General features: G+C 47.2%; 1 long non-coding RNA gene across 2 annotated transcripts; it reads right to left on the reverse strand.

Moving 5' to 3' along the window:
- Positions 1-8,737: 8,737 nt before the first annotated feature.
- LOC127020328 (uncharacterized) lies at positions 8,738-55,816 on the reverse strand. Of its 2 annotated transcripts, none has more exons than XR_007767057.1 (7): positions 55,758-55,816; positions 23,833-23,924; positions 23,445-23,584; positions 12,666-12,737; positions 11,385-11,515; positions 10,005-10,200; positions 8,738-8,911 (listed from the first exon to the last, which is right to left on the reverse strand). It is a non-coding gene; the product is annotated as an uncharacterized LOC127020328 (long non-coding RNA). The 2 variants fall into 2 exon arrangements; XR_007767058.1 differs by having other exon boundaries at positions 11,370-11,515.
- Positions 55,817-72,089: the final 16,273 nt, after the last annotated feature.

A 72,089-nucleotide genomic window follows, 5' to 3' on the forward strand; every position in this document is an offset into this window, starting at 1 on the left:
TGTCACGACCCTGCTAGGATTAACCCTGACTGACTAGCTGAAGGCGTGCCCGCGTGTCTCACCTTCCCAGCAAGCCAGTGAAGAGCCTGGAGAAGCTGATCAGCTTGTGATGGCGAGGCACAGGTTTTTTTCTCCCCAGGGTGACACCAAGCAGAGCTGCGCACGGGCTGAGCAGGCGGGGAGAGGAAAGATGGCCCATCCATGCCAACACATCCTTATGTTTCATTGTTTAAGCTCTTAAGCTCCTATTTGAATTTGAGCTGTAAAACATTGAACTGATTAAAAAAAAAAAAAAAAAAAAAGCTCTCCTTAATCCAGAGAGGAGGGCCGGGTGAATGTTTCAGCCAGCCGTGTCTTTGCTGCACAGAGGCAGCTTTCTCTATCAAACTCTGCCATTTCCCAGGGCAATGGGAAGGGGACCCGTCCCTTTCCCACGGCAGGAAAGCCAGAGCTGGGTTCTGTCAGGTCCCGTGAGTCTCCTGCCCGGTGCCGGTGGCTAAAGGGGCAGAAAAGGCAGGAAGAAATGTTTCTGTGCTACCTTCTTCTTGCTCGAGAGGGGCCTGCAGTGCGATCCTTCGATGATATTGTAGCCTTCAGATTATTACCTGTCACTCCAGAGCCAGCAAAACACACTGCCCTCCAGCATCTGCCTGTTGGGGGGCTGGAGATGAAAGAGTGCCAATACAAATACAGCAAAGCCTGCCTTGGAAAAAGTGACATGGTGATTATTGCTGTTGCTTATAATCACACATAATGATGGCACAGGAGAGCACCGTGGCCATAAGGAATCGATTTATCACCAGCGCCTCCTGGTCCGCCAGAAAGCAACAAAGACAAATGTCCCTAAATACCAAGGCAAGTCAATGATGAGCGCGTTCACATCTCGGTCACAAACTGGACACCTGCATTAATGACGGTGTCTCTTGGCTCACTATTGGATCTCACATTGTGGAGGAAGATAACATAGTTATGGGCTGCTGTGACTGTCCTTATTTAGAAGGTCTCAGTTTTTCATTTTCATGCCTACACCGTTGCATACCATGGTGCACAACCAAGCCCTGGGGTGATGAGCGTGTGAGCAGCTCATGCCCACACTCATCAGCCTGGCCCAAACCGGCCCTGTGGTTCTGTGCTCTCCTGGCATAGAAAGGTGTGAAAAATATGGCAATCATAGGTGGAAAATCGGGTCTGTGAAAGGGTGCGACTGCTTGGAGGACAGCTGGAGGAACGATGGCTGGCACTGCAGCCGCTTAAAGCTGGAGCAAGCTTGGGAAGCAAAAGGGATCCAGTTTTGCATAGCAGAAAGGGCTGGCCCTCCACTGAGCATCATTTACTGCTTAGCACGATGGAAAGAGCTCACGTATAAAGGTGGGAGCATCTTCCCTGCAAAGCCAGGAAGAGCCAGGGCACCTGAGCTGCTGGTGCACAAGGCGGCTTGGGTCTGGTACAAGACCAGGGTCTGTGCCTGGGAAGGAATAGAGCTGGAACAATAAAACCTGCCCGAGTTTTTAACCAGGTTAGCCCAGATCTGAGCTCCATGATAATACAGCCGCACTGCTCCTGTGCTGGCACAGCCGCACGGGGCTGAGCTGAACCCCAGCGATTCACCCGAAGGTATCTGCTAGCTCTCTGCCACTCCACCTTGCTCAGCATAGGCAGCCCAGAAGGATGAATTTGTGACTAACTGTGCCTGGCACCTTAGCAGACCCCAGGCAACCTTGCGGAGCAGAGGGAATCTGCAAAACAACAAGAAGTATGAGCAGATAAGGGATGGTCAGAGGTTTTTTTGTTTTACAATGATGATTTATTTGTTTTGCACCTGGTTACAAACGCTAATAAAACATGATTTTCAGCAGCATTTTCCACTCTCCTATTTTTTTCCAGGCAGAAGAAAAAAAATTGTGACAAAAATTCTCTCCTTCAGGAGAGACCTCCCTATCCCTGTCATTGCAAAAAGCCACTTATGAGACCTTTTTGTTGAGATCTAGCAGTGACTTGAACAAGACTGCTGTTTGGGAGGGGAAGATAACATCACCACGACCACACTTCCTACTCCGCAGTGACAGGGAGAGAAAAAAGGTAACAGGGGACGGAAAATATTGGTAACCTGATGATGCCACAGAGATTTCTTGCAGGGCGATGTATACAAGCAATCGCTAACCGTGCTCACAGGAGCAAGAGAGCGCTGGCACAGATTTACCACGGAGCAGCCCTTGAGAGGGGCTTGCATGGGCTGCCGGGACACAGCAGAGGGATGAATCCCACTAACCATGCCATCTCCCAGTAAAAGCCATAGCTGCTCCAGCACTCGCCGGCCCCCCCGCCCCATGTGCTATGGACACACGCCACCACCGAGGCCGTGTGTCACACGCGGTTTGCCGGAGTCATGGTGTGACAGAGGGCTAACACTGCAGAGGCGTGGGAGGGAACGGGGGCTGGATGCTCAGGCCAGGATCATATATATATTTACAACCTATTTACCCTCCTCATATACATTTTATTTACATTCAGATAATCCTTAAGGCAGGAAATTCCTGCTGGGTATGTCTTTACCCTTATTTTCTTACGGACTCTCTACCCGTCATCCCTGTCTGTAGCTATTTCTTGTCCTGCTTTCGGCTTTTACCTGTCCCATTTCACAGAGACGGAGAGGAGGCACTGGGAAATGCAAACCTGGGAAGGAGCGATCCCACAGGCCACGTGTGCTTGAAAAACGGTGCGTGGGTGTGAGAGGGTTAAGCCCCGCGTATGCAGCAGTATGGCTGGCTTAAGCCCTGAAAGTCTCTCCGGAGGGATCAGATGCCCAAGCAGCAGGTCTCCTTCGTTAGCAGGGCTGGGAAGAATTTGCAAAGCCAGCTCAGCTCCGGCAGGGATGGACGCTGTCTGCCCCAGGGCACTGTCAAGGCTGAGCTGTCAGAGCGCCCATTGGAAATGCGCAGGGCTAACGAGGAGGCAGCAGAACCGTGCAGCTCCCCATCTTCCGTCTTCCTCGCACCCCTTTGCAGACAATAAACTGGAGTCACTGCTGTGCACGGGCAAAGCCCCAGGCGTGGGGGGGTGCAGGGGGACGACGAGGTGCCTCCTCCCTACCCTGCTCTTCACAGCATCCCTCCGCGCTGCTGGAGGAGCGGGATGCTGCCCCTGCGGGGTCCCAGGGACGACGGGTGAGGCATTTCTGAAGGCCCCCTTAAACCTACTCTTCTGCATCCTCACCCCTTCCCTCCCCTCCAGCTGGTGGCAAGCAGTGTTGTTGCCCACCATTACAAGCACCGGGATGCTCTCTAACAAAGCACAGCTCTCTCTAGACATGCACGCTTTCCTAGGACAAACTGGTACCAATCACCCCCTTCCCCAGGCCTCATCTTCTTCTTCCTCCAACTTACTTAAATCAGCGATGGGCTTGGAAAACTGAGCGCGACCAGTGGCCTCCAGCCTGCTACACTGAACGGCGTGCAAAGCAGGCTCAGGGCTGTCTTTCTCTCTTTGCCTGTATCAGGGGGATGGCGGCTGCCGAGATGGCTTTGCACGTGGTCTCCGAAGCAGGAAACTCCAGCCAAAGAGGTTTGCCCCTAAAACGCCCGTGCAGTTCCAGGACACCCCTTTTTCCCCTTCTCTTTTCATGGGTGCTGTTAGCACGGTCGCTCTGAGGCTGCAAAGATGCCATGTACCACGAGAGGACACCATCCTACCTCCGACTTCCTCGGCGCACAACGGCTGGGTAAAAATATCCATAATAATATTACAGGGACCGACTGGAACACACACGTCGGAGAGGAGAGCAAGAAAGAAACAATATGTTTATCATCCTGCGATATCCAGCAAGAACGCTGCCCTGCCATTTATTTATGCAGCAAGTACCCCTTTAAATATACAAATCGCAGGAACATTAGGCTGTAATAGGCAGACCAGGGATTAGTCTGAATATACTTCATTTGGTGATTTGTGAGTGCCTGCGTGTGAGAGGGTACGTACGTGTGCGCACGCGCACGTGTGTGTGTGTGTTGGTTGACTTTAAAATGGAATAAACCACATTTAGCAGCTAGGTAGCTATGGAAACATAACCAAAATTGTTCTACCACCTTTCTGCCGCACTGCTTTCTGCAGCCCTGCAAATACTGTCAAGGGAGGACTGAATATTGTTTCTTATAAATAATAGAATGTAAAGAGCTACAGAAAGAATCATTAAATTAGGATCTTGAAGTGAGGATAGTTCAGCAAAGAAATGCCCAGTAGCCGTAATATTAGTTTCTGATGACTTAGCAATGATAAGGGACTTAATTTTATTCTTTTGTCTGTATGTTTGCAATTTACAGAAAGATGCAGGCTGAGGAAATATATGTATTTTGGTGCATGTACTTGTGGGGAGGTAGTATGTGCATATATGTATATAAATATATATGCACAAACACACTCCAAACAAACAGGAATATATCAACAGCATCGGTGTTTAAAAGGCAAAGGACTTCACCTGCTACCCAGCTTTCTCTGCACACCACAGCCACAACCAGAAGCAATTCCAGCTCAGCAGCTCCGCTCTGCCCCGGCTGGGCTCCCCAGTTTCTCTCCCGACCTACGGATTTGCCAGTAATCCTGCCCATGGCCCTCCTGAAGCGCTGCCAATCTTGTTGAGGTATTTAGAGGCTGAGAAGACTGGTCATATATCACAGCTGATTTTAAAGAGCCTTTAAAACTGGGAATTAAATTCTTGCCCACCAGACTCAACCAGAAAATGCTCAGTTGGTTTCACTGGGGCCAGGATTTAATCCTCAGATGCACAGAGATTTTCCAGGGCTGAGCAGTCAGGGTGAGTCCATTTAAGTCTTTTAGGGCTGAAGTTTATCACCCAGCGCAGCCCAGATGACAGCATGATGTACCAATGGCACCTTTCTGCTCCTTGGCTTGCAACCCTCCCGAGCAGGAGGGGCTGACTGGCCAGGACAAGGGACAACGTGGGGCTTGCTGTCCTACAGGCAAACGGCAGCAGGGGTCCGATCAGGTGTGCCACTTCTTACTCGTGTTCCCCCATTGATCTGTTTTTTGGGTGCTGGCACAGTTAGCATTCCCAGCTGCCAAATACAGAGAGCCAAGGTTGGGGTCTCTATACAGCATCAGCCCTGGCCAGAGCAGAGGTCCATCCAGCTCCACATCCACCTTCTCCAAGCCACCCATGACTTTCTTCCCCTCATTTGCTCCTTCAGTCCTCTTCAGATCAAGGTCTCATGGTCACTTGAGGTCCTCCTGCTATGACAGGTACTGTGTAGCTTCCTTTTACATCTTTCCTTGTGCCTGACCCTGAGACACGGATACCAGAACTACACACAGCATCCAAGCACCACGGGGTGCACCATGGATGTATCCGGTCGCATAATGACAGGCTCTGTTTTATCCTCCATTTTCTTCCTCTGTGTTGCCCTTGCCTTTGTGATCACTGCCGACATTTCCAGAAATGGCCTGCAATGCCTCTACAATCTCCTTCCAGAGCAGTAATAGCTCATTTAGAGCGTGCCGCTGTATAGGTATAGCTACTGTTGATTTTTCTCCATGTGCAGTTGCCAACAACGAATCTCCTCAGCCATGTCATCGTGTAGCCATCCGTACGCTGCAACCCTTCCGCACTTCTTCCCAGTCAGCTTTTGTTGGCACCGTCCTGAATAATGTTGCAACCTTGCAAATTTTGTTTTCTGTCTGCTCCCTTTTCCAGATCGTTTGTGGACAGGACAGCACAAGCCCTACCACAGATCCCTGGAGGACTTTCCCTGCCCACAGTGCAAAGGGGTTGCTTTTTCTCAGGCATCGTTGGAGAAGGCTGTTGGTTCACAACAGCACCTCCACTCCTATCCCATGGCAACTATGTTTTTGAAAGCCTTTTTGGAGCACTCGGTAAAAGCAGCTCAGTGCCCAAAATGTACTGAGCTTACGCAAATACTGCTTTATGCCAGGACCATGTGCAATCAACCCTCTCCTTTTCATCTTGGTGCACGTGCACACTTGCTTTCTGTCCCTCTTCTCCCTGCAAGCCTGGCAAAGGCATATCTTACCCTGCTCTCACATTCGGGGTCTGGTCCATTCAATAAAGCTTCCACACGAACCAGCTCCTCACCCACCAGGCTGGTCTCCAGCAGCACTTGGATTTCACACCCCACTGCAGCAGGAGAGGAGGGCAGCAGCTTCTCCTGCATCTGAATCACCGACCCTCCTGTGCGATCCACAAGGCACCCACTGGATAGGAACCTTTATCAGGAGCGAGACTCGAGCCAGAAGGTAACTTGCTTTGGGCTTACGCAGGACTCAAAGAGCTGAGTAAGGTGCGGGAAGCCCACCACCCCTCGGCAGGGCTGCTGTGCTTGCAGCCAGGGTGCTTCAAGGGAGCCCAAGGAGGTAGATGCTGAAGGACACATTTACCATGTTTTAGGGTGCGAAGCAAGATTTGCCTCTGCAGACATTAGCCTGTCTACATGTCAGATGTAAAAAAAATTCATCTGGAGTCCCACTACAATCTGCGGAGAGAGGTCAACCCCTCTGGAGGCTGACTGAACTCTCCTTAGACAGGGTGAGTGATCCTAGGAAGTCCTGTCTTTCTCCGCTGACCCCAGGAGAAGCCAGGCCAACCTGCTCAGCACAGCAACCAGGCTGAAGATGTCAGGAGAGAACCCCACTGCCCACAGAAACTGAAAAAAAAAAAAAACCCAACCCTAAGGAGCCGCTTTCACAGTTCAGAAGTAGACATCAATCTGCACCGGTGGATGCCTGAACATATTTTTGCACCCAGGCATCACATGGGCTCTGGGCCTGAACCAGCTTAGGCTGCTATGAGGACAGAAGACCTGGCAGAGAGATCATCCATCCTCCAGACCCATGGAGCGCACTGGAGAGCTTGGCTCCCACCAGGGCCTCTTAGCAGAGATGCCTTCTGCCAGGCAGGAAGGAGAACGGGTGATGAAGCAAATACCTTTGGCAAGCTTCACAGAGTTAGTGCTGCTGATCAGCAACAACAGAGGGCTTCAGAGACAGCTGGGCTGCTCCGGCCCCTCTGCCGTGATCCAGCCAGCCTTGTGAGACAGCCCAGTCAGGGATGAGGCCCTGCCCTTCTTCAGATATTGGATTTGCCAGGCACGGAAGCGGCGATGCCAACTTCTTCATCCTGCCTGATGGAGGGAGCGCTGCCCAGTCACATCACAACCCTGTACTGTCATGCCGGATTCAGAGATTGGGAGCAGGTCCCTCTCCAGCCCAACGTGTTGTTGCTTTAACCATCAGAAGGATGGAAAAACAAAACCCTTTATTGTCTATTGTTAAACTTTACTGTCTAATGTTTTAATAAACAGTCAAGTTCTTCCTCCGATCATTAAATCAGCAGTAAAGCAGGATGGAGACTGGTTTATGAGATTCTATCTGCATCACTAACATACAAATGTGAGGTCTTGGCAGCTGCGAACAGCTACTCCCAGTTGCATGGCTTCCTGCCCACTTCAAGAGCTGGATCTGCTGCTGGTTTGGAAGAGATAACAGCTCATCCCGCCTCATGGGAGATGGGCAGAGAGTGAGACCTCTCAAGGGCCCTCCTGACCCAATCCTTCACTGAACTCCGCATCAGTGGAAAGAAATCAGTGCAGATATGATGTTCTGCCCCCAAGAAGGATCAGGACATCCTCTTGGAGATAGCGAATGGGGCACATCTTCTCACAATGGTTTAGGAGAGGCAAGCTGAGCGGTGCTGTTTGCTCCAAAGTCTTTGGCAATTGAATGGAAGCATTTAAATGGCACCAGTTGACCACGTTCGGTGGTCAGAGGCACACTCTACAATTAGCCCGTAGCTCCTGTTGTACCCACAGCATCACAGAGGCTAGGGCTTCATCAGGAGTCTCAAAGAAGCTGGAGGATTTACTGGATGGGAACTAAACCACCTACAGATATGGGCTTAAACATAGAAATAATTAACACCACAGGTTTTGGGGTGAGAGAGACAGGGCATGTTATCACATAGCTGGGTGCAACCCCACGGTCACCCTGCAGCAGCAGATTCTGGCTCCGTGCTCTGCAGCACCAAAGCTGGGACACTGCTCAGCGGCCTTGAGTGCCACAAAACTAGACATCTAAAGAAACTTAAACCCTTTGTTATTTCTGGGATGATTCATGTTTGCTTGAAAGCATTAACACCCTTTAATCTTTGTTTTTCCAGGGATCCCCAGCCTCCAGCCCAGCAGCTGTGGGCCGTGTGGACCCGAGCGCAAGCAGACATGGTGGTCCATCACATACACTCCGTGTAGGACTAACTTCTAAACACCTTCCAAAAAGCTCATCTGCCACTTTTACTCTGAAAGTAATAATGATCATCCTACCACCCATCCCCAAAGTAATTTTTAATAGCTCACAGTTGTTGCATCAACTTTGATTACTAGCAGTGAGGTTTTATCTCCTCGGGAGTGTCTCTGTCGGCAATAGATACCAGGTTTCCTGCTTACCACCATTTGTGGGCTGTTCCAACCGTTTGTCCAGTCATAAAATTATTAGCACATTATCCTTGGGCAATGGCTTGTAATTTTCTCGTTTTATTACTCAATAAACAGTTTGGAAGCCAACCCCCCAGAGTGAGAATAGAAACTAACTTACTACTTACACATACGTAACCGATGCCGCAAAGAGAGACGGTGCAGGAACACAGAAAAGCCATCAACAAAAGAAAGGCGAGGAGACTATTTTGTAAGATTTTTTTGTAATGAAAGGACAGTGTGGTACAGGACATTTGCAGGGGAATGGGGGAAGAGAGACAAAGCCTTGAGAAGTCCTGCAGGAGAGGGTTGCTGGATTAAATTTCCTTGATAACAGTTCCAGCAGCACACGCCCTGGTTTGCCATACCTTGGTCCCAAATGCCAGTACTCCCAAGTGAAGACGCCTAAATGCCTGGAGAGCCTTGGGAAAGAAAAATACAGCAGTTAGCTGACACAGTATAACTATAGTCATTCCAGCTATATTATAGCTATATATTTCCAGCTATAGCTGGGAGAAGGGGCTTTGATGGAGGAAGGAGATTGTTCTAAATGAAAAAGAAATGTAGTTTACGGAGAGTGAAAACTAGTCCTAAATCTAAGCCTAATTGAATTATAAATAGCCTGGATGCTTTCTTTCCATTCACAAGCTTGTTAAACTTCCAAATGTATGTATATATAATCTTACATTTTCTAAACACTTCTATTCAACTTTCTGTTTCAACGTGACATTTTCTATTTCAAAGTTGACCTATTTTGAAGAGTAAGAAAATTAGCTGAATTCCCCCAAATCAAAATGCTTCACTCTGGGGTTGAATAAAATATTGGGAGGGCTGGGGTTTTTTTTTCCTTTCTCTAAAGAAGTATACTCCTCACTGGGAGCTACCAGAACGGATTTTATTTATTCTTTTGAAGTCCAGTTCAGCCATGGAACAGAAAAAAAAAATCCTCTACACAATTTGCACAGCAATAATTTCCAGCCTACTTTCACATTTCAAATTAAGCTATCTAATCTATCCCATGGATTTGGGATATAGGAATTTGAAGTGTAACTAGGGATTGATGAATTGAGTAATGGCTTTTGTCTGTAACAAAGATTTCTTGGGGCAATACCTCCTGCAGAAGAACTGACCATAGCCTACTCTGTCCTATTGGACACAGATTTCTCTTGATACCCATCACTGCAGTTAGTTAGCAGCTTTGGAAATAAAGGTGAGCGAATATTTTGTATTGCATGCCAGTTTGGCAGGCCAGTCTCTGGATGAATTCACTCACAGTCAAGTGGCAGCTTTTAGGAGTCAGTCTTCAAATATTCTGAACACTTCCCTTGCCAGTAATTGATTAAAGAGATTTTTAATCGATGCAAGATACCTTACAATACAGCTGCCATTGGTGTGAGAGGAAACAGAAATCTCTGAACAGTCCTGAAAGCCAAAGATCTATATTAGAGCACCTGTGCAAGACTGCACGTTTCAGTTTGTTGTTCTGGGAGAGGCTTGTTGAAAAGGATGACTTACTCTTTGCAAACAGCGGCAACGCTTTTGGTACATGAGAGATGGTCCCTGACAGAGTTGGGAAAGGCTGTCTCACTGGAAGGTCTGGGCAAGATGACATGGCAGGAGGTTTTCTTTCTGATGCAGTTTTTTTGGTTGCTGTTTTGGGTTTTTTTGAGCTATCCCGATGCCATTCTCCTACTTCTGCAACAACACTGGGCTGGAGAGAAAAAAAAAAAAAAAAAAAAAGAAAAAAATCCATTTGGATTACTCTTTGCACATCTCAGAGCCTTTGCTCCAGGCTGCCTGGAGGCTGTCGGACAACTCTGCACCATCACCAGGTTTCCTTGACAATGCCTACAAGATTTTCTTTCTAAAGCCAGACTCTGAGGCACAGATCTCCTCTGCACTCCAGCCCCTGCAAACCAGTCCTCATTTGAAGAGTCAGTTGCCAGAATATGTGATGGAGAGAGATCTGTGTAGCTTTCCGATAGCATAGCACAGAGCTCAACTTTCCAAAACTTTTCACAAAAGGCTGTGTTGGGACTGCTCGATGCAATCAGTGCATGAGCTGTTGATGTGGAACTCATGATTGCTTGCAGCAATCACGGGGTCTGAAAACGCAGCAGGATTCAAACGAAGATCAGCCACTCACACAAGGTAACAAGGACATCTTAAAATGAGCAGCTATTGAATTGGGATTGGGAGCTAATTTATCCCAAGGGAAGGTTATTTGTTAACTGCCTCTTCAAGAGTTTCTGATAGAGCTGAAGGAAGGGTGACAATTCCTCTTCACAACAACCCCCAAGGATTATTCATCCTCCTCTGGAATGAAAACTAAAGCTTATTGAAGGAGGGGAACAGGGACTACAGAGAGCAGCACAGACGCTTCAGGTTCAAATCCCTGTTGCCTGAGTGAGAACAGAGGTTCTCCAGCCCCAGAGAGCAGGGCTGACACCTCTCTATTTGGAATGTCCCAGGGCATTCCCCCAGCTTGCTGCCACTCCAGATGGGCACCAGCCCCCCAAGGATGCTACATGATATGTGCAGCTACCGTACAAACGCTCAGTACCTGTCACTGGTGCCAACCACCACAGTCAGATGCCTGCATTCCTACCCCAAAATGTCTTCAGCCAAATAGTGGGCATTTGAGAGACAGAAAATCCTCTTATTCAGGCAAAGATGCTTCTTCTGACTCCACTACCATTCATACCCCCTTGTTTTGATAGGCAGTCGTATCACTGATGACTTGCTAGACCCTTGGTTGCCAACTCCCAAAGCCAGAAACATCACAAGTACATCAGTCCTTATTTCTTTCCCTTAAATTTCTTGCAATACTTCCCAGTCCTTCTCTTAACATCTCTGTGAGACCATCAGCCTGAGACATACCTGGGCCCTGCTCACCTTCAGGCACTTCAACGAACACAGCGCGTTTCCACACGGACACCATTTCACTATCTTGTGGAGAAGAGTCTCCTTTAAGCCATTCGCAGGCCTGAGGACATGGTACGAGTTGGTCAAATGGAGTAAGTCCCCTGAAAGATCAAGGACATGAGGTTGAGATGGAGAGGTTCAACTCGAGCAGCCAGTTCTGGGTGGCTGCAGAAAGTCAGAAGTCTGTGATTGAGAAGCAGAGTTATTTCCTCCTAGGAAGTCCGGTGGGTCACGCTCCTCACCCAAACTACCAGCCCATTCAGACCCAGGCAGAGCTGAGCATCCATTTTCATCAGTCCCCAAATGCCCTGCAAGATGGAGGCAGTTTAACCCCTTAAAACCTCAGGTGAGTGAACCACAGTCAGGAGGATGTCCTGCACAGACAATGCATCCTGGCATCGCTGCAGGAGCCATCCGGGGCTCCACTCCAGAGACAATAATAGACTCCGAACATGAGCAAAGACAAAAATGAGGCTCAGACAGAACAATAAAATAAATCAGTGACAGAATCTCAAAAAGAGACAAATGAAGTTGAAATTCATCCTTGTTTATTTTAGTGTTTGGAATGTTTTCGAGGTGATTTATGCCCCCGCTTCAATGCGTTTCTCTCTCTCCCCCCCTCCTTCCTCTCTTTTTTTTTTTTTTCTCCTTTAAAACAGAAAAAAAAATATTTGGGAGTTAATTGGATTTCCAGGCTTCGCAGCCAGACACTGTAATTGATCTCTGAAGAGATGGATTTGTCGGTTAGCTGGGCATGAATTTGACAACAGGAGAGGGAAGGAAAGAAAAATTTCCCCCTCCACACAGAGCAAAAGGGGGTCACACTGGCAGAGCCAGCAACCCAGGGCAAAGTCCCCCCTTTTCCCTGACCTTGTCCCAGATTTCCAAGTTAAATATTGCTTGTTACTTTGGGCCCCTTCAGGTAAGACTGCCAGGAGATCTGAGCTGACTGGGACAATCCCCTTGTTCAGAGCTACGTCTCAGAGGAAATTTTTTGGCTTCTATTTTGTCCCAGCTTTTTGAAGCTACACATGGAAAAATGCCTGTTTGCCTTTCATCCATGACATGGGATACTCCTTGCCTTCCCATTCCCTCCTTTTATTTGTGCCGCCTTGAAAGTCCGTTATCTCCAAAGCATGAACGCCTCAGCCAGCCCCCTGTGACTGCAGCTCCTGCCACCCCACACATCCCCTCAGTCAGCACTGCCCCTCACCCTAACCCAACCTTCGCCCCGACACCCAAGTCACTCACCCCTGCTCTCCCTGAAAGGCAGGTGCCATCTTAAATCTCCTTGAGCTCCTTGTCGCAGCAGACCGGTTCACACTGTGAGGTGAAGAAGAGGCATTACATTAGGGGGTACAAGGGTGCATCCGACTGCCCATACCCATTTTGCCCAACCAGTTTCCAAGAGTCCCCAGTGAGCCAAGTTCACACTATCGGGCAGGGGGCTGGTCGGCAGCACAACAAACCTTTACCACGCAACAGAAGTTTCTCCTCTGTTCTATGGCACAAAGAAATTTATATTCTGGTCTCAGCCTAGCTACTGCCAAGAAGCCTGATCCTGATGTTCTGGACAGAGCTATACTGGAGGATGCTGTGCCTGAAGGTACCTCACTAAAACCTGTCACAGTCCCCTGCTCTCTGCTGCCCAGCTCCACAGCAGATGGCAAGCAGCCGTTCCCGACAGACTGCAGCACGCTCCGGCAGCGCCCACGGGAATCCAGGCTCCCACAGATCCCTGCAGGTAAGCCCACATGGGAATTTGGTGCAAAATGCACATAGGAACAAATTTCCAAGAGTCATCCCTGCAGTTTAGCATTATCCGCCTCCACAGTGGACGAGAAAGGCATTTCTGGGAGCGCGGCCACACAGTGCAGCCCAGTGCAGCAGGGCAAGCACTGGCTTCCTGGGCAGAGCATCCCTCTCCCATCACAGAGGTGCACCCATCCCTCCACCCCTGCACACTCAAGCCCCAAGCTACCGCACGACCTTGGTTATCTTGGAAAGTGCCACATCCCAGGGAAAAAGCTCTCTGCAAAATTCGTCTCTTCAGCACAAGACTCTTCTTGGCTCATTTCACTTTTTGCTGCACATTTAGCCCAAATACCAGTTTGGCAGTCCGCTGGTAGAGCTCACAAGGAGCCAGGAAAAATCAACAGCCTTTCTGAGACAGAGCCCCCCTTTCCCCTTGCGGATAACCCAAAGGAAGGTATCACATTCCCATACACCTGCCAACCTGCCCGGCAGATGAGGAATTGCAGTCCTTTTATCCATTAGAGGCCTGTCTGAAAAGCCAAGCACAACCCGAGCCTGCGCTAGTTATGCCGTGCCGATGTTTTGCTGTTCAGAAGCAATGCTATAATAATTGACCCAGCATTTCTGTGCTGCTGACACCACCCTGGCACAGCCCTGCAGAAGGAAACACGGGGTTTGCACAATGCATAATTAAACTATGGAGCTAACTTCCACGGGAAGTTATTGTGGCCAAGAATTTGTGACATTTCAGAGAGGAAGCAGGCATGTACGTGGATAACAAGAATAGCCGGAGTTACAACAGCTAAATACCAACATCTCTGCTGAAAGTGATATTAATATTGCAGGCAGCCTCCAGCTATTGGAGATGATGTGCAGATCTAACACAGGGCAGGTTTGCCTTCTGTTGCACCTCCCTTTGCAACACCCGCTTCTGGCCACCCCTCGGAGAGAATATGGAGTTACGTGGATCCCATCCAGTTCCTGCAGTTTCCCTTTTCTAGTTTTTTTTCTAAAGCCCGTGTCAAAAATATTATGCAGTCTTATTTTGCCGTTGTTTGCACTGGATATAAAAGTCTGTGTAATGGGAGATTTCTGGAATTGCAAAGCAAGTTTATAGGCAGAAACACTGCTCTGTGCAGGTGTAAGATATCACTCACTCCCGAGCATTACAGCTACTACAGACTGTGACAAGGAAGCAGCTCACAAATGGTCATGCGAAGGAAAACATCTGTTACAAACTAGCAGGTACACAGATCATCTGCAAATTGCACAGCTTGTGCCTGATTTTCCCTTGCTTTGTTTAGCAACTTGCAGTGCTGCGACGCGGGAGGCAGCTGCGTGCAGAAGGGACCTCCGCAGCGCAGAGCTGGAGATGACGGAGGCAAGGCAGAATCAGGCACAGCATCCCCCTGACCCTGCAGAAGATGTAGGTCGTGCCACAGGCATTATTTAACTCAGGACCATTCCAGAAAGTCGTTATACTTTACTGCAGGCATAGTGCCCCTTGCCCTGCAGAGCCAGGTCTCTCATGCCCCAAAGGTACCTGATTTTCCCCTTGCACGGGCTCCTCGGGCTGGCAGCACGCAGAGTCGCCGTTTGCCTCCGCCTTGCACACAAAAGATTTCCTGATCTCTGCTAGACCTTTACATCTGCTTTGTGTTACAGGGTTTAGATCAGGAAACAGAAGGATTCTGTTTCCATCAGACAGGATCTCTGGTTGATCTCCGGCCAGCCTCAGGACTCAACCGCAGTTCCCAACACTGCGTGCCATGGCTGGAAAGGAGGATCCTCCTGTGCCTCTCCTGATCACCCGCTCCCTGTGTTCCCACCTTGGTAAAAGGACTCAAACGTCTCAGACAGAGACCACAGCGCTGGCTGTGTCCAAAATCTCTCTGCCTGCTCAGGATCCAGACCTCTGGAGCCCTTCTCAACCTTGCACAAGCTCTGCTCCCATCCATCAAGGAGCCAAGGGTACAATTTTGCCTCATTTTTTCTCTTTGAAAATGATTTAACAACATTTATATGCTCTTTACTCCTTGAGCAAAGCAAAGGGGGCAGGAGGAGGGGACCCATCCCTGGCCCTGCACTGCCATCACCTGCTTTGAGCTCCTGCTCCCCTCAGCTCTCCGTCAGATACATCAACGCCTCTGGCACATGATTTATCACGCCAAGAGGAGTTCACCACTTCTGGCACTGAGCAACAAGACTTATTAAGTCCTGGACACACACCTTAGCAATCAATGGGAATTTCAACTGTGACTTCGTTGAGAAAAGGATCAAACCTTTTAAAATCCCATTCCTCAAACACAGTGGTCTTGCATGTTGCAGAAGCCCCACGTAAACACTGGGGCTTCATAAGCATCTGCATGTGCTTCAGGTGGGCAAAGGGTCACTGTAAAGACTCTGGTAAGACTGCAAGTGAAGCACTGTGCAATCCTTGTCACCCAAAATTGGGGTCAAGGATGGTGAGCTCAGACTGGAACTGGCTCAGAGGAAGGCTATCCGGACCATCAGAGCAAAGGTGGCCTTTTTACAAGAGTCAGCTGCTAGGAGAGCCTGACTTGTTAGTCTAAGAAAATGAAGGTGGAGAGGTGATAAAATTGTTCTCTCTCCATGTATCAGGAGGTTTAACATGAAGGAAGAGAAAGTGCTATTTAAAGTGAAAGGACAACATCAGCAAAAGGTCATAAACCACCCATGAATAAATTTAGGTGAGAAACTAGAATAAGGCTTCTCGCTGTCCAAACAATTAGGGGAAAAGCCAATGCAATATGAAGGGCTTTTCAGCTTAGGAGAGGGACGAGATGCTTCATCGGCCGCAGTAGCGGAGCAGGACTTGATGGCTCAGAGGTCCTGCCCCCACCCTGTTTCGGCTGTTAAAGCAGCGTTACTGCAGCCCTGCAGACTAAGGATGCCAGAGAGGCAAGGTGTGCTGGAAGAGACAACACATTTGTGCACGATCAACTGATTTAATTGGAAAAAAATGTGACAAGTTTGAGGTTTGGGTCTGACACAGAGCAGTAAAAACTAAGGGAAATATAAATCAAAAGACTACAATAACACACAGAAGCCAGCTGACCAGCCACCAAGCGCCGGGGGAAGAGAGAGCAAAGCACGAGCAGAAGCTCTCTGCTGACGAACCAGCTCTGGCTGTCCCATAGCAGCCCACATGGAAATCCATATAGAAAATCATTAAACAATTACAAGCTCCATCGGAAGAAGATCATCCTTTGAAGACATTTCCCCAGAAACCTCCGTTCGCAGCTTTCAAATAACCCCCCGCCTCATCAGAATAATTGCCGGGAGTAAATGCTTTGTAGATCAGCAAACACTAAGCAGAAGGAGAGCAAAGCAAAACGAGCCAAGGCAACCCCACAAGCTCTGCCTCCATGCAAGTCATGGGCCCCATACCAAGTCGTACCGAAATACCACCACACCAAGCGCCCCACAGAGATGTCACTGGCCGAGCATCAACCCTCACAAGCTCCGGTCACCTCCAGGGAAATGGGCTGTTTCCAGCAGAGAAAGGGTTTTTTTTTTTTTTCCATTAAATAATCACTCTGTGCCAGCTCAGCGGTTTGCCAGAGGAAATGATCCGCCTGAAAAAATTACCCAGCCAAAAAAGTAAGGCCTAATATACTGACTGATTTAACACACAATATTATCACTCCCTACAGACAGAAGCTCCTCTTATTTTGAAGGTGCTTAAGCACCTGATTTCAGTTAGGCCTAAATACTTCCCAAAAATCTGGCCTTTCATGCAGAACCAAGATAATCTTTGAAGACACAGCAACTCAACTGGCTTTGCTAAATCCATCTCGCTGTTATTTTATTCAGCGTAAAAAAAGTTCCCAGGGATCACATTTCTACCAGAACTTGTTAACAATTTATAACTATCACCTTAATCATTAAAAACAAACAATGGGAAAGGAAAAAAAGGATTAAATTAATCCCTGATCTGGAATCCCAGAAGAGAAAATGAGTTATTTTTCAAGACTGCAAGAATTAGGGGCCAACCTTCCAGATAGTGTAAAAACACAAAGAGCAAGCGTATGCATACGCTGCCAGACAGCATCTGAGGCTGTTGAAGGATGGGAGGGGGGTTTGCATTGCTTTGAAGCTCTTCACTGTCATTCTCTACGGAGCCTGGCAACCACATTGTGATAGAGCGAGGCGATGTTCAAGGCAGGATGAGCCTTTTAAGCTTTCAGAGTTATTTCCAGAGGAGCATGGGCTGCGTCGAGCATTGCAGTTAGCGTGCTGGAGCTGTACTGCGGTCAGTTCAGCCTGAGCAAAGAGAGCCAAGCCCTGCAGAAACACCACGAGGACCTGGACCACAACCTGCCACCTCTGGGCTGCTGGGAAAAGCATATCCCTGTTTCCTAGGGAGCTCTGACTGCTCTGCCTCACTGTGTTCCCCTTAAAATTAGCATCCCTCCCACCCATTTGTGTTTCTGACAGCCGAGTGGGCTCCTGGTCCCTGACCAAACTCATAAATTAAGGCAGCAAGGCCTGTAGGAAACATTAGGAGGTATTATTAGACCAGCTGATAGAGGCAGAAACAAGGACATGTCTTGGATGCAAACACTGCTCTTGTCTCACGAGACTCCAAGCCCACACACTTGTCAGGTTTGGGCCGGAATTTTTTATTGGGGTTTTTTTTTTCCCCATTTGGGCTAATAAAGGTATTAACTATCCTGTAAAAGCCATAGTTCACCACAATTACAATCCCACGACCACTAAAAATAAATGCCTATGTTAAATGGAGAAAAAAACAGCGCAGGAGCAGGAGGGGAAAGCATCTTTCAGTGTCGTACAGCGGAAGGCAGCAGCAGGCCTGGCGATAGGATCCCGACCCTAATCCCAGCCCGACAGCTTGCCAACACACACTTCATGCCCTGCATGTAATTGAGTAATTGAAGGCAATAATGGGAACGGATGGACTAAGGTATGATGGCTGGAAGGAGAAAACGTGCTTCCCGGCTAACTGCATGTATGCACAATGCTGGACCTAGATCATGTATGGTGAGGCTTGGAAAATGCAGGATTTTTTTTCCACTTGGCGGAAAGGAAGCATCCTTCTTCAACAGAGCAACGTATACATGGCTGAGCAGGCTGGTCCACCCAACAGAGGGCACTGATACACTGACCACCGCACCGACCTCTCCCGGTCCTCCCCACCAGCACCGCCTTCTCCTCCCCGCCGCACCAGTGATGACCTTCCCACTATCGAGTTCTCCATCACAGTCCTGGCAGGGGTTGCCACATCCCCACCCAACACAAATCAATGGGGCGTCACCTCCGGGGGGTGAGGACGGGAAGGGAACGTCCCAGCGCTGTGCCAAACTGACTTCCTCGCCGGTGCTGCCACGATGTGAAGGGGCAGTCGCGAGGAACGCCGGTGGAAAAACGCCGGGGGGGGGGGGGGGGGGGGTGTGGAAATGGGGGCCTTCACTTTTTCAGGCTGTTAACTGTAATTACCCTGGTTTCTGAGATGTAATTATCTCGCAATCTCAAAGCAAACACCCTGGAGGAAATTGCACAGTTAAAGACAGCATGGCATTAAAAATAAATTATGATAGTCCTGCCCGCTATTGCTGCGGATCTGTCAGCATTTTCACTTTAAAAGCCCTGGCTTGGGGGAGCTGGAATCACCCAGCTGTGACTTTCCCTGCCAAACTGTCTGCCTAGACAGAGGATCGCGCCGCGTCTCTCTTACGATGCGGAATTACAAACAACCACCCCCCTCCCCGATCAGGAGGCATTCAGCTTTGTCACAGCCCAATTACAACATTGCTGCACTTTGGGGGTGGGGAGGTTGTTTTGTTTTGGGTTTTTTCCCAGAGGAATTAAATTCTGCAGGCTATTTAATACAGCGCACGAACAAAGCGGGCTAGGTGTTTGGAAACAAGTCAGCTGCTAACAGATCACAATATTCCTTCCTCTTGCAGAAGGAGCTCCCAAGCCTCCTCTCCGCTGCCCTTTTTGTTGCTGCTTGAGTGATTCCCATAATTAGGACTGTGCTTTATCCCAGATTACCATGCCAGGGACTCATCCCAGGAGGTGGAGGAACCCAAACAGTTCAAGAGCTGGAGTCAATGGGGAGCTGGATCTCCCCAGAGGCTTGTGGCTCATCCTTTGCTTGGCTCCCACCCGCAGGGCTTTGCTCAGCCTCCAGCTCCACAGCCAGGCCACTGCTCTGAGATGCGAGGCTGAAGCGTGGGTGAAGGACGGAAAGGAGAACTGGGAAGCAGGGCTAAGCACCTCGCGTAGCTATGGAGGCCGCCAGGGAAGACTCGAAGCTTGCTGTTGGCTTCTCATTTTGGAGTGTCTTTTCCATCAATGCTGTATGACACCACCGCCCAGACTCAGACATACACCTAAAGCCAGCAGAGCTACGCTGGCTTAGCTCAGCGCAAGACCCCCCAGTGTCACCCCAAAGTGCCTTCCCTTGTGGCACTCCTCTCCCATGGCAAGTCCCTTCACATGGGCAAAACTTCAGATGACAAGAAGGTGTGGGTGACCTTAACGTAGCACGTGCCCCAGCCAAGACATGCTGCATCACACAGAGAGGAACATCCCGGGAAGGAAGCAGCACCTTAATGGCTTTAAAATCTGTTAGCAACACTCAAACACCTCCTTAACATCTGCAGAGAGCCAGGATATGCCACCATCTCCAAACCATCACGCTCATTACACAAAACACCATTCATTCTGCCGTAACTGAGGTGGACGAGGGACTCCCAGAAACATGCTGAGCCCCCGGTAAGATGCTCTCTCTGCAAGTGATGATCCAAAAAAGACTGCTGCTGTGCCTTTCATGAGAAATACAGCTTCCCTCAGGAGTCCTGCAAACAGGCTTCTCCACAGCAGAGCCCTGCCCTATGTTGTGGGTAATTAGCGGGCGCTTCTGGAGAACGAGATACAAGCTCCAGCAGCACCAAGCCCCACTTAGTTAAAACCCTAATACTTCTTACAGTATGAATCAATCCCACTGTCTCTCCTCTCCACATATCTAGTCGCTCACGGGATGCAAAGAACAAGTCTGGAGAGCCCATTAAAAGCCACTCAACTGGAAAATAGTTTCTGGCCTAATTCTAGCACTGGGGTCTTAGTCAGGGAGAGAAATCTGACAGCAAGACCGTGTCTGCGGGGAGGAGGAGGCAGAGCTGTTAACTACTTCACCAATCTAATGTATAGCACTCTCCAAGAGTAATTAATAATTAATATTCGTAGCCTGCTTAAATCTGTTGACTCTGTAAACCGCAGCCTCTCACTTAAAGGACTCTCGGCACGCTGAGACAAACTGAAGAACATCCCCCACGGAGAGACTCAGCATAAACAAGAGCAACAGCAACTCCCAGCTACTCAGCCCTAGTTTTAATCCCTCTGCCTCTCTTGCCCTCTTTATCTTGTTGAATTAAGCATAGTTCCTTAGCAGTGTCTCTGACCAGAGACAAATGGAGAGTCCAGTATGACAGGACCTGGGTCTCTGGTCACTGTAACGCTACTACCAGTGCTTTAGTGGGAGCAGTAATATCCTGGGTTGGCACAGGACACTCAAGTCACTAAGTCCAACCTCCTTAAGAGGGTCTGCTCAGATGTTCCCAGGCCATGGGCCACATGCTGCATGCCAGAGGACATGCAGGACAGCACTGGAGAGCTTCTAGTACAGATAAACGCTGCCAAAAAACGGTAGTCTTGTCTCCTTTCAAGCACTTGGGGTTATCAACCAAGACAGATCTTCAGATTTATAGACAGATTTATCCGATTGAGGAGTTGGGCTTATTGCATCAAAGATCAATTAGAGCTTTCTGAAGACTGAAATGCATCATTAAAGCATTGCAGCTCATCTTGTCGAAGCCCCAAGCCTACCACAGCTCAAACCGTTGCCCTTTTTTGCAACGGCCAAGTGGTGAAGGACTTTTTGAGAAGGGTGAAGCTCTGCACACTTCCCTCAGCAACAGCTGACCATATTAAGATGATGATAAACTGGCCACCAGCCCTCTCTTATTCTTCCAGAGTAATTGTTCAAGCACAGTTCCCTGCCTGCTCTTCACTAGCATCCAGACTCACTCTAAACCCTGCACTGCAGTGGGAGATCACAGCTACGCCAAGGTAAACGCACAGAGCTGGATGGTTTAAAGTCAACACAGACATCTAGTTTGCCTCACACAGATGCAGCATTGCAAGCTGTCAATGTAAACCTGCCCCTCTGTGAGCATACTGCTCAAGGTCCACTTCTCAAGTGACCTCCAGGTACCAGTGAACTAAAATGGCCCAAAGACAATGTAAGAAAGTCAGGGCAATAGCAAGGTCTTTCTCAAAAGAAAAGGCTGCTCAGGCCCACATGAAAAGGCACATTTTTGGTCACAAAACTCCAGTTGGCTGCCTTCACTCCAGCCAATCCTCCTTTCTATGGTGCAGCCCATAATCCACTTAGCCCTCATTCAAAGCTGCGGATATAGTTCAGTTTTCCTCTTTTCCCCACCTCCCAACATGGTCATGTTCTTAATCTGAGTTTCAGCCACCAAAAGATGCCTGATGTCTAGGCATCGTGGTCATGCTATCTGTGGGATCGGGGTCATATGAGTTAATACCATAGGGTTGTGTATCAACAGCATGCTAAAATCAAGCTATGAGGCCACTTCAGGTTACACACATTGAAAGGTGGAGAGGTGGAACAGGGCAGGACAGGTTTTCTTGATGTGAACCACAACTCCTGAGGAACAAGATCTTCTCCTCTAAATGTCACAAACCAGAACAACTTGAAGGTCTGGACCAAGAATCAGGCACCTATTTGTGCCTAAAATTTGTGAATCTGGCCTATGGGATCACCCACACTGTCCTAATTTTGTCTCAGTAGCATCATCTCTGGGGACAAGCTGACTTCCACAGAAATCACAGATCACTTTTTCTTTTGACTTTACTCAAGATTTGAAAGAGACCCTTAATAAAAGTTTTAAATATCACACGTTGGGGTAATTCGATATACACACAGATGACTTGTTTTGTAGCAGATTTGGGTCATTCATTATACATGTACATTACTTCTGCTGTATTCCAAGTTTGGTAGAACATGAAAAATTCCTTTTTCAGTATAAGGAACATTATTCTATCATCTGCGTTATGAGTTGTATTTTATCATAGTTACGATTTAATCTGGTGATAGTCTTCTAAGATACAGGAAATAGTTTAACTCAGTAAGTCACATTTTATACCTTATTTGCCATGTAAACTCTAAATTCTATTCAGTTACTTAATCAGTATTCAGCAAATACAATCCCATTGAAATTTGTTTTTCTTTCCAAAGTGTAATGGAAAAAGGCCTGCTTGCTAGCATTCAGATGTGAGCACACCTAAAAATACCTAATATCAGGAAACAATTATACATCTTCCCTTGAATTAATAATTTGCATTTAGAAAGGAGGAAAATATGCCCATAAATATTTTTCCCTAGCTTCCTATAAAAAACAAGGACAACCAATGTGATTCTGTAGTTAAAAAGTACCGAGGACGTGGTTGTCCTGCAAAGACGTAAGTTTTAAACACTGAGAAACAAAGCCTTGTGAGAATGAACCGTGGGAGAATGTGGCAATTTTTGCAGTGGTGCAAAAGATCAAGATTTTGGGGAAAAAAACCCAAACCAACCTTGGTTGTTACCTGCCTCTGTGTTTGTGCATATTGTCTTTACACTCCAAGCCAACAAGACCTTCCCTTTGGAGTCTCATAGTGAGACAGATCCTTAACAGTTCTGGTTCCCCCAAGAGTTCAAAAACTGAAGGAAAATTAAGAAATACTTCACTTCCTTTTTAGTAAAATGAGAAAAACAATCATTTGGGTTTGAATAAAACCTATTACTCAACTTAAACAAAATGCTTCAGTTGGTCACCAAGCATCTGTAAAGTTTGGTAAGATTTCAAGAAAAATGTATGCGAGAGTTGAAATATGAAGTTTAACATTTTCATTAGGACATGAAACAGAAGGCATCAAGGTAAAGCAGGACTTTTTTGGGGGGTACAATTTCCCTCCCATAACCTTCCCCCTGAAATGAGGGAAATCTAAATGAATTTCCAAATGTTTCAGGGTTGCCAAATTTTGGGAGGGAGGCCACAGAAAAAAAATACTCTTACTGAAAAACGTAACTTACCCAATCTGTCTTTTTTTGTTTGTTTATCAAGGGAGACCCAGTGGGTCCAGAATCTCTGCTGGAGCTTCCAATAATGAGATGGGTACCACCGTGCAGGCAACGGGACTGCACATTGCTGGACTCACCTTACAGCGGCTGAGTGCTGTCAGCTTAGTTCCAGCCTTTTCCCCTTCATCCGCGTATCTCCATCATCAGAGCATCTCTTCAGGTCCAAGCAACACTGACTTAAAGGGAGAGGTATCAGGCTGTACTGCCAGGAACAGACCTAAGACACACCAAACACAGAAGGACCATGGGGAAACGGCTGCTTTTTCTCTAATTTCTACTGATGTTGCCATTAGCAGCTTCCCTGAGCTCACCACTGCTAATCTCGACACCCACCAGCACTCCCTCAAGGCAATTCTTCTCCACGTAATCTCCGTTCCCCCTTCACCTCCTTAGATTCAACCCTACTGAGAACAACAATATCGCCCTGTAAGAAAAACAGAGCAAGCAAGGTTGGAGAGTACGAACCTCCTCCTGAAAGCAGTCCCACAGCCGGCAACTCCGGACAACAACATCCATTTTGCTAATGACTGGAATAATGATGGCATTCTTGTTAGTAACTGTGGAGATAACAAGGCAAACACTAGTCGTAATTATTGTAAAATGTGTAGAAGGCAATTTAGAATTATAAATGTTTCAAACGCAGAGAGCACACACGCACACAAAAGAGCCCGTCGTTAGCTGGATCTCTCCGCCTGTGGTGTACGAGGGCCCTCCTGATTGCATTGTCTGGAGCAACGTGTCATGTGGTGGTGCTCAAATTTAACAACGCCAGGTCCCCCCACTCTGCTGGAGTAAGCGGCACGTGCTGAGTCCTCTGCTTGCAAGGGATCCTGCTGGCTTTCCAGCCAAACCAAAAAAATAAAGGCTGACCCGAGCCCCCGGGGAGGGAGGAAGAAGCTAACGCTCACGGGAAGGACACCACCAGAGCCGGGGTGCTCCAGTGTTTCTATGGGGTTGTGTTGGCAGTGGTCTTCCTGCACCTGCAGCCACCCCACGTAGGTACCATCTCGATACCCCAGCAGGATGCATGCGCTCTGCCTGGCCATGCAGTAAGCGCCCACGTTCAACAAACCTGCTACTGAACAGGGACATCTCTTCACAATGGAAGAAGGCTGGTTCCCATGCACGGGACAACCTTCGCTCTTACGTAAGGCAGCATTTAAGGTGCAACGTGAATCATGGGCAGCAGTAGGAGATGAGAGGCCAGGAAAGAGACCAAAAGGAGAAGAAGAAGGGTGGAGTAAGAAGAGGGGTCCAGAGGATGAGTGAAGGGGATGAGTAAAGCCAAGGAGAAGAAGAGGGCGCCTGGGAGACTCTCATTTAAAAAGCTGAAGGCTCCCTGCCAAAGCAAACAGTTGGACATGCAGGGCTCTACATGTCTCTGGTTAATTTTGACCATCTGGCATTTATTGAAATTGCATCCCTTTGTGTCTTCTATGATGAAGTGGTTTTGTATTCCTGCTTTCTCTCCCTCCTTCTCCTCTCTCAGTCCGACATGGAGCTTCTCTCCCGCCTTTCATCTCACGCATCCCTGCGCTAACCGTTCAGCACAGAACATGACTGTGGGGAATGAAACCCAGGAGGCTACCAGGGATGGGGAGCAAATGCCTGCATACGGACAGCCACGGTCCACGGGCTCTGCCCGCCCTGCTACCCCTCATCTTACGTACTTCGCTTCCCTTGGCTTTCAATCTGGGGAAAGTAACAGACTAAGAAGAAAGATAGAAAGAGAAATCAGCGCTAGAAGTTAAAGGGGAGAACAGAAAAACAGGGAGAAAAAAACCTTTAAAAAGGTGCAATTGCAAAGCGATGACAGGCTGGTGGAAGGGAATTAGCAGAGAGGAGGGCTCTGTTCACGTCCTCCTCTCACTGAACTGTCGTGTGATCAGAAATAAGCCAAAAGAACCATTCTGTAGGGAACTTTGGCATCAGTTGCTCTCCTGCAACAAGGGTGAGAGACTGAAATAATCAACATTTTCTGAGGAACAGAAACGCAAACATTCAAATTCACATCTTAACTGGTAGTTTCAGTCAAAATACATCACCTTGACATTCTTCAATTAGAAAAGATTCACAGACTCATTTCACAGCATAGCCTGCAGTCCCAGGCCAGATTATACAGCCACACTGCCATAGCTTATATTTCCTCTAAGTCAGCAAGAAACCTCTGAGGCTCACGATGCCCTCCCAAGCCTACTGCAAGAAGGAGCTTTTGCAGTAGTTTTTCAGGAAACCTGTCTCAGTGGAAAAAAAAAATTAAAGCAACACAACCGCGAGGGTGGGGAGATGTTTCCTTTGGCCTGTTCAGCCTCTGAACACTTCGGAGCCAGAACATTATTCATTGCAAGACCTTACCCAGCAAATGCACGCCCCCATCACTCTGTATGCCGCTGCGATGCTCCTGGTAGCCACAATGCTGGGAGGTTTGCGTGTGCTTTGAGGGCTGCAGGCAGAAGCTCAGCGGCTCTGCTGGCACAAATTAGTGGAGCTGAAACTTTAGATCAGTGACAGAGAGAGTCTGCCTCCTGGGAGCAGTAAATTGCGATGCTGGTCCCTGAAGACCCTCCTTGCCATTAAGTGATTAATGAATTCATTAACACCTCTAAGAACACAGGAAATATGACACAGACAGCCTGCCTAAGCTTTGCAAAGTTGGGGGGTTTTTTTCCCTTTTAGGAACAGCAGAGAATAGTGACTAATTAAGCTATATGGCCCATGGCAGCACTACTACATTTATCCAGTGGGGATGAGCAGAGTGGGGACATCCTCTGTCTCATGCTCTGACCAGCTTTTATTTGACCCATAACGAGATGCTAAAATAAGGGGTTTATTGCTATTATAAACCTTTCATTTGAAAGGGGAAAGAAAAAAAAAAAAAAAAAAAAAGACTTTTTACTGTAATAGCTTTAAATGACTTTCCCAGCGTTCCCAGTCCAGGGGTAGAATGGTCCCAGGGTAGCTGGAGGTAACAGTCGGGGCAAGGAGAGGGGGAGGAATTGCACAATGGTCTCTTCAAGCCCTACAGAGAGCCTTAATTCTTGCCCTACAGCCACGGTCACATGCTCAAGACCATTTCGCTGACAGTTTTATTTACCAAATGTAACATAACGAACAGGCTAAACACTTGGGATAAAGCGTGAGCTGGGCTCAGTGTCTGACACCTGCATTAAATCAAGGCATGAGGTTACCTCCCACTGTACATCAGCAGGACACTCCTGGTGCTCCCATGGCTCCAGCCAAGCAGCTGACAAGAGGCAATCCTTCCCTGCCACAGCAATGACAAGTGCCTCTCACCCCACGTGCGCCTTGGACGGGTGTCCCAAGTCCAGCTTCATGCTAAGCCTGTGATCTAACCCCACCGACTGTGGATGAAGATGCCCCAGCAGCAGCCAGGCAGAGTTAGCTGCCTCGCTCAGGAAGGGATGCCCACATCACCCACTCTGAAGGGACAAATAGCTGCTACTTGCAGCTCATTTCCCTTCACTCATCTTGGGCTTGCTTGTACCTATGTCACATATTTGCTGTATTGTGGCAGAGAATGTGGGATTCATCTCTACAGCCACCAATTACTGCAGAAATCCTGTTCCATACCCCAAGTGGGACAACTGTCCTTCACCCCAAAATGGCACAGCAGCGTTGAGGCTGGCTTGTGCCTTGCCTTTCAGTGTCCTCTAAGACCTGCCTTGGGAACACGAGCTTGGCCTGCATCACAGTTCACTTCCAGCACAGGCTGAGGCTGCTTGTGAAGAGCCACACCAGTCCAAGGAGACAAGAGATGCTCTGTATGTAACACTTCATACCACCTGAAGATTAATGGAGGTGGCAAGGAGCCACCACGTATTCCTGCTGTGGGCAAGCACTGGGGCTTCAGGAAATTTGAAATTGTGGAGGATCAGGCGCAAAAGACAACTCACTTTCAAAGACAGTAAATTGGAGAGAGCTCAGAGAAAGCTACTACAAAGATTAAAGGGCAGGAGGTATTGATTTATGTAGGAAGATCAAAAGAGCTATATTTGTATATAGTAGTTTAGCTAAGTGATGACTAAGTGTTTAAAGGGAAGAGTTTGAAGGACATAAACCAAGAGAGGGACCATTAGGGTGAGTGCAGTGAAGAGAACTTAACAGGAGCAGTAGAGTGAAAGATAAGGAAGGGAAAAGAGGGAGATCTCAGCTGCCTGCCCGCAGATGCCTTCTGGCAGGGAGATGTCTACAGCCCCATCGACACTCAGCCCCAAGCCACATTTGGCAAACCAGCTTCCCAAGGCATTTCAAGCCCCATCCTGCACCTTACTCACTGCAGCTCCACCACCAACGCAGCTCGCGCCGTGCCACAGCATCCAGGAGCACACGGAAAGGTCCTCGAGAGGACTCAGGGTACCATCACAGCCCCTGCAGCACCCTTCAGCTTGGTGATACCGAGGTACCTCAAACTCTTAACTGTGGTAGCCCTGTGACTACTCTAACTCATACAATACCCCAGACAGAAACAAGGCAGCTATATATCTCAAATCCACTTCTGAGGACTCCACTGTCGTGTTCCATCCACTCCAAGACCTAAGGATCTCATCCTCAGTTTTTAAAATGTAAACATTATTGGAGCTATCGCTTCTTGTCTGGAAATAGTGTTTGCAAAGCATTAACCTGAGTATGGCACAAAACCTAATCCTCTGCATGGTCTGGTGACATCCCAGCTTGCAAGGGACCTTCTGCTTGATTCTGCTCTTTCACACTGCTCTACCTTGACTGAGCTACATAGGATTTGCAGGGCTACGGCTGGGACCACAGCCAGAATACCCAAAGCTATTCTGTTCCTCGAGATAATTCACACCCAGGTGAGAAAAAGGTAGTTAAAGTTTTTAATAAGTGACCAACCCTTAGCCTCCCTCTGTGGGCTCACATTGACAGATGTCTCCCCAGTGCTTCCAAGAGCAGCAGCAGCCAGGAGCATTTCAAGACCAGTACGTTGGAAATTGTCCATGGAGAAGAAGCCTGTGTGCATAGGACAGGCAAGAAACACGTCCTTCCCACCTGGGGAATCTGACGGTGAGCTCAAAGGCACAAGGGTGTGCGAGACTGGAGCTGGGGAGGACCTGGGGGCCAGATGTTTCATAAAGCAGCTGAATTTTTAAGTTACCTCATAGTCTCCTATCTGCTTGCTCTGCTAAAGGCTGCAGCTGCCCATCGTAACAATGCGTAACCAACCCTTTAGAGAAGGCATTTCCTACCCTGATAGAGAAGAGAAGGGAAAGATAAGCGAGACAAAGAGAATCTGATAAGACAGCCTGATTGAATTCCTCTGCCATTGCCTGGGATACCCTGAAAACTTTACGGCCTCACTTCTTAGTCCGAAAATATCGACAAAAAGCTTTTGCTCTGGGATTGGCAGGGACTTCCAGGCAGTTTAGATCAATGCCAATGCTCTGCTCTCTGTCCACATCATTCGACATTTTATCCACCATTTGCTGGAGTGATACTCTTTGCTGCAAACATTTATAGACAGCAGAAAGAGAGGTCACGCAGTAAGTAATGGTGAGAACAGGGCAGGTTACAGAGTAGGCTAAACGAGATCAGACACCAGGGGCAGGATTCATGGTCCGTTATAGAGCCACTAAATACATTTTTGTCACCCTATCCTATAAGGTGTCAACAGAGTCTACCCCTGATTGAGGGCCCCTTGATCCGTGTGACCAAGCATGGATTCAAGAGGATAAACATTCGTACGTGGTTGAAGCGGACAACATAACACGCAGGCTGTTTTGTTCAGCTTGACCACAAGCTACTCACCCCTGATCTACACTGCCTAGGTATATTACTGTGGAAAAATGCATTCTGATGCAACCAAATGCAAGATAGCACCTCTGGGAACCAGGAATGCAAATTACAGCTACTTACAATGTGAGAGATCACCTCAGAAAGCACTGACTGCAGCAAGGACTAAAGATGCCTTCCATGGAAAGCAAGTGAATATTCATCCAAGCAGGACAGGAACCAGGCTTTCCCTGGCCGTTTGCATTTGCTCCCCCCTTTTACCCACATTTACATGACTCAATATGAAAAAAACAACCCCCTCCAGCATTTTAAATAGAGGCTCAGAGAGCCCTAGTGCAGAGCATACTATAGCTCTGCGTTTACAGAGCTTTTCCAGGAGATGCGGGGATGTCTTAGGCAGAAAATACAACTATCCCTTCTTCAGCAACCTCATGAGCCACTCAGAGGCAGGCGACATCAACACATTCCCTTCCAGGAGAGCTGTGGGGCTATGGGCAAGCGTGCCTGCTGGACCACGTGAGGTTAACATAGGATTCTGTAGGTTTGGGCTCAGCACCAGCTGCTCGACCCTGTGAAGGCACTGCCTCGGGGATGGGCGACTGGCCAAGCAGGACTCGGGGGCGACAACAAAGCTGCTGAAGATTCAACGATGTGCGAACAGCCTTCTCTCACCGCCTGCTCCCCCACAGACTGTGCCCCAGCCCTTGGTATCCATGCAGGGAGGGGAGACACCAGAGAGCATTCAAATGGAGGCCAGACACATGGCTGAGAGCTGGAAAAACTCGTAACTCAGCTCAGCTTGTTCAGTTTGTTGAAGGGTTGCTTAAGAGATCACAGGATGTCCAGACATCTCAAACATGGAAATATCCTGGGTTGCAGGGGACTTCCCAGGCTTTTGACGACGACATGGCAAGATTCAATGCCTGGAAGTTCAGGTCAGATAAATCCCAAAATACAGTGCAATTTCCCAGCAGGGAGGGAAACCGAACACTGGAGGACCTCACAAGGGTGTGGATCCTCCTCGTTTGACATCGTTAGCCTAGCAGCAGATAACTTTTGAACAGCTAGGCTTTAATCCAGCTCCTGGGAGAAATTCCAAATCCCAGGCTCGGAGGGAGCAGGGCTGGATGGCGCAGGGCATACCTTCGTGCCCCTGCTCCCTTCCTTCTCCCCTCAGCCATGACAAGAACAGGAAATTCTGCATTATCTGCTGCTCAGCCTTGGAGCTCCTCATTAAGCCAGTAGCTGTAGTCCGGTCTCATTCCCCAAGACCTCAGCTGGTTGCCTGCAGACATAAGGAAGGAATTCATTTATTTATTTTCCTCCTCCAGGCTCATTTGGCCAGACAGATGTTGCTTGCTATTTTTTTTTTTTTTTTCCCCCTCTCACCTTCCTCTGAATCATCAGATATTAGCTGCGGCTGGAGACACCACAGTGGAGGCACAGCCCAGGGTTTGCAGATGTGCCAAAAGTGGGGGTCACCGTTTTCCTGCACCCTTTGGGATCAGTTAGTACCACCTCACCCAGCTACCTGGACAGCATCTGCTGTAACGTGGGTCATAGACATGGAGGGTCAATGAAGTTTTTGGGGTTTTTTTTTGTTTTGTTGCTTTTTTTTTTCTTTTACGATGGTCGGTATCATATACAGAGTTTGTAACCTGTACGTCAGATGCTCTAGCCTCTCAAGTGATATCGCTATTCAGAGCCTTGCAGGACTGCCTAAATAAACATATGTAAGAATTTAAATTCAATCTCTCCCCTGCCCTGTCCCCTGTAAAACTCTTTGATGACTAAGCCCATTAGGGGAGGAGCAAATCTCTTTGAAATGTCACAGCTGATCTCTGCTGACCTTATCAAAGTGCAGGATCAATACACTGACCCATTCGGAGTAGGAAACCTTAAGCAAAAGCCAAAGAGAAGCAATTAAAGCAGAATTTCAAGAATGGGAGTGGGGGGGATAGAAATACCCCGTTATGTCTCTAGAGACTGAAAAACAAATGAGCCAAAAGTAACCATGATGCTTCGAATTATCATATACATAATTAGTATTTGATAAAGCAGGAAATAAAACATAACATCCATTCATCATGCTGACAGCTGCAAAACCATATTGCAAGGCTCTCAAGTGTTAGTGGTGTGCGTGTGTGCCTTCAGCATTACAGGTACTAATCCATGCCACCAGCTCAGGGAGCTGAACGCGCCATGGGCTCTGCGGGATGCTGGCGGCACATCCCAGGGACTGGTTCTGAGCATGCAAGGCATGATCATGTGCTCGACTGCCTGGATTCAAAGGATGGAGAGGCATCAGTAAAAGTCTTGGTAGCAGCTAATGAGCTTCCAGTGAGTCTGTGACTTCAGGCACACAGGGACCTTCAGGCATCCTAGAAAACTAAACCAACTTTCCTGACATCTGGAACTTGACCAACTCCACCATCTCATGACTGCAGCGGTCCCTGTCATGGTTTTGAACTGGGCCAATTACCACCATTCCGAGCAAAACCTCGCCCCATCCTGGGAGACTGCAAGGCCATTTCAAATAGACAGCCTGCAGACAGACAGCCTACTCTGGAGGGGGAGTATGCACAGGGGCCAAGGAACAGTCCTGGGTACCCAAACAGAGGCAGCCAAAGGCTTTATGGTCAGACATGACCCATCTCCTCAGCTCCCATAAACCATAAAGCAGCACCTCCACCATCTAATGCCTGGGCCCTATGATTCTCCGTAAGATGGAAAAGTATTTTCAGATAAACTTACTAACTTTCCCATTAAGAGGGCAATCAGCAGGGTAGAGGCCGTAGGGTGCAAAGAGGAGCTATGGATCCCATGGAAGAGAGTTTAAAGGAGCAGATGACAGAGAAAACACTAAACAAAATCAGAGAGAGGGATTAAAAGGTAAGTAACTGGCCGGACTGGGGTCTCTGTCTAGAGCAGCTCTTTCTACACGGCTTTGCCCAAATGAGAGAGATTTTTTTCTTCTCTATGTAGATATTTTTAAGATTTACCTTTTCTCACAAGGGTGAGCACAAGCCATTTGCAAGCAACTCAGCGACAAAACAGGAAGAAATCAACTTCTGCCTTGCCTGACAAAAATAGCCAAGTGCCTGATGGCGAAGCCACGCACCCGTCCTTGCTCTGCCTGGCTGGAACGGAGCTGTGCCGCAGCCTCCCGCTGCGCGCGCTGGTGGCCAGATTGCTGACTTGGGATAGGTCCCTGTCCATCTGTCAAGGCAGAATTATTCCACTTGAAAAACATTAAAAAAAAAATCCCTGGAGTACTGCAACTGTCCCAATTCCCATGTGAACCGTCTCACCGTCAACCACAAGCTGCTCGGAGGAATGGGAAGGGCTCCGGTCCCAGCCCTTCCTCCTTCCCTGCCTTTTTATTTGCAGATAGAGCCACCACCTCTAATTTCATCAACTTTTTTTTCTGGCTGGCTCTTCATAAACTCACCTCGTTAACCCAACGTAAGGCAGGATCCTCAGCTCTCCAGCTGACCACCTTTTTCCAGCGAAGAGCACTGTGAACAATCTCTTTCAGAGGTTATCAAAAAAGCAATCAAAGAAAGTCTCTGCTGTCCTGGGAAATTTTCTATGCACTGGGAGTCTCATCAAACCAGGGAAAAGAAAGCAATAGCAAATTTAACACTGCCATCCATAGCAGACACAGATGGCTGCAGTTCCTAAATAAGCATTACATTAGTGCAAAGGAGAGAAAAAAAAATTAAAGGAAGAAAGAAAACTGTAACAGCTGTATAGTTATCAGCCTGGAGGCTGATGCTAAATCTACATTTGTAGGTGCTTTCAGCACTGGCAATAAAAGTCAAGTTGCTTCCACGTTAAAGGGGCACTGCTGAGTGTTTTACGCACTGTCCTCAACCTGCTAATCATTTGGTGGGAACATCCTCCAGCAGTCTGGGGGACATGCAGCAGAAGAGGAAGAGATGGGGGCAGAGGGGAAAAGCAGTGGGGAAAAGCATTAATATTTAAAGCAGCATTTTACACTGCTTTGAATGGAGCATTCTGCTTAAAAAAAAAAAAGAAATAATCAATAGCACGCAATGGTCTTCACTACATTGACAGAAAGATCATTCGCCCTCTTGTCGCAGCTGTCAAGCTAAGACCACAGCTCAAACAATTTCTCCAGCGCACATCCTGTAATTCTGCTGGGCAGACAAAAAGGAGGTAAAATAACTGGGGGACCTTGACTTGAAATCTTGACCCCTCCAAAGCTGAGGAGGCCACCGATGCCTCTGGAGGGAACCAGGAGCTCAGGCAGGGTTCAGGGAAAGCTCTGCTCTCAGCCCAGCACTGTTGGAGATTTTTCTCCGCGATCTGGAACGGAAAACATGAGCTTGCTGCCAGCAAAGATCACAGTTGACACAAATATTGGAGGAGCAGTAAATGATGACATGAACAGGTTGGTTACAGTAGACAAGCTGTGTTGGCAGATAGGCAGGCTAAAAGCGGCCTTTGAAATATCCACATGCCAGGCTGGGCCTGAGAAACAAAAGATTATGAGTGCACTTACAAGTGCAGACAGTTTGAGGAGTCAGCCTGGGTCACCTTGGTCTCCACACTTGTGACCCAAGCCACAGCGAATTCAGCCAAGTGCTCGAGAGAAGCGTTCTCCTGAGCAAGCACCTCTCCTGCAGAGGGCTGGGGACTGCCGAGGAGCAGCCGTCGGAGCAGCGCACAGGCAGCTCCCCAGCGATGCACCTGGTCTTCATAAACAGAGGCAACTTAAATCACTTAAGATCCTGAAACACCAAGCTCAAATGACACACATGTGTTGGCCTTCGGGGGATGAGGTTTCTTGCAATCTCACACATCCGTTTCTCCTTCCTCTTTAAAAGCAAACAGTGAACTTTCATTCCTGCTAATGTTTCCATTAGTCTACAACATAGTGCAAAATTTCCCATCTCCGCCGTGTCACAGCTGTGGTATCTTTTGCTTCTTGTTGACCTGGTCAATATTTTTTTATCACATTAATTTCTTTTTTTATTACACTGCATTATAACATTCATATCCTCTAAGATACTTGGGTGCTTCAGCAAGCCCTGGCTGCCCTCCATGGCTACCCCATCTCTCACAACTGAAGAATTGTTATTTTCTGGCTATCACATTCCCTCTCTGTCTATGAAGTAGCTACAGTAATTATCAGCCTTTGGGATTGCTCATAGAGCACAAGCCTTGAGGCTGAGGAGCAAAAAGGATGGCATTACACAAGTGGGCAAGGTTTGGCTGCTCTTGCCAGAGCTGCTTGGGGACTTTCCATCAGGAGAACGTTGATTTCTTGCAAAATCAAGGGCATGTCAATACCAACACATTCTTGTTTCCAAATGAAAAAAACAACCCGAGTGTTTTGATAACATCAAAACATCATGTTTCATTATTTTGAGGGCACAGAATACTTTGATTTTCATTCTAAAACAACTTTTCACTTAGAAGTTTCTCTTATATTCCAATCGCTTTTAAATGCCAAAATCGACTCAAAATATGTAAACAATTTTTTAACGGTTTCACAGGGACATTTCAGAACAAAAAAATATATTTAAACTCCAGAATTTTGCCATGAAATGGAAAATACACTTCTTACTCAGCTCTAGACATCAGCATAACACCTTGATGGGTTTTAATACGACTGAGAGAACCCTCCCAGGCGGGATGGAGAACTGAGCTAACATAGGCTGCTGGAGGGCATGTAAAAATGCAGGCTGAGCCGGGAGAACAAAGAGGCAGAAGAATGAGCTGAGAGCAACGCTGTAGGTCAGGGAAATGTGAATTTGTGCTGCCAGGTGGGCTATCTGCACATGGGCCAGCTTTCAGAGAGTTTGGGGATGTGAATGGAGAAGCTGCCAAAGAAGGACATTTCAGAGCACTCATTTCAAGGCATTGCACTGAATCATTTTAAATCCCATCAATTAGTGGAAAAAACCCCAAATTTCCTTCCCTTCCCGCCAAAGCAGACTCCCTGCTGCGCCAATGCAGAGTTGCACAGGGGTGCTTTTGGTGGCATCAAGGAGATCTGGAAGCATCATCTCCAGCTCAACCTGCTCTGAACCCTGGTCGTCAGAGAAAGTGGATCACTGCTGAGTGGATGGCTGGGATAAAAGGTATAACCATGCTCTAAAGCACATTAATTGCTTATTAATTACCCCATTAATCACGGTGACACCTTTGTCTGCGTTCCCAGCAGCACACTTGCAGTTAGCTGGACCGTCACACTGCTTTGTGGAAGCTGAGCTCATTTTGCTGCCTCGCTCCAGACCCTCCTGGATCCTGAAGGGTGAAAAACAAACCCAAAAAACCCCCACATCTTACCGAGCATCCCAGTGGCATCACAGCAGGCCCTGACCTGCTGCAGGCAGGCCGGAAACATGCCCCCTCAATAGCAACAGGCAGGCCAAGAACATGCTGATGACAGAGGACTTGTAGCACAATGACGGTCTGAAGTCCTCGAAGTTTGGGATTGAGGCTACAATTTGCAAAGCGTTGGCTTACGGAGCCCATCCAGGGCTTTGCTGCAGCTTCCCACAGGCAACTGCAAGTTCCCATTAAATCACAGAAAGCTGTAAACCAATCACCAGGGAAAATTTCTGTTCCATCACCAGTGCTTTTTCTTTATTTTATTATTTATAGCACACTCTGATTTCCAGCAACTTTTTTATTATAAAAAAATTATTTTCTTTGTCTGAAAATTGATATAAAAAGAAATCCATCTCTCAGCCATCATTTCTCTTAATGATGTTTACATCAGCAGATGGGGAAAAAATCACTTTTTAAACAGAATTTATTACCCGCTGACCCAAAGCTTTACCATACATCACTGTGGTTTCAGAAAGTTAGTTTCCACAGCAACATGATGTAACTCTCCAGCATGTCTGTAAGCTGCTGATGTTAACTCTTCCATTCCTAGCCGTATTTTGTGGGAGCGTGTATCTTGGCCACATGGCAGTCAGTAGGAGATCTGAAAGTTGGTTAGATGGGAAGGCTCAGGCTCAGGAACCCTGTGCAAATAGGGCCATCTTTATAATCCCTCATTTAATGAGATACCAAGTAACAGGTTCAAGCAAGAGTGAAAGCCTGCAGGTGTCCCAGGCAAAGGGAACAGCTCTGTGCCCACCAGCCAGCACCAGCTGGGCAGAGGTAGCACAGAAGGAAGAACACAACGGATGTCTGGAGATGCCTACCAGTATGGCATGCTGAAAGCAAGTTCATCAACACCTGTAGCAGGAACACCCAAGCCTTGTAAGAGGTCCTCCTCCTCCATGCCCATCTTCTCCAGCACCAAGCCCAGGATGCCAAGAGAATTAGGGAGCAAAATATAATACAGGCACTGGGGTACTTCAGAAAAGGGAAGGAGAGTCTAGGGGCTTAGCAAAGACGGACAAGCAGACACTACTTGACTTAAGACTTCAAAATAGGTGGTGAATTCCTCTGGAGTGAGGAACTTGGGGGAGTATCTTGTCCTGTGGTTCACCTCTTCACTGTGAAACTGTGGCTTGGTGTACAAATACCCAGAGACCAGACACCTTCCTGGCTTCTCACTGACCACATGCACGCAAGCATCTCCAGAGCTCTCTCAATTAGACAGCAGAGACCAACAGATCAGAGAGAATAAGCACAGAGCAATAAGCACCACCGTCCCAAGGAAGGGAAGGGCTCAGGACAGCACAAGGCAACTCTATGCTCCTCCGAGGACTTGTGCTCAGAGACCAACCCATGCTTTGGCCCCACAGAAACAGCCAAGCTTCAGACACACGTGGCTTTAGCAAAAAAGCTGGCTACTTAGCAATCAAGGTTCAGCTCCAGTAGAGACAGTTGCACCTATCACTGCATTTATTGATTGCCAGGATGTTGATAAACAATCGATTTTTTTTTCTGCAAATGTCACCTGGAAGGAGTTTTATACTTCTCTCTACAGGGAGCAAGCAATAGCAAGAGCCTAACAAACACAAAGAAAGCAAACTATCTTCTGCTAGGGCAGATAATTCCTGGTAGCAAGCAGCCAAGTAATAGAAATAAGTTGCTTGTACTGGGATTTGGGAGTCTACCATGGTGGGAGATGGGAAAAGCATTTACTCAGTGCTTTGGCTCAGATATCAGAATGTCACTTTGGCACCTTATCAAAGAAATCCAACATCTACAGTCCCTTGGCTTGAGCCAGATACAGAGCAATAACTGATCCACCTGATGAGAGATGTTAATCAGCTTTCAGTGCATGTCTGCGATAGATCATAGGCCAAGAGAATAAAGGCTGGTGGGACCGTGGGAGGCGTATGACAATCCACAGAGACACAAACTGTGCAGAGGAGAAAGCAGACCCACATAAGCCACGTTCTGAGAATGCCATACATGGAGTTCTTGAGAAAAAAAACAAAAACACAGAACAGGCATTTAGAGAGAGGACGAGCAAACTGCAAGTTACCTGGTTCTAAGACTACCTGAAAATTGATGCTATGTATCACATTAGAAACCAGAGGACCATTTAGAGGACTGTGTATCACCCTAACTTGAGAAAATTTTAAGTAGCATTCACAAGAGACAGCAAAGCATGCAGGACACTGATACACTGTAAACCAGACCCTACCAGCTCTGATCTCCCCAGAGCTCTGCTGGGAGAGTCCTCTAAGGAATTCCAAACATACTGTGTGATTAGGCATTTCTCTCTGGACATCAGCCCTGTGTGTGCTGTGCTGACATAGCTACTGTCAGAGTTTACAGAGGCAGACCTTCTTCCTATAGCTCAAGAAACTCTCAAAATATTGCTGCAGGAATTGCAATGCCATCACCAGTTCAGTACTATGAACCAGAGTCTTCCATCTGTTAAACTGGTGTAAATCCAAAGAGACGCCCTTGCTTTGCACCGGGGTAAATGAGAGCAGACCTTCGCTTCAATGAGGCTGTCGTGGTTTAACACCAGCCAGCAGCTAAGCACCACGCAGTCGCTCCCTCACTTCCCCTCCTCTCCCAGTGGGATGGGGAGGAGAATCGGCAAAGAAGGTAAAACTCGTCGGTTGAGATAAGAACTGTTTAATAACGAAAGTAAAATATAATACTAACAATAATAACAATGAAATATTATAATAATAGTAATGAAAAGGAATGTAACAAAAAAAGAAGAGGGGATAAAAGGAAAAAAAAAACTGCGATGCACAATGCAATTGCTTGCCACCCGCTGACCGATGCCCAAGCAGCGATCCGCCCCTCCTGGTCAACTCCCCCCAGTTTATATACTGGGCATGACGTTCCATGGTATGGAATATCCCTTTGGCTAGTTTAGGTCAGCTGTCCTGGCCATGCTCCCTCCCAGCTTCTTGTGCACCTGCTTGCTGGCAGAGCATGGGAAACCGAAAAATCCTTAACTTAGGATAAGCGCTACTTAGCAACAACTAAAACATCAGGATGTTATCAACATTATTCTCACACTAAATCCAAAACACAGCACTGCACCAGCTACAAAGAAGAGAGTTAACACTGTCCCAGCCGAAACCAGGACAGAGGTGCAGAGGAGAAACATACAAGAGAAAATGGTGTCCAGCATTTAGGCTCCCATTCATCTCCAAGAGTCAGACCCCTTGCCAGGCCTGCTGAGCCCTGCAGTGTGGCTCTGAGATGGGGACAGCAGGGACCACGCTCACCTCCACAGAAACACAACCACAGCCAGAGTGGAATGAGCAGCTCTCAGGAGGAAAGCTTACTGCTTTTGTTCCCTGCCATGCTGCAGCCTTGCTTTTAATGGTGAGCATCCAGCCTTGGAGACCAAGGTCCCAGTGCCATTGAGCCTGAGAAGGTCTAAACCCACATCCCTAGCACTGTAACCATCAGGACTGAAGGACAGACAAACCTCCCCAGTCCTAACATACTTCTTTCTGCTCTCCCTTAAGCATTTCCAAAAAAACCACAATGGCCAGAAACCTCCTCCAACACATAAAGCATGAAAGGTACTTCAAAATCTGTTGCCCACAGCCTAGAAGGATGCGGTGCAGCCCTGTGCTGAACTCCTTCTCACCTTTCCTAAAGCAGAGAGCTTCCCAAAACTCGTGGCTTCCTCAGAAGCACCAATAAAGGGCAGTCCCTGTCCTCCTCTGCCTGAATAAAAGAATTTGTAGCATTTGGAGATGTTTTCTGAAACAAGAGTCTCCACCCATAACTGCATTTTGACTGGTATGTCAGATGTGTACTCATCACTACAATAATTAATTAGCAAACACGTAACAGGTTTGGGAAAGCTGACTCAGGAGGTTGTGACCATATTTAGCCAAAAACACTTGCTCTGATGAATTGTTTTTAGGAAAAAAAAATCAAAGCTTCCTTTTCCGCATTCTGTATGGCAGCTCTTACACAAGTTAAAAAAGTCTCCAGTAAAGCTACTCTGTGCTAATAGTCATTGGCTCTGCCAAAAAATATATCAGCCACATTTTCAGAGATATGAGCAGTACACTGATGGGGTTAGTATCATTACCAAAGATCAGATACAAGATTAGCATCATTATCAAAATCAGCCTACCAATGCCATTTCCTCCACTTATCTTAAAATCCTTGAGTCTATCAGATGATGTTGACCTTTATATCAAAAAATGTTGAGCAGCCTATTTATTAGAAAGCTTCAAATTAGATGACCTAGAAGGAGAAAGCTTTTCCAGAAACAACTCCCACCCCCCTCAGGAGGGAGGTGGTCCAGGCACTGCAAAATGCACAGGCAGGTTGGAGCCCACGTCTCAGGAAGCCAGCTTCGGGCTTGTGCAAAATAGTCTGCTTGATTGAAGGAGATGTACTAATCGATCGGGCAGCACAGTCATGAGGTGTTGTACAATTCCTGCCGAGGACCGAGAGACACATCCATCATCACAGCTGGCTATGCCAGGCAGGAGCAACGCGTGCAGCAGAGCTTTAAAACCTCGGCCCTTTTAACAACACTGTCCCATGATATGAGATGAGGCTTGTGATTGAGCTTGCAACAGAGGAAGCCTCAGCAGCACCACACCGTGTTGAGGACAGGAATGCAGGGCTGGGAAACGTGCTTTCCTGCCCTGCACCCTGTGCAAGAGCCACAGTCCTTTTTCCTGCTCAGGGACCCTGTAAGAGAAACCGCAATGGATGCAGGACTCTGGACCGGGATGTGGATGTGCGTTCCCATATCAAGGACAGTCCCTTCCCAAAGCTTTCCATATCCATTGCTTCGGTCGGGCTAAAGCTCATCTACAGCTCTGACAGTAATTTGAGATAGTGAAAAATTAATCTGTGGGAAAGAGAAGACCAGGATACACAAACCATGACCGTGGCTTGAGCTCTGGCAGTTGAGCAGTAGGAATAACCCTATGCACACTCCCAGCCCTTTGACACAAGGTATGCCAGCGTCCAGCCACCACAGCTTGGCAGGCATCTGGGCAGGATTTGCCTGTGATCATCTGTCCATCCTTAGACACAGCATCCCTTATCCATTTCCAGTGGTCCTGAGGTCCTCACAACTTACCCACGCTACCACAGAGCTGGGGCCACTCGAGATATTGCCACCAACACCACATGCCACAGGCTGGTCCTTCATAGCCTTTCTGCCAGGTATTTTCACTAGAGAGATCCATCATTGAACTTGGCCCCAAAGTCCTGCACCGCTCATATGAAACTCCCACTGGAGTCAAAAGGAACATAAAATAAAACCAGCTGCTCTTTGCTGTCACAGCCTAAGTGCATTAATGTCTTTTTATCTACATGAGGGCACTGCGGCCGACCCCTGTTTCCATGCAATTGGTGTTAATAAAATCTCTCTCTGCAGAAGTGACAAGGGAAAGATACACTTCAATTGGCATGTTCTATCTGAATTGAAATTTGAGTGTAAATCTCGTGTTTCATAAAAACCTCTGCTGATAACTCTCATCCGCGACCCTCCACCGAGACCAGCTTTTGGGCTGATTATTCCTGAAGAAAATGCTTAGGAAACATCTATATAAGGCACCCTCCAGCTCTGGCTTACAATCAACAAGTCATCTTTGAAACACTTATTTCAGCCAGTTCTGGTTATTTTTGCTGCAAAATTAAAAGCAAAAATTGACCGGAGACAACGCATTACAAAGAGCATATGGGAAATAAGATACAGAATAGGTCTCGAGTCTTGGCCAAAAACTGGTTAGTTTAGATTTAGGTAAGAGTCCTTGGAGCTGAGAGGCAGCAAGCTGAAGCTAGACCTGAGGAGGTTAAAACAGCTGTTACAGTCTCCTTTTCAGTGAGCATGGGCGAAGGAGGACAGTAGCTATGGGCTGTAGCTGAGTGCAGGTGTCCAACAGCTCCACGGGAGAAAGAAATGCTACTGCAATAGGTAGGAAAGAAGAGGAGAATCAGGTGCACAGCTGAGCAAGAAACACACCTGGCTGGATCCCTAGATGCAGCAAGAGACAAAGCCAGCAAGTATTTCTGGCTAGCTACAGAAGCAGGAGGTGGGAGGAACATCTCCGAGGCATAAAGGGTCGGCTCACCACGTGCCTGAGACGTGCAGAAAGGCAGCACCGTGGAAGGGAAGTGAAGGGATGCTGAAGAGGGCCAGGTTAGCAGCATCCTCGCATGATGCCATGGAAATTGAACTGTACTCCCTGCCGTCCCGACACATACCCAGATAAACGCATGCGTCCGTGTCTGTTAACATACTGGTAAGCTGGGGGTTATGTGGACACTGTGGCTGTACACCTTCCAGTTAAGCCTGAATAGCCAAGTGGAGTTCTCAAGCCATTTAGAAATTCTTCTGGAGGTATTTCACTGGAGCCTTGATGGCCTAAGAACCAATGCAAGACGTGGTCTTAGTACCTGTGTTCCCAACGGCTTCTCTGATCTCCGCAGCTATACCTACTGGCCCAACCTTTTCCTTTCCCTATTTACCAAATAACTTCATCCTGCTTAGATTTTCCTCTGTGCTCTTGAAATTATGTTCACATGGTGTTTTCTTCAGTTTCATACTATTTCTGCCTCTTCCCTATAAATCACTTATTCGGTTTTAAATTGATATTAACCATTTCGCCAGAAGCTCCTTTTCTAAGCAAGCTGCTATTAAGACCAACTGTATCTGTCCATACCAAATGAAAAGAAGTGATAAATGTGCTTCATCAATCAAGGCAGGAAAAGTGATAGCAATGTGAAGAGACAGTAAATAAGCAAAGCATCCACAGAGCATTTCAAAAGTAAATCAAGTTACGAAAACAATTAAAGGACACAGAATTTGTCTGCAATTACTACTCATATTGCTTCTCCCATCTGTACAGTCAGTTATGCAGTACCAAAACGAAGGACTGACTTGCATTTTTAAAGTTTCAACTTTTCATCAGTAATAGCAGATTTTTTTCCAATTGGGAGAACAGGTGTAAATCTCCCTCTCTCCTTCCCCATTTAGCCAGCTCTACTGAGAGGGAACTCGGCTGTAACTTGAACATTAGATTCAAAAACAGGGCAGGACTGAGGCTACAATGGTTGAAACCCAGCCAGGACCTCCCCACCCACAGACCCAGCAGAGCATCTGCAGGAGGTGTCAACCAGAGAGCAAATAAATGCACCCCTACAGCCCCCTCTGCTCAGCAAACCGCAACTGAAAGAATTAATTTGCCATTTTCTTGGTGCATTTTTCATAAGTTCAAGTTGTAGCAGGTGAACCTCACTCTTCCCAGTCTATATTAAAGCAATGACAATAATGATTTCTTAGTCTATGCTATTCCAGCCCAACGCACAAACCATAGTATTGCTGCCTTGGTATTGAAAAAGGCTAAAATATTGACTGGCGCTGTCTAATTGATCGTGGAAGGCAAGTGATTATAGACTGGGAAAGAAGGCAGTGATTCGTGTAAGTTTTACAATTAATCTAATTAATAATCCTCAATTAGTTTATTTCTATCTCTCAATAAGTAAAAAGGAGAGGTGTGACTGCTGTGTATCAAGACACAGCCCAGCAGCTCCAACAACTTCACGGTGACAGCTCGAGCTTGCGAGTGTCGCTGCTGTCCCAGGCACCGCTTCTGAATCCAAAGCCCCTTCTGTGGGCATGGGGGAATGGGCCAACCCACCCTCCCCTGCCCACCCCCCCCACCCTGAGATATTCCCCAACAATAAATGCACTTAAAGTCCTGATGTGCTCAGGCACCACAGGGACAGAAGCCAGTACAGAAGGACACATGTTCCCTGCAAGGCACTGAAGCGTAGCAGCCCAGCGGGGTCTTGCCTTCAGCTAGGAGAATGCCCTTGTAAGTGCTCTCCTGCTTGTTAAAATCTTGTATGCTTTGAGCTGCCCACATTCCATCCCGACCAAGCCACTTTGGAAAGTCAAATCCTGCAGCAGACATTCTCATAAGTAAAATAAATATAGATTTTGCCCTCAATGTGGAGTTTTTGCAGGGTTCATTGGACCTCCCTCTCTCTCCATAGATGGGCTGAATGAAATTTATCAGGAAGTATTTGTTGCAGAACTGAGATGGAGATTCCTCACCCGGTTCAGCCTGTGGGAAGGGTCTGACTCCCCACAATGCCCCACAAGACCCTGGTCCCTCACTCTTGGGGCGGCCTTGGATTTTAAGGGGCAAAAATAAATTGAGTTTCTTTCACTGCAGCTAGAATGAAAACAATGATTTGCACAAGTCGGAAGCTGCCTCAATACGAGCCCTACCCAGATTCAGTTAAGACCTTCCTTAGCATCACAGCCCAGGCTGTGGCTCCCCATCCTCGCTCCCAACGATCTCTTTCCTACCTTGCTGCAACTTCCAGTCTCCCATGTGGTCACTTTGGTCAAAGTCCCGGGAGGGTGTAACACAGGGGTTCACATCCCTGCCTTATTATTCTCATCATTCTAATCACCTCGTTAGGCACACCTCACATTTACGCCAGCATGAGCTCTCCGTGAGGACACAGCAGGAGAGGCGAGGCAGCCTTTCTCGCCATCAAGCTCACTGCCCTGGGGTAGGAGGGGGACAGCCCTTCTGGAGATGCTAATGTGCAAAGAGAGCCTCTAAAAGGCAGAAAGAGAAGCCAAAAGTGGCTAAAAATCAGGGAGGTTGGAGCAAATGATGCAGCACGCTTGTCGGATACACATGACAGTGCCAGGCTTTGCCTGGAGCTTCCCTACAGAGGTTTCCTTCCTACTAAAAAAAGAGTCTCAAATTACGAGTAGGGAAGCATATACTGTTACTGTCCTGCAAAAGCAGGGGAGATGTTTTATGTATTTCCCTCTCAAAAGTCAGACAAAAGGTCAGCAATTCCTAAAATTTGCAAAAAACACACACAAAAAAACAATAGAGAAGAAATTTGATCCAAGGACTGTGGTGCTCCAGTCTGAACCAGGGCAAACTTCAGCTCACCTGAAAGTCCCTCACAGCAACTGGAGCTTTTAATTTAAAGAGAATATTTTAAACATTCCAGATTTGCTGCTTTTTTGTTTTAATCAAATGAGAAAATTAATTTTTAAAAATACTCCCTGGAAAAAGGCAGGTTTTCAGTGGAAAGCTTCTGAAATGAAAAATTCTTTTGCAGGCTTCCTCTGAAGAGGAAAAGGCATTATATATTTCTCATTGAAATGGATGGTATCTGTCTTCTTTCCTGATGAAAGAGAATGGTGCTTCTGGACAAATCCTGAGCTGGCATGGAGGTGGCTTATAACCTGCACAGCTCCAGCCAGCAGCGAGGAAATGTTATGAGGAGCCCAAACAGCGCTGTGCTGCTGCTTGCTTAACCAACTCAGACAGATGTAATGGAGTTTCCCCCAAAGCGAGACTCAGAACAGAATCATGAAAAACTTAGTTTTACCTTAAACTGGGATGCTGCGAGATCATTTCAGAGCTGGACTTGTATACTGTGCCTTCCTGCAAAGTCGTGTGGAGTCATCAGAACGGTAGTTTGGGATTGTCAGACTGTGTTTTCCAGAATGCTCCTTTCCTCTGGCTGAGAGCATGACACTACAGCGCAGTGAAGATGAGCTCACCCCAAAAAGGGCAGCCCATGCCAAGGAACAGAGCATCTCCATTACAGTTCCCCCAAACCAGCCGTGGCAGAAGCTCTCCAGTGTTGCATTTGCTCCCAACTGCAGGCTGAGGTTCATTTAAAGCAAAGAATTTGACTCAACTGAAAACAAAGCTCTTCAATTTGGATTTGCCCCAGTTGGGTTTTTTGTGGTTTTTTCTTTTTTTTTTTTTTTAAAGCATAAGCTAGAAATCAAGAATTACAGAAATTGCTATGCCTGTGTAACTAGCACTGCAGTGGAAAATTCCCATCCAGCTCTGGACCCAAACTGAGAGCAGGTCCTGCACACAGGGTTCGCTCTGAAGGACCAAATGACTCTTCCTCCAAGTTATCAGAAAGTACTAATGAAATATCCTCTTCTGGAATAAAAAACACTCTGCTAACTTCCAGCAAAAACCCCAGCATTAAAAGGTTCATTAATGCAGGCAAGATTTGCCCTGCCAGACAAGAGCAGTAGTGCCCTACCAGGGCAGAGCGTTGTCTCTGGAAGTGCTTAATTCCATATGCTTCAGAGGACAGAAGGTAAAAAAAATAATTAAAAGGCTCTTAATGCATCTGGCCAATTAAATAAAGCTGTAAATGGCGAGGAAATAATTCCTTCCTGACCCCTGCAGCAATCAGCTGCTGACCTGAAGCATGAGAATTGATTAGCCTTATCTTGCTGTAGCATGTATAACTACAAATGTTATTATTGGCCATAAAATCATCCAGCCCTTTATGGAACCCATTGGTGGCATTTGGCTCCATGACCTCCCAAACCATGAATTTTGCTAGCTCGAAGGAACGCCCCGCTCTGCTTCCCTGTGAAAGCATGTCTCGGGGGAGATGGCTTCCAATGGTGTGCAGCACTGCCCCAGTCTGGCCCTCAATAAATTTGGCAGTGTGCGGGTAAAGCGCTCACAAGAATAAGGTAAGGCTTACAGCTCTGAGCTGCTGGTGTCATTCTTCACTGCCAATGGCTTGGCCTTTGCACTGATGCGGGGACAAGGAGGAGAGCCCAGGCTTCGCCCCACCTCCTCTCACTCAATAACACGGCTGTCAGCACTGGGCTAAGTGAAACTCCTCACATTTTCCTTAGAGACAGCAAAGCCTGGGGTGGGATCTACCCTTGTCTTCCTCACCAAGAAAATCCCATCACCGACACAGATGCTCACTCAGCATCTGCCCTGAAGCAGAGCCCCCCGGCCAAATGCCGCTTGCAAAAGCTGGAGCATCACCTTCTGAGCTAATCAATAAGTAATTGCTGGCTTTCTCGCAGTGCAGAGTAGTCTCTCCATCTGTCATGCCTCTTTCCACTTCCTCCCTCGACCTTTTATGCTGGACTAGATGCACAGGGAATCACGTTTGGTCTCCAGGAGGTCTGGGGAGCAAACTGACAGGTGACATTAGGAATAGGGAACAATGTATCTCCTTTAAGAGCTGGAACTGTATTATCTGGTGACCTGAGCTAGTGCCAACAGCACTGATGTGGCTGCATGGTACATTCAGAAAAACTGGATAAACAGCAGCACTTGGTGACTTCGGTACTCAAAGGGTGTAGAGGGTATCTCAGTAGAGATTCTGGAGTTGCAGCCCAAAATCTGCAGTCTCTGGTGAGTTTTTCTCCAGTTCAACCTCTCAAGACCATCAGGGCACAGATATTTCCTATGTCCCAGACAAACCTAGAGGGCACAAGGAAAGGGATTGCTCCATGGTGTGACACAGAAGGCCCCATCACACTTCAACCATCACTACAGCCCTGGAAAAATGACAAACAGGGAGTGTTAAGAGTGCTACCAGAAGTGATGATGCTCTGAGGACATAATTACATTTGCACTGCATTGAGAAGTGAGTCTGAAAGAAGAATGAACAGCCCTGGCCACTCCAGGGCACCAGCGAAGCCCAGCCTTTAAAGCCCAACCAATGTCAGATGAAGCGCTGAAAAAAACACCGAGATGGTACAAACGATCAATGCAGAGGTCTGATGCCTCTGGCAACCAACAGCAGTGGCCAAACAGAAGCAACCTACCCTGTTTGGGGCACAGCATTAGAGCCTGTCTTCAAGTGAGCGGTCAGAGATTATCCAGAGGGATGCTGACACGCAGACTGGAAGAGGTGTTAATCGCATCAGGCTTCCTCTCCCTCCCAGCCTTTTCTAGAGGGCTGGCTGCAGACAGGAGATGCTCCATGCCGAGGAACATACACCCTACCCACGCTTCCCGATACCGGTGTTACACCATCCCCTCAAGCAGCAGAGCACTGCATTGCACTGCCTGCGTGCCTCTCTAAAGTTACTTGGATACTGAGCTTCACCCCTCCTGTTCAGGGGAGCATATTTACATTCATAACCTCAAAATAAAACATTTTTTAAAAAAATGAAAAGAAACAGAGGCGAGAGAAGAAAAAGGAAAGGCAGAAGGGGAAGGGGGACAAAAGGGAACGGGCAGCTGCACACTTCAGATCCAGACCTGCTTGAACTCAGCTCGCCTGGAAACTCATTTCTTTTGATGACAGCCCCAATTAGCATGTGGCTGGCTAGCAACCCAGGCAGCAGGGAGCTGGTCTCTATGGAGAGCTGGAGCAGGAGGGAAGATTTCATTCACCTGCACGGCTGGCAAAAGGCTGATGTGCTTAAATCTTTTAGATAGCTGCCTGTGGTCATATTTAACATTGCCACATGACTAGAGCTGAGAAAGGTGGCGAGTATCTTGACTCGAGTCAGTGTGAGGATATGCAGCATCTCAGCAGGTTCTGCTCCAGCTCTTCCCTCGTTGGCTTGTGTCACTCAGGTCCTGCTCAGAGAGAGGCACACGCCACAAGGTACCATGAAGTTGCAACAGAAGGCAGGACTCGCACAAGCCACACGCTTTTATGTGATTTCTCCGAGGACCACCTGTCCTGGTTTCGGCATAGAGTTAATTTTCTTCCTAGTAGCTGGTATAGCGCTGTGTTTTGGATTTAGTAGGAAAATAATGTTGATAACACACTGATGTTTTCAGTTGTTGCTAAGTAGTGTTTATACTAAGTCAAGGATTTTTCAGCTTCTCATGCCCAGCCAGCAAGAAGGCTGGAGGGGCACAAGAAGCTGGGAGGGGACACAGCCAGGACAGCTGACCCAAACTGGCCAAAGGGATATTCTATGCCATATGACATCATGCCCAGTATATAAACCGCGGGGAGTTGGCTGGGAGGGGTGGATCACCGCTCGGGAACTAACCGGGCATCGATCGGCAAGTGGTGAGCAATTGCACTGTGCATCACTTGTTTTGTATATTCTTTTAGCATTATTATTATCATTATTGTCTTCTTTTCTGCCCTATTAAACTGTCTTTATCTCAGCCCACGAGTTTTACTTTTTTCTGATTCTCTCCCCCATCCCACTGGGTGGGGGGAGTGAGCGAGCAGCTGCGTGGTGCTTAGTTACCGGATGGGGTTAAACCACGACACCTCCCTATGATGGCCATGGGTGAAGCATGGCACAAAGGCCAGACAAGCTGAGACTGATCCTCCAGAGCCTCGCTCTTCCCCTTCACTTAAATGAAGGGAAGGAGGAGCAGAAATGGGATTTGTCATCCATTTTGACTATCAGTAAAAATAAAATGTGTCCTGTATTTTGTTGGTTGCATCTCTCCTACCTAGTACCAAGTCTCCCCAGCTTCTGGGCAGGGACGTGTCCCATCAGGGTCAAGTGTTGTGGGCAGATGGGAACCGCAATCCGAGTGGCAGGTACCAGGAACAGAGAAGTGAGAAGGAAGTGGAATAAAGAGAGCAAAGAGATGGCAGTGAAGAGAAAGGAAGCAAAATAAAGAGGTGAGTGGGCACAAGAACATGAGGCAGGGAGGGCGAACTGAATCCATTGGAGGAACGTCTTGGCAGCTGCTCCCTGCCTTCACCCTGAGCTTTGCAGGAGCTTTACAGCTAAGTCCAACAACAAATACCCACTGTACCAAAGAGATTATCAACGTTTAAACAAGCGAGACGGAAGGAAGGCCTGAACAGAGAAACAAACGGCATCCCTCAGGGCTGAGCAGGGCGTTCCAGCTCCTGGATGCCGGTGGTTGCCGCACACCCCATTGCTCAGCCCATCACGGGAAGAACTACTGCTGGGCAGCCCAGACCAAGGGCTCTCTCCTCTCTCAATTTCAGATGTCAGGACTAAGACAATGCAGCATCTGATTAAGTCATCTTAATCACCTCCACAAGCTCTAGATTTCAGCTTGTTTTAGCCACACATGGCTGCACGTGTGAAAGCTTTAACTTACTGGTCACACTGTTTGGGGTGAAAAGGAGCATAGTTTTGGTTCACACACGTATGCCCAGATGAATGCTTTACAGATACCTTTAGCTGACTAAGAGCGATCCTTAAAAAGAGCAGTACACTCTCATCTAGAAAACCAGAAGATTCAGTAATGAGGTGGCGCTGAAAAACCCCTGAACAAGTCAAGACAACAAATGAGATGCTATGGTCAGAGTTAAATATCATAAATAACCTTAACTCTGCCTTCCACTTTCAAGCAAAAATCAAAACACAAGACAAGCCTACAAGTACACCGACATGTTTTCAGGAAGCATGCAGGCTTTGAAAAGTGGCATATGGGTAACAGTACCATTGAACAAAACATAATGAATCTCCCTTATTAAATCTCTGCCTGCAAAATCCATTGTACAAAACACATGGCTGGGCCTTCTTATTCAGTCCCCCCACAGCTTAAATACATCATCCAAATCAAGGTAAGGCTCCAGGACACACAGTTCAAATAAATTCAAGTGTTTCTGGAGTTTCCCAGCCAAACAGCTTTTAGGATTCCAAATTACAAACCAAGTTAGGAACATTTCCCAGAGATTAAATAAAGTGCCTTACTAGGCTCCTTAATAATATGCACCTTAAAAGAAAAAAAAACAAACAAAAAGGAAAAAGAAAAAAAAACAACCTGCTGCTACATAAGCAGGTAAAACTGGATTGGATGAGCACATTCAATTACAGTTAATTATTTGAAGTTCTGTTTATGTTTCTATGTCTCCTCATCCTCACTGCTGCCATGTGAGTGCAGCTTGAGCGTCAAACAGCATGACTAACATCTGTCCCACATGGTACCCTCTCTTGCAGCCTCCTGTCCCGACCTCCTCTTACCACCTCTCCCCACACACAGAGGAGGAAAACTGTGCGATGTAGTGTTTCCTTTCAGTGGGATTTTGATTTAGAGGGTTATTCTTTTACTTTCTATTCTTCTAAACTGACACTTGACTTAAAAGGGGGCAAGGCACCACACTCGTGCTTGAGGAAAAGCCAAAATGTAGCACTCTCATTCTGAACATGTAATTTTTGCATGATGCCACCTTGAGTTATTTCCTTCTTGTTCTTTCAGTAAACACCATAAAGGAAATAAAAACATCTGAGGCTGAACAAAAGGGCTCCAAACTACCATGTAACAACCCGCTTTTTAGTAGAGTTGGGTGAGCCCTTGAAAAAATCCATTAGTCACTTGACTTAATGCTGGAATCCACTAAACAGCTTTTTTTAATCTACTTGTGCATGTTTCCGAGCAGGAAGGTATAAATACAAACACAAGCACAAGAAAGCACTCGCAGGTATCATTTGATGGTACTGTGAACCCTGTTCTAGTGTCCCTTGTATGGGACACCAGGTACTGACCTAGTTCAGACTCTTGCTGGTGGCTCAGATCTGCTCAGACCGTGTCATGGCAGGTTTTATGCGGCCAACATAAACCCCGTGTCATGAGATCTGGATAATTCAACAGAGGTGAAACAACATGCCAGCATCTGATCTGAATCAAATGCACATGACTGGGTTAACCAGAAGTTCCCAGATCCTGAAGCCACAGCTCCCCAAACCAAATTCTCATGAGCCTTTACCCCTTGCACTTTGCTGAACTTCCAAAATGTAAAGAGAATAAATGGCACGTGACCTAATCAGCCCATCTGAACTAAATTATCTGTGTACACATCAGATGTATTGAGCATTTTTAGGAGATTCCTCAGAGCAGAACCAGCTTGGTTTGCAGCTTGATCGCTCACGTCTCCTGTTTCAAAGGCCAACGAAGCTATACCAAGTCACTCTGGGTGCAGCTGAACTTACAAAGCAGCACAGGCACACCACCCTGGCACTGCATCCAGATACTCTGGTTTCCTCTCTCTACAGTGAAGCTGCCATGTGGCCAGCATACAGCAACTTTTTTTTTTCATTAAAACTAATTGATTCTAAGCAGGAAGCACTTTTTAATTTCCTTTAGCATTAGAAATAATGTTAGCCGCCATAAATGAAATGAAAGACACCTCCCAAAATGCATTTTCAGATGTTCCCTAAATAGCAAATGACATTCAAATCGGATGCAGCCAGAACTGTAATTGGAAGCTGCAGAGAGTCCTCTTTCAGGATTCATAATAATTGCTGTTTCGCTGAAAAGGTTCATGTAATAAAAGCCTTTGTAAATAAGGGCCAGCTTCTCCAAAACATGCAGCTAATTCTGGTCACTTAAGCAACACAAAGTGCCCCCAAACTCTCTTTAGCAGCCAGGTAAACTACATGGATAGTGTCACCGCATAGCTACAGTGGTGCAAAGCAGAAGGAATACAGCAGGGCAAGGTTCACAGGACAAGAAGTACGACACAAGGTCTGGAACGGCTTCTCTGTAAAGAATAGCCCAATGGGTTGGGATGCTTCAGCCTAGGAAATAGGCAGGTGAGGTGGATTTTAAAAAATCTTGAATCTACTGGAGGAGTGGGTGAGGATTACTTCTTAACTATCTTGTCCAACCCAAGAACTAGGAGTTATCAGAGGAAAGTAATCAAAGAGGTGGTCCACAGCAAGTGAAAGGAGATGGTCCATCATGTAACAGGCAGTAGAGGCCTGTGAGAAGATGGGGGTGTGGGAAGTTTACAGGGGTTCAAGGCAAGACTGGGCAAGTACTTAGAAGGGAGATCCAGCACGGATTATTAGACAGGCGAGTCTTATCAGACACAGAAAATATCCTTAGCTGAAAATAATCAGAGCCCAAGAGAGTACTCAAGGAAAGTATCACAACTGCTTGCCTCTTCTTATTGTTCTCTAGGAAAGCAATTATGGCCAGTGGGTTTCTGCAGAGGGTTTTTTGTTTTTTTTTGTTTTGGGTTTTGTTTTGGGGTTTTTTTGTTTGTTTGTTTTAGCAACTGCCTTTACTGGGTCCTCCCTGCAATGCCAGGTATAACCCTCACTCTCCTGGAGAAGGGGAGAGCTATGCAGCAAGAAAAAAAACGCAGAGCAACCAACTGATGTCAGGGGACAAGACATGGAAAAAAAGGCAGGTAGAGTGAGACGAACACAGATGTATACGGTTGTATAGGTTGCTCTTGTGACTCTAATCCAGGTCACACTAACTTCAAGCATGAGGGAGGAGAGGGCTGAGCTTCTGTAGTTGGGCTGTTGTAGCTGTGATGGTGTTAGGAGAAGAGGAAGGTGAAGTTTACAGGAAAAGGTAACGTCTTCAAGTAAGGCACCTGCTCAGGTGGGGAAAGCAGTCAGCCTTCTGGATATGCAAACGCCCTATATCGAGCCTGTGAAGAAATCGCAAGTTGCCCTTGTCCATCCCAAAAGCTCACCTCTTTCACTCTCACCCAACCATATCACACTTGAACTAATAAAAGATGCTACCTCTCCCTCCAAATCCTGACTCCCTGAGCCTCAGTAAGACAGATGATACCCAGATAAGAATCAATAACCAGGCTGTGAATAAGGAAAGATGTACCACGTAACAAATGGATACTGAAAAGGGCAAGCTCTAGGGAGGACTAATGATTGAAAGGGGGGAGTTGCAGTGGAGCAGAGGAAGCCACACTGCTCAGCTCTTCACACCTTCAGGAAGGGAAGAATTTGGAAGGAGAGCTGTGTCCAGAGGACTTAGGCAGTTAGGAATCCAGAATCCAGTGAAGATGCACTGGCACTACCAGAGTCCTCCTATCTCAGTGTTACGGGGTTTAGATGGCAGGAGGAACAGATCCAGGAACCAAGAAAGGAGGTGGCAAATTATAGAAACAGGGACGTTTCACAAAAGTAGAGGCTCATGCTAGTAACAGAAAGCTTAAGCACAGATTGGAAAAAATGCAAGTCCACTCATTTCAAAGTCCCTGTCTAGCTCTGCTATAACGTCAGATTCTTATTTTCTTCAATTATCATCTCCTTCCAGTCCACAACCCTGTGCCCAGCCCGGCTGCCATCACACTAAGAAACCCATTCCTTCAGTCTTGTGTCTCTATCAGGATATGGAGGGAGACAATAAATACACCTTCTCCAAGAGCAGCTACACAGCTTGCACTAAACACAGGGTGCTTGGAGTAATGTTACCTCTTAGGAAATTATTAAAGGAATCAGGCTAATTTTGTAATTCACACCTGGGCTGCAAATGTGAAAGAGTCTGCAATAATCTCTAATGAAATATTACATTGTTTAAAGAGTTCCCAGTGAAATTCGCCCTTAATTGATTTTTGATCTGTGAAAAAACACTGCAGAGAGAGAGAGAAGATATTAGTCATACTCCTGTTTTATCACTCCTGCAAGCGTTTTCCTTCCTTTGTTTCCTTTGTCCCCAGAGAATCAACACGACACTGAAAAAAAGCAGCCAGAAAGATACTACAAAACTAATAAATAACACTCGAATAGGAACCCTGAACAGCACATCCTCCTAAATCATCCTGAAAAAGCTGAAGTAGTCTCCTAGGACAACTCAAAAATTAGAGAATATGGGTTTGTAGCTAGCACTGTCCCGCGCAAGCCCCATGGGCTGAGGTCTTCTCCAGCCCCCAGGAACCTCCCCAACAGGACCCAGACCAACCGCTTGTGTGGATGCATGTTTCACCTCACTGTCAGGATATCGCAAGGCAGCTTATGCCAGAAGTGAATGACATACAGCAACAGCCAAAAATATTGACTGCAAAATGCTGACAGAAAATTCATTACAGCATTAGCGTCCAGATCAGGATGCACCAGGGCACAAGCAGCTGCTGAAGCCAAGAAAGCAGGTCAGTATTAACTCCCAAGTTAATTCACTGAAAAGCTCTTCCAAAAACCAATAGCAAACTGTCATAAAGCAAATGACCAAATAGTAAAACATCACTAGAACAGACAAGAGAAAATGCATCTATAAACATCACCAGAGACAAAAAAAACCTGCTGAGATGACTGTAAAACACTAGCCACTAGGTAAGATTTTAATTAACATTTACAGCAGCCAGAGCACCTGTTTCAGATAAACCAAAGTTAGTAACAGAAAAAGAAGACAAAAAAACCCCAAAAACCCAAGAAAATTATGTGCAAAAGTTTTCTTAAGAGCTGCTGTGTGGAGCCACATCACAGACTTGCCAACCAAACAGGCAAGGTTAACACCTTCCATGGCAAACAAGTTGTGATGGGTGCGACAGCAGGTTGAAATCTGGCAGGCTGCTAAGTAAAGTGGAAATCCCTGGACATGCTGAATGTCTTCAACAATCAAGCCTGTGATAAAAAGAGAATATTTATTACAGAATTAAGGAGAGAAGAACAGTCCTCCAGAATTACAGAAAAACCAAGTAGTGTCAAGTTAGTGAAAGAGAGACAACCCAACTGACTGCAGTAAAGGGTGAAGTGTTTTTTTTTCCCCCTCTATGTAAGGTTGGGACAGCAGGAATCTACACAGTCCCAAGCAGATTAAAAACGCCTTCAAAAATAAAGTTGTCTGGAAAACATGAATCACTAGTAGCATTCTGCAAGTAGCAAATGTGAGCTCCATCACCTAACAGGCAGCTGGAAAAACGTGACCAGGGGCCTGGCTACAACTCTACTACACAGAGCACCATGAGCCGGGATGGTCACAGAGGAGATCAAAGTCATAGGACAATTCACTGACTATTTGTAGTGGTTTAAGCCCAACCGACAACAAAGCACCACGCAGCCGCTCGCTCACTCCTCCCCCCCGACGGGATGGGGAGGAGAAAATACAACAAAAAGCTCGTGGGGCGAGACCAGGACAGGGAGGGATCACTCACCACTTACGGTCACAGGCAAAAGAGACTCAATTTGGGGGAAAAATAAACCAATTTCATTTGTTAACAGCCAAATCAGAGCAGGACAACGAAAAACAGAACCGTACCTTAAAAGCACACCTTCCCCCCGACCCTCCCTTCTTCCCGGGCTCAGCTTTGCTCCCCCTCTGCCTCCTCCCGCCCAGCGGCGCCGGGGGCGGGAATGGGGGTTGCGGTCAGTTCGTCCCACATCGTCTCTGCCGCTCCTTCCTCGTCAAGGGGAGGGCTCCTCGCACTGCTCCCCTGCTCCAGCGTGGGGTCCCTCCCACGGGGGTCAGCCCTCCCTGAGTTTCTCCAACTCAAGTCCTTTCCACGCACTGCAGTCCTCCGCAAACTGCTCCAGCGTGGGCTCTCCCACAGAGTCACGGCCTTCTCCGGGCCCAGCCACCTGCTCTGGCGTGGGGTCCTCCACGGGCTGCAGGGGAATCTCTGCTCCACCGTTAACCCTCCCCGGGCTGCAGGGGGACAGCCTGCGCTCTCACCACGGGCTGCAGGGGAAGCTCTGCTCTGCCGTTAACCCTCCCCGGGCTGCAGCGGGACAGCCTGCCCTCTCACCACGGGCTGCAGGGGAAGCTCTGCTCCCCCGCTCCTCCTCCCTCCTCACTGACCTCGGGGTCTGCACGGTTCTTTCTCTCACATCCCACTCCTCTGCTCACTGGAGCTCCATCTTCATCTCCCATCTTCTTCTTCCTCTCCGCCTCTCTTTTTTACGGCACCTCTTCCTCTTCCCCTTCCCCTTCCCCCCCTCCCCCCCTTCCTCCGCCATCTTACGCTCGCCCCCAGGAGTCTTTTCCCTTCTTAAATACGCTATCATGGAGGCGCAACCACCGTCGCTGGTTGGCTCGGCCTTGGCCAGAGGCGGGCCCGAGTTGGAGCGGGGGAACCTTCTAGCAGCTTCTTCCCATTGCTGATTGGCTCAGCCTTGGCCAGAGGCGGGTCCGAGTTTGGAGCCGGGGAAGCTTCTAGCACCGTCTGACAGGAGCCATCGCTGCAGCCACCCCCCCGCTACAAAAAGCCAGGGCAGTATTTTTCCCGTCTGTCTTCACAGCTGTTTCCCAGACTGGCACCCGTTCCTTCTCCAAGTCCTCCATTCTGCCCCCAAGGGAATTTGTCTCTCTCTGATCTTTCCCAGTCTCTACTTGGCGTAACACATTCTGGCATCGAGCAAAACCGGACTCTCCTGCCCTGGCACCGTGAGGTCTGTGTACCTCTGCTGAGACACTGAGCACCTTGGATTTCCAGTGGTGCCTCATCACTTTAGATTTAGAAGTTTTCATCTCTTTAGATTAACTCTGTATCTCCTTCTCCTCGTGCAGCTAAACCCCAAGCTTGTTTGCTCTGAGTCACCGCCTCATGCTGTCCCTGTGTTTGCCTGCTCTCTTTCAGCCCATTGACTTCATTCACATCTGTCAGAGATGAACAAAGCAAGGTGAAAGCGTGGTGAAGTCGCAAAATAATAAGGGAAAAGACCATTTAGCAAATTACTTGTTAGGATGAAACTCACTCCATCCATACCCAGCTCAAATATTTAGCTTTGGGGGAACTGGACCAGAAGGGCAGCTGTGGGGAAGTCAGATGAAGCTTGGATCCTTTTAGACTCAGCAGAAAAGGCTACTGCAGATCTTGCTTAACTCCCGACATGGTTTGTAGTGCTCCCCACTACAGGGAGGTACCTGGCCAGGCAGGATGGCTCAAGAACAAGAGTCTGGTCTAAACTGCTGCTTCTGAGATGGGAAGGGAGGCCCCAGTGAGGTATCCCACAGCTTTATGCACAGCAGCCTGTGCAAGGCTAGAGCTGTAGCCTAGCCAGCGCTGAGCCCCCCGCACAGGCAGCCAGCCCCCTCGGAGAGGAGAGGCTGCAGAGCCTGCTGGTGCCCCCAGGACCCCAACACTTTACCGCTGGACAGGATAAAGTCAAGATTCCCTCAACACTGTCACACCCTAGCTTTTAATATTGGTGTTCACTAGTTTAATTGATCTTTGTAGTGATTTGATCAATTATATTTATTTTTAGAGTTTTTTAATGAGTGATTTAAAAAGCACCCAAACTCCAGTTTTACCAGGGATGGTGCGAGAAATTAAATACTTACAGCAAATTTTGTGTCTAGTTATACTAGTTAACCTTGGATCCAGTCAAGCTCCAATCTAAGAGGATGGTTCACCTATATGACAGCTTACTATGTGCTAGCTGACGCATGGTAACCATCCATGTGCTTACTCTTAGCCAACAATAAATGTGACAAGTTTATTAAAAGGACATACCTCGCAATTGCCATGCTCAGATCCGTTGCTGCTCAGTAACTCGTTTATGTGTCTAAACCTGCGATAACAGATAATGCATTTCCTTCAATTTTATATCACTAACATAAGAATTATAATATGGTTCTTATGGGAACAATCCAATCAATTTTGCCTATTGTAAAGCATGTGTTGGTTTATACTCCCAGCAAGGGGTTGTGCATTTCAGCTACCGCTGGAGGACTTTTCTTCATCTTTCAGTTAATATCGCTCTGTGAGAACTAGTGAAATTTCAGCCTCAGAAGTGGGGCTGGGGGAATCAGCCGGATAGGATTTGAACAGAGTGGTTCACCTGTGATCATGAGTTTGCTCCTTAGGTAGGACTCAACTGGGATCAGTCTCTTCTCCACAGGAGTGGACAGGCAGAAGCACCAAAGGGAAGCTCTGCCTGGAAGCTGTCCATCTGAAGGGCTTTTCTTGTCCATACCAATCAGAGGAACTTCCTTCTGCATCTCTCCCTCGGCTGCCTTGTCTAGACTATCACGCTGAGCATCTGGGGCATTTCATAATCATCTCAAGCAGTGTGACCTTAAGTTCTGTGTTACGGAGTGACCTGCAAGATAGTCCAAGAAAAATGTGGGCTTGATTTTAAAAATACACAAATTCCTCCAGCTCAGATTTTCCTGGGCAGGTCCAAAACCATGAATAATTTTCTCACATCTCCAAAGAGCCACTGTATGTGAAGTATATTTCTTCTGCCTCAGTTTCTTGGGTATAATCATGCACAGTTAATTTTTACAAATTGAACATGAGCAAAACCATTTCACACCTTGTACAGCCCTTTGCCTTCTGGAAAAAAATAAGCAAAGAACCAGCTACATACAATAGACATCAGCGATATCCCTGGAAGATGACAGGTGCCAAGACAGTCCATACAGAAAGGACCTTCAGCTGGCTCTTTTGGAGCTAGTCACATCTGCAGATCTTAAAAAGCATCTTTTATGTCAGGTGCCTGCCCTATCTCACAAGCACAGAAGCTAATGCTCAAGGACGTACGGTGATCTGAGCAAGGTCACGAAGCCCGGTGGCAAGGACACAACTGGGAGCCAGGTCTCCCGGGTCCCAAGCCACTGCTCTATCCACTCTGCCTGGAGGTGGAGGCACTTGTTCTGTTGTTTAAGGTACAATTTAGTGTACTTCTTACCTGATTCCTTTGAATTTAATGGTCTACACTCTCAATTTGATTTTTCTGCCTTGAAAGTCTGCTCCTTACTAATCCACATTCATCTGTCTAGTTTTCCTTGTTCCTTGTACACTGTCATTTTTCTAACTGCAACATATTCAACTACATCATCCCAGGCATTTTATTTGTGTGGTTCTGCTCTAACAGCTAGCTTAGCTGTTTCAAATTATGCCTTGCTTTCAGTTTTGTTTGAGTGTAAAAATGTCGTGTAAAACTGAACTACCCTCTGATGAAGGCTTTCAGACTTTCCATTTGAGGAACAGCATGCAGCTTTTTTTGGGGGAGCAATGGGAGAAGGATCAATCCAGCTTTTGTTTTACAGATTGCCACAATAGATAGCTTCCCCGTAGGAAGTGTTACAGTACTGTATTATGCTTATATAAAGGGTAATGACTGGGAACTTGGAGAAGTCTGCCCTCAGGAAGAGCCTGACGAGCGAGAACAGCAGGTGTGGAGGAAGAAGAAAGCCTAAATGTCTTTCTGTCCTGACTTTCTCTTCTTTTATGTTCGGAGACTGAACTCGGTGTCGGAAGCAAGTCAGCTCCTGCAGGTACATGAAAGCGGAAAGGTATGAATGTGGCAAGAAAGAAAACCCAAACAAATAGGGGAAACTGCTAGTAGGGCAGTAGCCCCAAACCCTGTCCCTGAGCGGGTGGCCTTGAAAGGGGTTGTGTTCAGCAATAGGACACTCTTCAGCTCACTATGGGAAAAGCAGGAAATTACAAGAGGGGCTGGATAAAGGAGAAAAAGCGACAGCAAGCACGCTGCTAAGGTGCAGCGGGGAAAGGCTGCTTCATGTTGCGAGAGCCTCTGGTCACGTCAGCAGCAAGCTGAGAAAAAAACCACATAAAACCCTGGATAGGCTCCACACAGCCATTTTTGACCCACATAAACCTCAAATGCAAAAGGTGTCATCTCTGCCCTTGTAGACCTGATGCTAAATGTGCCTTCGTGCTGCTAAACAGCATAACGAGCCCACCACAGGAAAAAAACCTCAAAAGAGGTACCCTTTGCTTTGTGTGTAGTAGGCACAAAAGATGCAAAAGCCCAAAGGGGAGACCCAGAAAATGCCACCAAGGCGCCTGATCTGCTGAAGTCTGAACTGCACGGGCCTGCAGTAGACAAAGCTGACTCAGACAACAGCTCAGGGAAAGCACGCAAGGGTCTCGTGCGAAAGCAAAGACGCAACCCAGCAGAGAGGGAGAAACGAGAGGCGGGCTGCTGCTCCAAGCCACACAATGAACAGCTCTCCGAGCTGAATGAGAAGCTGCTGTTTGCCTGGTTTGCCCCTGATGAAAACACAGCCTGGAGCCAGAAGGACGGGTCTCCCTCCTCTTGTCCAGAACCTTCGGTCACCTCAAAGGCTGAGTCAGAGTTGTAATGGGGGCTTTCCCAATTTTGGGGGTCACACCTGTCTGGATCACATCCATTCCCTACCCTGGTGTGTGTTCAGCTCCATGATGTCCAACTTTTGGGTGGCCTTTGAGAACAACTGAAATAAACACAATTAAGTAAAAAGCAGCACGGAATTCCCTGAATGGAGACTTGTATGAAATAACTGAGGAACAAGAAAACCCTATGCATTACACTAAACACTGTAAGCATTACTAAAAGCAGCCTAATAAAGGAGCAAGAAGCTGCTCGGACAACACAGTATTGCACATTTGCTCAGAACATGGACTGGAACAGCCCAAGGATATGGGTTGCATCCCTTTCCGGGCTGAGTTTTATGAAACCGGCAGTTCACAAACAAGCAGGCAAAGAGATGGTGAAGCATAACATCGGTGAACATGCTGGACAGCAAAGACCTCCCCGATGCTCTGTGAGGAAGGAAACAAAGATGTAACAAAATACAGCCAAATTAAAATGACTCTACCAGTCACAATACCATGAAGACAATACCAGTCATAAGCTGAATGCCAAGTGAAACTACAGAGACTGAAATACTAAGGGGTACAGTCAGTGCAGAAGCTGCTACATGAGCCTAAAATACAACTTTATCCATGAAGCTGCGATGCAGAAGCTGCAGGAAATGAATATACAGCAGACACACATGCAACGAGAAACTGAAAGAGGGAGTGACCTCCACAATCCCCACATCATCTCTGCAAGAGAAAACATTAAATGGTATTTGAAGGAGTGGGATGGCTCTCATGCACTCTACAACCAGAACTGGGTGAGAGGAGAGCAATATAGCAATACGTTACAATAGCAATATATACTGGGAATGCACTGCACTAAAAGAAAACCATTATGAGAGCAATAGAAATTTCTGTTCCAGAAATGTTCCCATCACAGGATAAGGTGCAAGGCAAAGGAGCCTAGCAAAAAAAATAAAACATTTGCATGCCAGTGAGCAAATTCACCCCTGGTCAAAGAGCTCACATCCAAATACAAGTGACTGAGGAAATACTAATTCCTTTGGCAAAAGCAAAAGGAGTCAGCAAACTCTAGCTCTGGAAGCAGAACACATACAAAACACACACTTCGGAGCCAGGGAAGCAGCAGCCTTACCATAATCTCATCACTGGCAGTCAGAGGTGCAGGGACAGGAATGCTCCCTGGGATCCAGTCTGCAGGGGAAGATCTCCAGTGCCACCAGCAAGTTGCACGAACAATGCTCCAAGCAGTTAGGATCCTCTTTGATGCTGCTACGCTATATGTTTCAACTCCCGACACATGGTTTAAGGTCTAGCATACAAGGACTAACTCCTCTCTGACTGCCGGAAACAGCCAGGAGGGGAGAGCTAAAACCAAGATGAAACAGATAGAGGATCATACACAAGTGATTTCTCATCTTCAGGTTACAACCCCATCCCACAAAGCGAAAGCAGCACAGCTGACATCCAAAGATATTAGAGAGACTCAGAGATTATTAGGACTTGTGAATGATCTAATAAAACATCTTCCTAGTCCTGCTGTCCCCCAAAGGCAATGCCTGGACAAACACACATTACAGCTGCATTAAGACAACACAGCTGCTATACAAAACAAGCAGCTTTTTCACAAATGCCATGATGTGAATGAAGGTGAAATCAAACCGCATGATGGCAGGGAACGGGGGCCTAAGTCATCCCTTATACAAAAGGAACAGCTAATACCTGCGGTCATAATAATCCCTGGAACAAGTCTGTCTTGCTGTAGAGCCTGCATACAAAAAGAGACGCAATATGCATTCAAAGTCAGTAAGGCTTCAGGAAGGAAACCTCAAGCTGAGTGGTTTTTTTTAAAGCCACAGTTTGCAGTCCAAAATATCTCCCGTGCCTCCCACTGAATCTGAAGTACCGGTGCTTTGCCATGCGCTGCTCAAAGGAGGGTTGTCTTCAGGGATGCTTCTCTTCCAGAGCATTCTCCCAGCATCAGCTGGGGTGCTGAGATCTTCACCCCAAAATAAATTCAGAAAACTGCCCAAAGACATGAAAAGCATCAAAACAAGCTAGCCACTTTGCCAACTACAAAGCCAGGCTTGCGTAGCCTCCAGGAGCTATCCAAGACCAAGCTTTCCTCTGCAGGAGCTCCCATCCATCATCCCGTCAGGACGGGCAGACACCAGAGCCAGTGCCATGCTGCCTCCTCCGCTGCTGGGCTGCAGAGAAAGACTGAGCACGGAGCTCCGTGCTGGCAATGCAGGCACAACACCGGGGCCGTGATACAGAGGGGCTCTCTGGATTAGGTCAGGGCCTTTCTGGAGTAGCTGGAAAGCCGGAGGTGCCATAAAGCTATGGCAGATGGTGCCGGAGGCTGCTGAGCTTCCTCCTGCCCCCAGCTCTACCTGCAGTGTTCCTGAGAGCTCCTTTTCTGCAGGTTAAGTTGAACAGGACTTCTAACATCTGACTGGGAATGTCAGAGGTCTGGCAAGTGTCAAACGCATGTAGAAATGCTGATCAGAAAGCAGAGACGCACATACATGAAATACGTGCTGTCCTTGAGAGACCTTACAGCAAAGTAGGAAGGAGCCTGGCATCGAGAACAACACCTTACCATTAACCTCTCCTCTCCAGCCTTCTGGAGAACCGTCCGATAGGGCTGCAGGAGGCACTACAGAAAACACAGTGAAGCCATTTGGCAGCGGGTTAATCCCAACACACGCTCACTCGTTCGGACAGCAGGCTCCAGTTTACTTGCTGTGCTTTTGTACCATTTACCTGGGAAAGGAAACAGAGCCAGATCATTAGCACCGGGCCACAGTAACAGCAAGAGCAGAATCAGCAATTCAAATAGCAATGAATTAGCTGAGGAAAAGCTGCAGAAAAAGAACAGGGAAGCAAGCCACTGCCAGACGGAGGAACACTCCTGCTTGGGCAATGCTAGATGTCTACATCCAGCATCTCTCACTCCCGTGTGACTCCGGCTAGCAGTGCTGGGAAGAGTAACAAGAGATAAAGATGACAAATCAGTGAACATCAGCGTTACTGGAATAAGCAACCTAAGAGTTCCAGAATTACAGTCTGCCTGAGCCCGGGAAAAACAACCCTTTTCCTTGGAACCAGCCACCCGTGGGAAGCAAGCTTAGATTGAACACACAAATCCCCACTCCTGAAAAACCCCCAAAATACTAGTACATTCCCCTCCACAAACCTAAGACAAAAGAAATGAGTAGAGGAAGCTGAAACACAGGCGATAAGAGTCGAGCAGCGGGAGGGGAGGAAGGAGAACAGGTTGACAAGTCTCCCACAGATGCTGGCAGAAGCTCTCACCCTCGTCACAGCCGACAGGTCTCGCGTGCAGCAATTTCCTGCCACCACGGGAAAGATGCTTGTGCCCCAACATCGCGCCACCTGCAAGAGAGATGCTCTCGCTGCATTTTCAGGCAAATGCCGCAGATGACAAGACACACGCTGTGGAGCGCAACCAGAGCATCTCACACAGATGGAGCGCATGGGATTCAGACTGCTGCCTGCCATGCCACAGGAAAGCAACGGTGCTGTGACAGATGGCGCAGTGCACTGGGATATACTGGGACAGCGAGGGGACCAGGAGACTGCCAAGTCTCCGTATTTGAGGATCCTGAGAACAAGATGAGACCCGTCTGTCAGGGACAGTTAAGCAGTGTTGCTCTGGTTGGGGTGGGAGACCACCAAAAGCACCCCAGCCTGCGTGGCCAAGCCTCACCTGAGACAATGAGACCTTCCTTAGAGCAGCAGAGCTGTGACACCCTGGCGTAAGGTGCACCCACCTTCCCCCCAAGACCTTCTCACCCATGCAGAGGAGCAAGACATGATGATGTGGGGGTTTCTGCCGGTTGTCGTGAGCCCAGCTGCTTGCAGGGAGCAGCAGCAGCAGGAAACAGGGGAAGTCTCCATGCAGGGAGCTGCAGGTGCAAGCAGGGAGGAAGAAACCCCATGACTGCTCCTATACCCCAGCTATGCCTGAACACAGATGTACCTGTTTAGCAACACAATTCAACGTTTCAGACCCTGGGTATCCATCGCCAGGACTGGGACAGTGGTGGGGATGATTATTCCCATTTGGCAAGCGCTGACAGCGTGCTCGCTGAAGCCAGAGCCGCATGACATCAATGACAGAGGTGCTGCCTGCACGGGCTGGAGTGGTTATTGATTTGCTACATGACCTTGGCTAAGTCACTTAACCTCAGTTTCCTCATCTGTATATTGGGAATTATGGGACTTGCAGAGTGCCACAAATTCATCAGAGGGAACTACTTAAGAGCCCTATTATGATTTAATGGGATTTCCCACTTCAAAATTACTCCTATGAGGATTGAAGCAGCTGGACTGGGATATTCATAACCTGACTCCTACTGTAAGTGCAGAGCTTTTTTTTTTTTTTAAATGGTTTTCCCCCTAAAAACACCCATGTAAATCTTATAGCTCAGGAGCACACAGTCTAAGTGTGTCCAGGTTCAAAGCTCTTTATAAATACTTATTTAAATGACTTTGGCCTTGTCAGTCGTCCATGCTAACAAGCCCCTCTCCTTGCCCAATTCATACGGTTTCAAACATACAGAGTTTCACACCGTGAGCTGTTGTGGTAAGATGCTCAGCTGGGTACTCATGGTGTGAAGTCTGCTCAAATTAAGCTGCAAACTGTCACGTAATGGCTCCCTGGAAGAAGTGAAAATCCAGAGGATCATCTTAAAAGCTAAAGGCAATAACAATGCCCTGGTTCTCTCAGAAAGGCCAGGTCCAAGGTCCAGCTTCACCTGTGGTGCAAGTAGGTGCGATCCCACCATCCATAGCAAGGTTTAAATCACTTCATACCCATCACAAAACCAAGCCTGCCTCCGAGCTGCATTACATGTCACTGCCCACATAAAACAGGCATTGAAATTTCCTAAGAACAACCAGTGCATCAATTTGCAAAGCAATTCAAGACACCTTGAGGATGAAGCAGGCTATGTGGTGAGAAGCTTAAAACAAAAGGCTTCTCTATGGTGGATGCTTTCCCAGGGAAGCTAAGATAAAAACATACGGTGTTTGTGCCTTAGTCCAACTAGCACCTTGTAAGCACACTCACAGACCAATACACACAGCCACATCACTTCAAGACCACAGGACTAAATCTAAAGAGCTTTCCTATGCTAACTTGCTCTTCCATGGGGAACTTAAACAGTTCCAAGACTGAGGAATACCTAATTCTGCCCCGTCACACTCCCTTGCTCCTTCCTCACCCTTCCCCTCATCACCCACACAGTCACTTGGTATTTATTCTCTTCTATTTTATTTGGATTTCCTCTAAGCAGAGTCATTAATCTTCCCTACAGATGCACAGCTCTGACAGCTAGGGTCTTGACACCTCCAGTGCCAGTGAAGGACATTCTCATACTCTTCTCTTCCCCCCCCCTTTCTCTTTTTAAAGAAACCCTTCATACCTCACCAGCCACAGGGTTTTGATTAGAAGGTCATGTGAACTGGAGACAAGGGGGCTGTGGGGGAGGAAGGCAAGGGAAGAGGATGCAACTCCCACAAGGAACTCCCAAAGTCCCACTGAAAAGGTCAGCATGCTTTTGAGTCATCTCCACTGCTCCCCGACACAAAAAAATATACTCAGCCCAGTGCAGAGATACTTGATAAAGAGTCTAATGAAGTGGAAAGAGTGTTGTAGGAAAAGAATAGTCCTCTCTCATCCTGACATCCCATGATGCTCCATCTAGTTGCTATGGAGACTTAAAAAGAGAAGGGGTTTTGTTGTCTTGAAGGGCCTTCTCCCTTCCCAGTAACCTTGACCTTTTCCAGGTTTGTGTGTTTGTGTGTGCATGTGTATGTATTTATAAAAAAGAGATAAGGAATTCCATTTCTTCTTATCTGGTCATGGCTCACTGGCTGGCACTGATGCATGTGGGGGGCCGTCAGCTTGTCTCAGTGTATAGATTTGGAGAGGATAAGAGCAAGAAAATACAGAGGGAAGCAGTTAATTAAGGCTGATATTGCAAAGGACATTGTTTGCTGAATAATGAATTCCATATGCTTCAGAAACACAAGTGCAATTAAAGGTGTGAAGGATGAAGGGCAGGAGAGGAGTGATGGGTCATATATTACCATACAAAATGGCCCCACTGGCCCTCCAAAGCTAGGGGTTCAACCAAAAAAAAACCCACCATGTATCACAACCAGAGATTATTTCTCATAAACAAGGCAGAGGTGTTGCTGCCGATTCCCACAGGTGAAGAAGGGTTACCAGTAGTTGACAGCCATTAGAGAGTGATGTGAGAGTCATTTAGGCAGGTTGAAAGTAGTTTGCTTTACGTGATACCCAAAGCAAGATGAATATGGAGTTAAGCAGACAGGCTAATGCAGAATAATGCTGCGTACAAGAAATTCATGTTCATTCCCTCCCCATTATCTGAAGAAGCTATCTACTTTCCGTTTTCAGCCAGCCCTATAGTCAAACTAACAGAGATGCTCAGAGATGGGGTTGTCACTAGGAGCCCACCATTTGCATGCTCCATTGTCCCTCACAATACCTGGCCCCCATCTATGTCTCACAGAGACACCCTCCACCCTCCTATCTCCTTCCCAAGGGAGAGGGGAAACCTGGTACTGGAGTTTGTGCCTTCAGCTTGGGTCCCCTCCTGGCTCAGAGGTCACTGCCGATCCTGCTGCTTGCTCTCCGTTTGAGGGCATAAGCTTCTGTGTCCCATCATGTCATGGGACAGAAAAACAAGTGAGGAAAGATGACAGAAAAATATATTATTTTGTGGGACAGAAGCCACAAAGCTTGGCTTAGAGAACTTTGATATCAAGAGTGGAATGAAGACATGAACTGTCCCCTGCCATATCCTCTACAACAGAAGAGAAAACCAGCCAATGGACTCTAGCCGAGAACAGAATCCCCTCCAGGAGTAAGACCTGGATTTGGATGGAGTGTTGCACAACCCCATCTTTAATTCATCTCAGATAAGGTGATCAGAATTTGACACCGTTTTGCACCTGGTTTGCTCAAGCTGTAGATTAATGGAAATCTGATGTCTAGGACGTCTTTGAACTCCTCTCAATTACCGGCAATAGAGGCATCCCAGGGTCAGATTTCTAAGTCCTTTAGGGATTTAGCCTCTCTGTCCCTAAGGACATCTCAGATAAGGTTTATGGTCACCACTAACCCTGTGTCTGTGCACTCCCTAAATTAACACAGCACTGACCCAAGCAAGATAAGGAATTAATCTAAATGAACTCCCTGATAAGTAACCTTGGTAGCTGTCAGTTCTCCACCCTCTAAGCCTGGGTAAGCTTTCTCAGGTTCTGACTGACTTGAAGCAACTCTACTCCACTTGCTGGTCCTGATAGCTTGCCATATCACCACTCCAAGTGAGAAGAGAGTACAGAAAAAAAAATCATAAAAAATTTATTGGAAAATATTTCTTTTTTAGCTGAGCATGCTGTTGATATGATCGCCTTTTTATTTTCTGCAAGAGTATGCATGCATGTGTGTGTGCCTCTCCCCGCAACCCATCTCTCAAGCTTATGATCTGAACAGTCGCCCAGGTTTGTTTGTCCATTCCCAGCCTGCCAAACCATTTTCAATAATAAGATCCATCTCCTCCCGCTCAAGGCTGCATTGTCTTCATATCCTTGGAGATCAGATGTCTGTTCTTCCTTTTATCACTTGAGCTGCACGTGTTTTGATTGTAAACACCCTGATAACACTCTTGTTAGCCCCTCACAAGTGAAATAATAAAGGATAGATAACATTTCTAGACGTGATACTTATACTGTCATCCTACACTGCGATAACATGGAGCAGACAGCCTGTGAGTCTGTCTTACTCTGATAAGGATCTTGTCACCATAGATACAAAAGAGATAAACTTTCTAAAATAATATCCTTGTTCATGTCACTTTGCTCAAGTTGGATAATAGATAGTGCAATTCCTCCCCACCCTCGCAAGCGTATTTACGGTTCCTACCATCCCCATCACCAGTGAAACAAGCCCTCAACGTGTTACAAGACGGGAATTTACATTTCTCACCCAGGTGAGAGCAGCTGACAGATATCATCTCACAGGATCAAGTTTTGGGCGCATCCAGCGAGAAAACATCCATGATCCCCAGCACGTTGCCTGGCAGACCGGAGAACACACCTAACACTTCTTGTAGAAACCCATCGCAGCCCAGACAAACACAACTTATCCACACGCACAGACCCGCTGCATCTCCCTCTTCCCAAAACCCCACCCAGCATCAGCGTGATCCATCGCAGCAGCAAAAGCAGGATGCCGCTCATTGCAGCAGGTGCCAACATTCAGAGCCTGTCTTTATCCATGATAACTTCAAGAGATGCTTGACATTTCTGTGTTGAAGCATTTCATAAATGAAAAATGGCTTTGCAATCAAAATGAATACGTGTGTAGAAAAATCTCCAATTGGGTTTCAAGTTGCCAGGCTTAGAAATTGGAAGCTGAGTGTTTCTCTAATAAAGTAAAATAAAACACAATAAAATTATAAGTTATTCAAGAAATACATCTAGCAAGTCAAAACTACTGTAACCCTTGGGAGTTGCTTTTTTTGTTTGGTTTTTAGGAAAGTACTTTTAAATACTTGAAGAACGAAAATATCCAAAGGAAATGTTTCCAAATTGACATTTTCTCTAAAAAACCAAGATGAAGTACCTGTTGGTAGCCTACCATATTTAGCTGTCTCACTGCAAATGGCAACAGCCAACGCCAAAGCAGCTGACATTTAGTGGTGACTGGTCTGTACGGTCTCCCCATTGTAGAAAATATAAGGATTTATTCTCCTCACAGTAAGTATTGACCCTGGCTTTGCTTCACTGAATATTTACCTCTTGGGTCAATAAATCATCATGTTCATCTCAATAGAAGTCAGTATCTGCTTATTATTATATTAACCTTTACAAGGCAGATAACAGTTGTTTTTCCCCTATAATAAGATATTGCACAAATTGGATAACTAAGAAAGATTTCTTTGTAATAGTATTTTTTTGACTACCAGCATTTTGGCTCAATTTGAGGCATGTGAAACAACACGCATTTAATACACCACATGGAGCTGCCTTTCTCCTACAGTCGGCTTTCAGAGCACACATTAAGAGCCCTAGGAGAAGTCCTGGGACGCCTGGAAAATACGCATGCGTGGTGCCCGTCTTGTGGCCAACGTGATAAAATCGCTGCGTCATTCGGTTCTCGCAGGCAGCCGCACGTGGTCAAACTTTCATCCTGGCCAGGTGTTAGCACGAGGCTTTACGAAAGCACACATCACAAAGACAGGGAAACTCAGCCAAAATTTGGGAAGAAAACAGACATGTGAATTTGTGAGGAAGGATGGCTAGGCAGAAGGACAGATGGAAAGCATGAAGACGAAGGCAGAAGGAAAGAAGCCTGACACACAGGAATAAAGCGAATGTTCGTTATGGAGAGAAAAGGCCACGTGCTGAGGCTGAGCCCAGCCTCCCTTCACCAACATGCAGGAACAGTGGGTGAAAAGAAGCAGGAGATACCTGGTGAGGCAGTGCTTGCTCCCCTCCTGTCACCAGCCTTTGTAGATTAAAGACAGCATGGCACGCCTTCAAAAGTGCAGAAGACAGTCTTGACATCCTGGCAAATTCATCCCTTCAATAAAAATAAATGACTTCCAAGGCTGCATGTGAGATATGGCTACACATATGGCTGGCACATTTTCCTACATATTGCCTTGAACTGCTACTATCTACCTCACTGCTTTGTAAAGCACTTTGAGATACAGCTCCTTTAGCTATTAAAGTTACGATATAAAATACAATTCTCCTTTATATCTTAAGCTCAAAAGCTCCTTTAAATATGATATACACAGTTCTTCACTGAAATCTAGATTTTAACTGGGCTTCTTTCACATGAAAGTGCTGCCCACAGATGCCATCCAGACTTCCTATATAGAGGAAACTAAATACTGCCCGTACATTTATCATATGTTTCGTTAGACTAGACGAGGCTAGACCAGAATATGTGTCATTAACCTGGTACTCTGAGCGTATCTGCCCAGTGAGGGGTGGTTGGCCTTGGGTAGCTGCTGGGAGTGAGACAGGAGAGAGCTGAAGGGGAGGGGGAAAGTTTGAGCATTATGAACAAGACTGAAGGAGAAGGATGTTGGGACAGAGGGCAGAGCAGAGAAGAAACAGTACAAAGTCATACCCGTAATCACTATAAAACACCACTGGAGTCTGCTGATTGACTATGGATCCATATGTGGTCCCAAACATCCCTCTGTTTACAGACACTCACTTCCAAAAGCTTCTGAGCTGCCGAACAAAAACAAACTCCAGCCATGATATGTGATAAACAGGAAACAAGCCAGAGTAAACACCGCAGTGGGAACGAAGCCTGGGATAGCAAATACAGAGCCCCAAGGGACAGATACCACGGAAAACACGAGGAAAGCACACTCTCGTGTGTGGTATGAACACCTACGGCCAAGCAAAGGAGGAAGAGCTCCACCAGGTTTTTCGGCAGTGGGGAGAACCAAGATGAGCTTTACAGCATGGCAGCAACCCCCTTGAAAAACTCTGGGCTTTTCGTCTTCAAAATACAACAGAACTGCAACACCAGACACTTGGGCTAAATGGCTAGTGCCCACCATAAAATCCAGGTTAATTCAGGCAGATGGTGAAACCCTGTCAACAAATGGCAGCTCCAAAGAAAAGCCAGCCAAGAAGTAACTGTTCCTCCTCTTCCATGCTAGGAAAAAGCCTGGCTTTGGAAACATCCCACTTCACCCAAGGTACCTGGCTTCTCCAGCTGGGAAAACCCTTCCAGAGTGAAGTGTGTCTAGCTCCCTTCACCAGGGAAAGAATGGGCTACGGCCAGCTCAGCTAGCCTGAGAACAACTTGTGCATCACCCACAGAGTGGAGACGGCAGTGTCAGACGCCACGAAAAACCATAGCTGGGGACAAGCTGCCACTCCCTTGTGCCAGCCCAGGCTTGCTCCTTGGAAAGATGCTGCTAGACGTGCCCAGGGACAGGAAGGATGGCCACACAGGGGACAGCATCACTTTACCAGCTCCCAGCCTTTGAAATGCACCCATCCTACCTCTGAAACCCCAAGCTGAACAACTCAGAGGATGAAGGACACCTATGCTCGAGGGCATGTTTCATCATGGTGATGCTTTACTGCAGAGACAAGGGAGAGGGTCCCAAGCTGGCATCCCAGGGACAGGAGGCTTCCTTCTGTAACGGGAAGGCAGTGGCAGAGCAGCGCATGCTCTGTGGCACAAACACCGCATGGGATGATGGGCTTACATCCAGTCCAAAAACTTTTGGCTTTTTTTGTCTTGTTTTTCATGTGATGGAATTGAAGGTTTTCCTGCTGTGCTCTGAAAAGGGCAGAAACAATGACCTTTGCAATTAGCACTTGGCAGAGCAAGCTCCTGTCCACAATAAATTAACGGAACCAATTAGGGAGGAGGGAAAAATAATCAGATGCCATAAGGTAAATCCCGGCTCTGCCAGCATATGAGCAGCGGCCGTTCTGGAGCACGGTCACTCTGGGACATCCTGCTGGGTCCGAGGAGGGACAGGCAAAGGCTTCCTCCCAGTGCCCAAGCCTTGTCCCAGTCAAGGGAGGGGAGGAAAGTCAAAGCACACTTCTTTTTGAAACCTGTCATATGAAATTTATTGCCTTGCTTTCACCCCACTCATGGCAACCACACCCCAAAGGGGCCTGTCAAGGCATGGAATGGTCACAGACCGGTTCCCTCAAGAAATGAAGCTCTCAGCTGGGATATGATGGGTGGATAGCACTGTGTTATAACCTTTCTCTTAGCTCTGCTCAAAGGCCTTCAATTCCTCCACATGGCATCTCGTGTCTGTAGGACACAGAGGATCCCCACCTACCACTCCACCCGGACAGCCCGTTCCCTGTGATCGGGACATTGAGGAGCAGTGCTGCCTACCCCTGTCAAACCCCACTTGCTGCTTATGGCCAGAGAGGAGCAGGCTTACCTGATCAAGACACAGAGCTGCAGCCAGTGCCACTTACTGAGACTACAGAGATCACCAGGATGGGGACAC

The sequence above is a fragment of the Gymnogyps californianus genome, chromosome 10, assembly GCF_018139145.2.
Source record: "Gymnogyps californianus isolate 813 chromosome 10, ASM1813914v2, whole genome shotgun sequence".
NCBI lineage: Eukaryota > Metazoa > Chordata > Aves > Accipitriformes > Cathartidae > Gymnogyps > Gymnogyps californianus.